Source organism: Solea solea, chromosome 18, assembly GCF_958295425.1.
Source record: "Solea solea chromosome 18, fSolSol10.1, whole genome shotgun sequence".
Classification (NCBI taxonomy): Eukaryota; Metazoa; Chordata; class Actinopteri; order Pleuronectiformes; family Soleidae; genus Solea; species Solea solea.
The window spans coordinates 18,297,612-18,361,451 of record NC_081151.1 but is presented as its reverse complement, the minus strand read 5'-3'; the positions used below and the strand labels follow the sequence as shown (position 1 = coordinate 18,361,451).

The following is a 63,840-nucleotide window of genomic DNA, read 5'->3' as shown; positions in this document are numbered from 1 at the left end:
CTGGCTTAATTCATATTCATTTTTGAAATATTTCGACCAAATGTCCCAGACACGCTCCATTGCATGTTAAAAAATATAATTATCCTTCAAGTCTAGTTTCACACATGCTAATTCATTCGCAGTCCGTTTCGACGTTTGAAAGTTTTGTATTTGGGGGTTGGACGAAAGGTTTATTCAGAAAACTGAATGTAAATGTTGTTTTCGTGTCTCTTGCTGTGCCTTCAAGAAAGAAAAAAAAAAAAAAAATTGTGTGACAATCCAGCATGGCCTGAAATATGCTGCATGGCCTGGAAACTAAAGAGCTGGTGAACAACCAAACACAACAAAAACCCAACCGCCTAGAGTAGTGGTTTTCACTCTTACTAACAGTCAATGCAGTGGGTATGCTTATTAGTAAAGCCTGTCCCACACTAGAGGATTTTCAAATCTGACTTGATTTAAAAAAAAACAACAAAAAAAACATGGGAGACCACTGACACAACGAGCTTTGTAACCGATTTTAAATGTTTTAATCCTGAGAAAGCACAGACAAACGATTTCAAGGAGGAGATTCCAGGCATTTGGGATCTCACAGAAACACGCGTGATTTAACGTGACTTTGGCGTCGGAAGTTCATGGCTGAAACGCAAAAAAACTGTGGGTGAAGTGATGGCTGAGAGGACGGAATCAACTCGGCTTGTACAAGGTCTGGTTCTAGGGAAAAGTACCCAACATCCATTTCCCGGTCGACTCACTCTCATTATTGCGGTGGTTCTGCTCACGCCCCAATCACTGTTCAGTCTCATCAAACATGTTTAATACTTTGAAGACTCTGATGCGTCCGATGACGTAAAAAGAAGTCTGTTCATCCCTCACACTGCAGGATAATTTGGCCAGATAATCTGTTCAAATCAGCCTAAAATCGGAAGGCGCCCACGATTGTCAAAAGGGCCAAATCGGGACCGAAGTCTGGCCAATTGTCCTCGAGTGTGGGGCAGGCTTTAGCAGACAAGCAGTGAACTCTTTTAACTAATATGAGCTACCGATCTCCAAAGATTTCAGTGATGTTTCATGATCTCCTTTTCCTTCATGTTCAGGTAGAGATTTTGAGCCTGACCTTTCAGTCTTGACCTTGTTGTAAACATGTTGAATAAACGGTCTCTAACCAAGATCCACCTACTTTCTTTTCATGATTTCTTTAAAAGCAACACAATGTGGGATTTCAACCATCAAATTATGTCTCCAAGATTATTTGGATGGTACATCAACTTGGTGAAGGGCACCTCTGTCACAGACTGAGCAGGTCTGCATCGCGTGTCTTGACACCATGGATTAGAAGTAACTACAAAATTCTACTTCACAGCATACGTCACAGCCCACAGGCCATGTTATTGAAATCCTCTCGTCCATCTCATTCATATACGAAGTGATTTAAAATACTTTTTTTCCGAGGTTAGTTTCCGTGGGTTGTCAACAAATGCACGTGGTATACTTCCGTGCATATGCTGCATGCCGGACCCTGATATACTGGCGCATCAGGGTCCTGTAATCGGATGGCGGTACAACTCTGGACGCAGAGGATACGACACGCCTGGTTCACGGCGGAAAGGCCTGTCGGGCAGGGGAGTCGGTGCCTTGGGTCCATGCATGCCGTGTACGGAAGTATACCAGGGCCAGTCGGTTGTAACAAACAATACCGTTTACCAAGTTTCTGTGGGTTGTCAACAAATGCACGTGGTATACTTCTGCGCATAAGCCGGACCCTAAAATATTGGCGCATTAGGGTCCTGTAATATCCCACTTCGCCATCAGATGGCAGTACAATTCTGGACGCAGAGGATAGGACGCATTCTTCCCAAGGAAGAAGAGAACAATGCTACTGCTGCCTCGGACACTTCTGGTTCATGGCGGAAAGGCCTGTGGGGCAGGGGAGTCGGGGTGTCAGCCGGCTCGTGGTTCGCCAGGTCGAGGCTCGGTTGGCGACTACCTCTTCTGTCGGCGTAATGTTTTTTTCTGCTAGGCGAGCAGAGCTTTAGAGCGGGAGTTCTTTGCGCATGGTTCCAAAATCTGGGCTGCACGCACAGCCTGCACGTTGGTGACACAATTTGCGCCATGCCCGTGGTGCCTTGGGTCCATGCATGCCGTGTGCGGAAGTATATCAGGGCCAGTCGGTTATAACAAACAATACCGTTTACCAAGTTTCTGTGGGTTGTCAACAAATGCATGTGGTATACTGCCGCGCATATGCTGGACCCTGATATATTGGTGCATCAGGGTCCTGTAATATCCCACTTTGCCATCGGATGGCGGTACAACTGGACACAGAGGATAGGACGCATTCTTACCAAGGAAGAAGAGAACAATGCTACAGCTGCCTCAGACACTTCTGGTTCACAGCGGAAAGGCCCGTCGGGCAGGGAAGTCGCGGTGTCAGCCGGCTTCTTTGCGCATGGTTCCAAAATCTGGGCTGCACGCACAGCCTGCACGTTGGTGACGCAATTCGCGCCATGCGCAGCGGTGCCTTGGGTCCATGCGTGCCGTGTGCGGAAGTATACCGGGGCCAGTCGGTTGTAACAAACAATACCGTTTACCAACTGTAGGGGGAGCAAATCCTGCTTTGTGTTACTTTAAGAAAGAGGCTAAGATGTCAAGTTTCTCGACTGATTTGTCAATGAACCTACAGTGTCTTTATGTCTCGTGCTTTTGTATCGTGGCCTCGTTGGTTCCTTGGTGTTTTCTTTTTTATCATGTATGATCAATGAGCTAGCCTTTTGTTGAGGACAAAAAAAAGAAGTAAAGTTTTTAAATGTGTTAAAAGTGATTTCTATTCCCTTGTCTTATTTAAGAGTGATAGCTCTTTGGACACTTTAAGTTGACCGTAGGTGTGAGAGTGAAAGGTTGTTCGTCTCTGTGTGGCCCTGCGATGGACCGGCGACCTGTCCAGGGTGTACCCTGATTTTGGTTTCCATCTGAGAGGGTTTATTATCATTTTATTGTACTTCCATAAAATTGTTGGCATGCTATACATAAATGAACGCTGGCAGCAGAGAGAGCTTAAAGTGGTCGGTGGAGAGAATCGAGTTAAAACTGTTTATGGTTTAAAAAAAAAAATTAATCAAAGAGCATCTCCTGTGGGTTTTGCTTCCAGAAGCTTATTTCACAGATCATTACACACACTTTCCTTTGAGAAATAATAAAAACGTATTAGGATATTCTTAGCTGTAATGTCCATGCAAGGACGTCGTCCATTTTGGTGCTTATAACTCGTTTTATTGTATCCTGTCATGTCTGTCACTGTTGGTTTGGCCATCTGAGGTCTGTGTGGACATTAGCTTTCCAGATGTGTCTGCTCCTTCTTGCTCTCAGTTATGAAATAATCACGTGTCTCGCATGTACACGAGTTTAAATGTGAGCCTGCTGCTGTGACTGTGGTCGGCGAGGGCTCCAAGAACGCTGAGGTTAAGGGGCAGCCCGCGTTTGAGAGTGATCTCTGTCAGGCCAACAAGTTTTGATCTGTCAAAACGGGAAGCTCTCTGATCTGAAATTAAAATGAATTCATCTCATCGTGTGCCATAAGCTCCTTGTTACACTCCTCTACTTAGGTCTGTATGATGTATGACTTAAATGAGGTAAGTGGTACTGTAATGTGCCTTCAGGATATGTGCACATGGTTTATGACGCCAAAGCTTACCATTTAAAGGAATAGTTAGACACTGCGGAAAAGTTCGCCTCGTTCACGTCCGTGTTTGTAAAATTAGCACAAGCGAGAGTCTGTGGCTGCTAAGTTTTGGGTGGAAAACGACCATCATGTCAACGTACCAACGCAACTTTCTCGTCTTTCAATGAACGCAGGTGAAACCACACCAGAGGGAGGATAGTGCCGCTTTTATCCAAATCACAACGGAAAGTGGTAACGCCAAAGTGCAATCTCGCTTTTCCTGCAAAAAAACCCAAAACCGGTTCGTGGGGTTGTATGGCGTACAAATTGCCTGTCATTATATACAGTGCTTCTTCATTTCAAAGAGTTGGAAACGAAGAAAGAATAGTCCCTGACATTTCCCCAGTCACCCGTGGCAACTGCTAAGAGCATGTTTCATGGAGAAAGGTGAACTATTGCCCGTCTTGCTGCCCAGATGCTGCCTCCTGCCGCAAACACAGTTTGTCACTATAGAATTTGTTATAGCGCTAGAGTTGATTCTTCAACGAAGTCCAGCCTCAAAACCCCATTGGGGGGGCCATTCTTGAGCTTTTAATAATACTGCTTTTAATTAAAAAGAGTGACTTTTGGACAATTCTAATAGAAAATCAGTTGTCAGTTGTGGTTCATGCTACTTCACAGAATATTTCTAATTTACCTCTTGGACTAAAGGACAGGGCAAATCCAATTAAATGCAAATTTTGTTTTAAAAATGCCTCTTGTGTAAGCAAGCTACAACATAATTAATAATTTTGCTATATAGTGTGTAGCTGTTTTAAAAAAATATATAGCTGTGACCCACTTTAAATATTAATACCTGTACTGGGAATAAATGGAATTGAGCCACAGACGGAATCAAATTTAGCATGTCAAATAAGTCATCTTTTGTTATTATTACATGGATATTTTGGTCATTTGGTAGCATATTTTATTAATAAAACCTAAATTTTAGGTTTATTTTAGTCACAAAATATCTGCTTTAATTGTACATGAGCATGTTTGAGCCTCTGTCCACTTCTCACTCAGCATCTACAGCGTTGGTTAGGATGAGTGGGTGACAGAGCAGTGCCTTGCTTCCCCCCCTTCAACAACAACAAACACACACACACACATCTCTGGACCATCACTTATCGGTCGCCATGACAACGCCGAATACCCCATCATTCCACAACACATTGCAGACTTTCTAAAAATAATGTGCGTTGTATGTTATGTTTTTTGTTGTTTCCCCCCCCCCCCCCCGGGCAGACTCTTCTCCAGACGCGGGAGCAAATCCTCGTGCACTTCGAGGGAGTTCATCATTAGCGCGAGGGAAATGAACGAATTTTTTTACATTATTAATAAACAACCGCAGGGCAGACTCAGAGAGGGCGAGGATCCCGTTGACTGTGCACGGAGACAGATAAAGGCCATGTCAGCAGCTGCTCCAACAGCGGGAAACAGACAGTGGGTTCGTCATGATGTGACTTTTTTTTTTTTTTTTTTTTACAATTTATACAGCCAAATTGTAGGTATGGGTGAAAATAACCCCGCGTGTTTACATAATCTTTCACAATTACACTCCTCTTTTCCATGTCCCTCATCACTTTTCAGAGGAAAACACATGATGCTCGAGCAGCAATGTCTGTTATCTGTGTCTGTGTGAACGCGGAGACAAATTCCTGACGGTTTGGTGGAGAAGTGAGTATTCAGTGCTCGTGTGCCTGGAGCCATGCGGCTCTTACGTCTTATGTAATGGCGTATTTCCACCGGCTCTACTCGGCACGGCGCAATAATAAGGTTGCGTCTCCACTACAAAAAAAGTACCTACTTCACGTGGGCACGGCTGAGTGAAACTGCGGTGACTTAGCTTTATACGCGACACACACACACGAGTGACTAGACTCCTGTAGTTGTTGGATATTAACGCACGTTTTTTAGGACTGTTAAGTAGTTTTAACTTATCTACAATTCGGCACTGTTCGGCTTCATTTCTGTCCACGCGTGTCCGGAGCACAGCCTCCTACTCCACAGACTACAGCGGCAGCGGCCTGCGCTGTCCCTGAATACACCAGACTCCTCTGTTCAATATAAGAGATTTCCCTGGTAGTTGTTGGGAGACTAACCCACGTTTTTGGGATTGTGACGTAGTTTTAAGTGATCTACAGTTCGGCGCTGTTCGGCTTGATTTGTGGGGGGAATAAAAAAACACACACACACATGCTGACCTTGTGTAGCAACAAAACATCCACTTTATTTAGTCTCAAGTAAGGACACGACACGTTTTTTGAGTGGGGTGGAATCTGGTTTACAAAGAGCATCTGTTTGTGTTCATCATGTGTTGTTGTTGTTGTTGTTTAGGTGAAGTCTAATGAGGTAGACAGTGACATGCCCAATACAGTGTGTACAGAGCTGGATGCAACAACGGGGGGAATCCAATGTCAGGTGAAATTAAAGAACAACATCCTGCATAGAATCACTAGAAAAGAATACACACCACCTACACAATAAGTTAACAAACAATATGCCTGCGGGCTGGAAAGTCCTCGTAAAATAGTCCAATAGAAAGCTCTGCTTTTATTCTATTGATAGTATTTCTCTTACTGTATATAGATTAAATAAAATCAGCCTCAAAGCAATTAGTTTTATACATATATATATATATATGTATATATTTAATATATGCTGTACATCACATTTGGGGTAAAACAGTCAATACTCAACACTAACCAACGCGTCCATTTCAGGATATAAAAATAAACCTTTTAAAATGTAAAACTCAAAGACTAAAGCGATAAAAACCACGTATCAGCAGCTTGGATTTACAGTTGTATGGTTATTATCTAATACTTGGCACACTGTTGCTAAGTTACTTGGCAGTATGACTATGGATGTAAATAACAGCCGAGGGTACAGCATACAGTCTTATGGCAGCAATTATTATAATAACAATAATAATACACACATATATCGGGTAGGTTTCACCACACAGTGTCTGCGTGTGTTTGTTTTGTAGGTAAATCCACTCTGTGTTGGAGCGACGCACGCCGCTCTGCTTATCTCCGAGGAAACGGCACAGTAAACAATCATCACCCAAATAAACGAGTATGTACAGTACGACGAAAAAACAACGACCACAGACCGGAAAACGCAGAGGAACGAAAAAATGTTACACTTCCGCCCGTCACTTTAGAGGTCACATAACAGTCTATAAGTTTAAGAGTTTAACAGTCAGCTTGAAGCCTATTGAAATACGAACAACCTCTACAGGGGAGAGCATCACACGCACCGTAACAGTCATGGATCACCGAAGAAAGCTATCAGAGTGTAACAGTTCTTGTCATTTCTGCATTTCGCGTCGCTTATTATGAGTCGGTTAAATGTCCAACGCTAAAAGAGGTTTAAAAAAAATAAAAAATCACTGTGTACCAGTTTGATAGAGAGCTGCCGTGCTGGCCACAGTAATTGTGTCACAGTTTGAATTGTTGGTGTATGACGCGTAAATAGAACAGCTACTGTTTTCACAAATGTGCAAACTGGTTTAGGATACACGTCACAAAGTTTCACGACAGTCACTTGCTATCATTTGACTATATATACATAAATATATATATATATATCGAAGCCATTACATACAGAGAGACTAAGCTGCTGTCCTGTTTCTCAGTGTGAGGAGCTCTGGTCGAAAACCAAACCGCGCGCGCTCGGATTCTCACCGCAAACTCTGCCGTGGGTCAACGCAAAGGTAAGCACACGCCGTGCTGTCCACGAAACCGCGTGACCCCCTCCCCCCCCACACACACGCCACCGTCACAGAGCAAATGTGTCACAGCCAGAGCCACAACGCTGCAAGTTACACAACCTTATTCCATGGCAACCGTGGTTGAGTGATTTGAGAGCAATTGCTCAGCAGCCTCCTCCTCCCCCCCCCGCTGAGTGCCTCAGTCGGCCTTGTCCTCGCCGTTCTTGGCCCACCCCCGGCTCATGGCTGCCACCACGATGCTGTACATGCTCAGCCAGGCTTGACGCAGCGGTGCCGTGTAGGCCTGGCCCAGACTGCACTGCAACATGTAGAGCAGGGACTCACCCACCACCTGCAGGAGTTCACACACAAACAAAGCAAGCGTTAGAATCGACTCGTGACACCACTTGAGACGCGCGCCGAAAGGAGACGTACGGCAAATGACTGCGTGTCGACTCCCACGGCCTGATGCTTCCTCCCAAGGTTGAGCAGGAAGTCCTCCAAGGAGGGGAGGTCGTCGAGGTGGCTGACGGCCGCATCGATCACGAGCATCACCTGGTGTGCGTCCAAGAGACAAAGGTGTGCGTCAGAAAAAAAAAAACGAGACGTTTGGACGCTTGTCACACTTGGCTGCTGCGGTGGACGGAGCTCACCTTGGTGACGTGTTCCAGGAACTCGGGGCTGGACAGGCAGTCTTGTGTGGAGCCATGGTTTGTGTTGTAGTTGAAAAGGCTGAGGAGCGCCGGGTCCAGCTCGAACAGTCTGCCACACACACACACACACACACACACACAAACGCCACACACTATTGCATAAATCATCCGAGTAAAAATAAAACCCCTCCTGCCAGTGTGTCCGATTTAACCCGCAGCGATCGCAAAGTAAATCTGGATTATTGCAGCCTGTCGCCAAGCAACAAGTCAAGCCTCCGGTGCCTGTGTGGGGAAAGTGTGCAGCGGAGGATTTATTATGATTCCTTTCTGCACACCTGCGGTCCTTATTCTAAGCAACGACACAGAAAACAGTAAGATCCCATTACGTCAAATGTCATTAGATCCTTAATGTGGCAGAATAACAACCTTTAATGTGTTTTTTCCCCCCCACACAAAAGTCCGTGTGATCGATGCTGAACGTGTGGGATGTTACCTGGAAAACATGACGACACCGTGAGGAACTTTGTTTTTGCCCAGGCTCTCCCAGCTGCCGCGGATCAGCTCCTTGTCCTTCCCCGACAGCTTCTCCATCCTCAGCTCAGGCTGGCAGCGCGAGTCAAGTTCTTCTGGACGGGGGAGCGGGGGGGGGGGGAAACACAACACAACTCCTCTACAGGACCAGACGCCTCAGGCTGAGGAAAGCCATGACCACTCTTAGTGAATCCACACACGAAAAAACCTCCACTAGACCACCTGGAAAACAAAGTGGAGCATCAGGTGTTAATCATGCACAAAACAGCGGATTTTTCCCCCAGTGAAGTTTCACATATGGGGGACTGACATGGCTGCAGAAGGTGATCACGATGATGCACACACACCGCACACATACTGTACCTTCTTGAGGTCAGTCTCCCCCTCTGAACTTCTTCTGGTGCAGCCAGGCTGAGGGATCTCTATATGAGTGTGTGTGTGTAGGTGCGTGTGAGAGTCTGTGCAGCCTATCCTGACACTTTGGTGCACTTGCTCTCTTTCCCCAGCCCACAGTGCAGTCAGGGAGACAAGTTGTGCCACGCTCTAATCTGTCACACTGGCTGCTGTCTCTCTCCACTTCCCGCTTGCCTCTTGATGTGCTCTCTCTGCAGCTCTGGGGATATTATTCATGCCACTGAAGGAGGGAGAAAAAAAAAGAAGAAGAAAAAAAAGAAAGAGGCATCTCTCTCCTCTGCTCCACAGTAGGCAGCAGCGAGCCACAGCTCCTCCTGCAGGTGAACCGAGGACTACGACACACACAGGAGGGCTTTCACATGCACTCCACTCTCTGCACTTGCAGCGTCCACTCTTGTTTTCGGGGCCGGCGTGCGTGAGGTCGAGCAAACAAGCGATTAAAACGAACAGCGAAATAACCGCGATGCACAAAATGAGCATTTCATCCAGTGTAATTTGCACAAGTTTCAGAGCAGGTGAAGTTGGTTTGAGGTCTATATCATGTATTCTAGGGTGTGTACTCACTTGCCTGCATTTGCCACCATGCATTTACAGAATTAAATGTGTGGGAATTTTAATATTGCACGGTGGCTGGAATAATAAGAGACCCGAACGCGCCACCTTGGTGAAATTATATTGTTCATGCTGTAAGAAAAAAAGCCACTCCTTAAACAGCGTGATCATAACATATGGTGGCCAAGTTCACAGCCTCTCATTAATCTAAATGAGATGTGTTTGTCCTCGTCCTCAGCCTCCACACTCTGTGGCACTGCAATTTGTTTAGAGAGACACAGGCGCCTGCTGCCTCACACGTTCCGTGGATGCGGGTTCCCAATGTGATGTTATCTAATGTGCTGGGAGAGATCGGGTCTGTTTTCAGCCACGCACCGCGGGAATTGGAGGTGCGCAGCATTCTTCTCCAGAGGGACCACAGTGCAGAGTGGGGAGGGATACACAGTTCCCATGACAACCTGACAGGATGGAGCCCTTGAAGCTTTGTCATGTGATGTTTGAGATCTCAAGGAAGGGGGTCGGTGATAATCTATCGCGCCTATATGAACTATTCTTTTAATCGTTACGCAAAACCTCTTCATAAAATGCTTATTAAAGTCGTACTGGATACTGTCGCAGTGCAAGATATGACATTTCAGACATATTTCTGACCCGAATTCATGCAATAGTTTCAACGTTGTGACACACTAGCCTACAAAAAGTAATCATATGGTATGCAACTGTCTACAGGAACCCGTTTGATCGTGATTATATACATATCCAGACGTTGCCATGTGGTTTGCAAGTTAAAATGAACTCTGCAGCGTTCGGGGGCAGTCAGCTGTCTAAGCACAAGCGAACAGCGAACGCGCAACAACAAGCGTATTTGATGTGGGTCTGTGGGGCTTGGACCAAACCACCGAAGTGTTCTGTGCGCGAACGCACATGCACAGTGAGGACTGTTTACTTAGGCGGCGTTGTGGCTGCGGAAAGAAACTGGGATCTTTTAACCCAGCAATCTGTGAGAGACTCATGTCAGACGACCGGTGTCGCAGCCAAGTAAATGATGTACATTTATTGGATATTTTGTAACAGGCTCGGCACAAGACAAATTCATGTCGCAAACACGCGCGTCTCAATGTGTATGAATTTAAAAGGATGTTAAAAAATGCTCAACTATATACTAATCCCTAATATTTGTGGCTGTCAAAGTTCAATCTCATAAATTGCACATGCACTTCTCAAACTATCAAACGCTTGGTGCGGGTAAGGTTAGCCGTGACATTAATCATTTTTTGAGGACGGTGTTGTTTTCTGGTGGAAAAGCCACCAAAAAAAAAAAAAAAAACCCTCTGATCATGGCACTTTCTTCTCTTTAGGACTTCACGCTCTCCTCTTCCACATCTTCAATTTTCTCCCCGTCGTCCACATTCTCTTCCCTAAATCAGACATGTGGGGTTAGGAACACGGCTATACTGTAATTACATCAAACTTTTACTTGGCTACAGCGCTGGACGTTTCTGGTCTGGAAAATTATGTAATATAAGATGACCAAACCACATAAAGTCCTTGACTCTCCGGCAGCAGGACTATTCATAATCTTTACTGGACACAGTGGGATTACGCGGTGGACGGAAACAAGACCCGCTAAAAAAATTTCCCTCTCCACATACCTTCCAAGAATGTAGTTTTCATTGATGAGCTCATTGTCATCGGTGTCTTCCTCAGATCTGGACGAGGCCGATGCGTCCTCACTCGCTCCGCCTTTCTCCTCGACGAATTGCTCCGTGAAGCCCGCTTTCTTCAGCATGTTCCTGTACGTCTGCTCGGCGTGGGCCTTCGCATTTCGCTGCCGGTAGAGACCCAAGTTATGCCAGTGTCGACTCACATCGCGGTGCAGTGCGGGAGCTTTATGCCACTGACCTGCTTCACCTGTTCGAACAAATAAGGGCGGTCGCCGACTCGTGCCTTCATGCCGTGTAACACCTTCTTGTACTCTTGCATCCTTTGCTGGTCAGCCATCCTTCGTGTGAGAGGAGATTAGATTACAGTTTGAGACGCGTTATTGTTTTGTCGACATTGCAAAGACCAGTAACTTACATATGGTGCTTCAGTTTGTCTTCGAACACTTGTTTCAAGCTGACGTGTGGATCCAGGGACTTTGCGTGAAGGTCGACACTCTTCTTGATGGCCTGGGACCTCATTTGGTACTTGCTAAACCAATTCACACTCTCTTGATTCTTACTTTCCCTGACCTCCATTGATTTTCTGTGAAGGTGAAAGTGTCAGTAAATCCAAAACGCATTCATTTGAAATATGTAACACGTGTCATAATTGCAGCTCACCTGATGGCCAAGCCGCGCATCCTCACAGCATCAGTGATGTACGTGGGAAGTGTGTCTGTGGACAGTGATGTTAAGGTCCCGAGTGACTTACTTCTCCTGACATAGTTTATTTTTGGTTCCTGTCAATATGAAGAAAATGTTAATGTGAGCGACGTCAAGAGATTAAGAAAATTGAGAGAAGAATTCATGATGATCTATGATTAATTAATCTCTTTTTTAATCTCACCTAAAAATTGCTGAGAAAAGGCCGTCAAATTGAGGTATTTTCATTTAAATTCAGATCAAAATATTGATATACAACAAAAAAAAAGGGACCGTGAAGTGTTCTTTTGTCAAACTCCAAAGAGTTTGAAAATACAAATAACATAAAACATCAGGTCCATAAAAAGTAGCCTGTCAGTTTAGTTTGGCGGAGAGCTTCGCTATGGCTCGCTAGATTGCTAACGTCTTCGCCGCTAGCGTTAGCTGTGGCTGCACCCGCGACTGGGCGCTTTGCATTGACGTGGTAGGCTACACTCAAGAAGAAGTCCAACACAAAAAAAATGGATTTTATGAAGAAGAAAAAAAGCAACTTGCATACATAAACAGTAAAGTTACATAACGTGCTAAATACGCGCTAATATTAGCGCGTTATGTTAAGCTAATTTTTCATCTCTAACTTTGAATCTTGAATCTTATACACACCAGATGATACAATAAAGGATGCTGGGAAAACTCCCCATGCAAATGTTTGGTTAAATGGTTAAAGCTGTTGTGAGTGATGCCATCTTTTGGCTACCTTTCTGTCCTATGCTGCTGTTATCGTCCCCCTCCCTGCCCCCCCCCATATGTCCCCTCATGAGGGGGGACAATCTCTTTTTGTTGTGGACTTCTGGTTCCTGATTGTGTTCAGTGTTGGTGGCGAACCCAATCGCTTCTCCTTGATTTACTCGCAAAACCACCCCCTGAGACACTCTAAATCAGTGGAAACTGTTGGAATCTAGAGCCGCTTTAAAACATACTGTATTTCATGTCAAATATTTCACTGACGGCGGCTTTAAATCATAATTTGGTGCATTTTATTTTTGTTATGCAGAGTGCTCTAAGTCAACTAGATTTCACTGCAGTAAATATAGTGACTTTTTTTATTTTGGTTGCTTTTTTTTTTTTTAGATACAACTTCACAATTTCTAATTTTTAAATCACAATTTGCCCATAAATGTCTGACATTGCTCATAACTTATAGGATTCTGATGATTGTGTGAACTTACAGTATATTGGACTGTTACAAAATATGCAATCGATTCAAAGTTAAGCCGCGAGATGGAGGGAGTCTGAAACGCAACAGGTTCAAGAGAGGGGAATAATCCGTTTTAGGACATGGCTTACTGGGCATGGTTTAAATAGCTTTGCAGTTCCACATTTGTGGGAAGTGGTCTGTGCAAAAAACCATACAATAAATCTTTCATCATCAAACGAAAATGTTCCCAAGGACGCTTCAGAGAAAGTAAAATGTGACCTGGTCAAATTCCTTTGTCACGTTTTCCAAAAAAAAAGAAAAAAAATGAGTGTTGAGGAACCACAAGCACATAAGATGGACCACTCTACAGTCAGCAAAACTGTAGGGTAAACATCTGCCCCTCCATTAGGCTTGTTTTTGTACATTCATGAAGGCGCTAGAGAAGTCTAGTGGTTTCCTGTCCTCAAAAAAAGGGGTTTGTCTTGAACCATCCATCAAGCAGAGTAGTGAAGGTGTGAGAAACTTTGACTTGAAACCATCTGGATCTGGTTCCGTGGAGACCTGGATTATTCATTTGTAACTATTCTAGAGAAAATGGCTTCTGAAGACAGACAGCATATGAATGAGTGATGCACACAACTGCAATGAAACTGAATTCAAAACTCCAAAGAACACAATTTTAACACATGATCAAAGTTGAAGGAAATGAATTTTTACCTGGGATTTTTCAGGGCTCATTTTTTTCTGCCGCTGAGCGAGAGCTGACGTTCTGAGGGAGAAGGGCTGACACTTGGTCATGTCTTTAGCCGGAGTTTTTCTCAGCGCCTCTGTCTGCAAAGCCTTGTGCAACCTGCTGAAATCAGGGACCTGCTGGATGATTTTTGGCTGGAAGCTCGGCCTCTCGTCCAGGAAGCCCAGCTTCTCCTTCCTGGTGCGCTCAGCAGTGCGAAGTTTTGGGTTGCAGTATGCAGAGGACTTACACTGTCGCCCGGTCGTTTGAGTCCGCACTGGACTGCAAACCTCTTCCAGGTCTGTACAGAGTTACAGACACACAAGCTCCAGTCAATGTATTATGTATTGCTGTTATCACAATATTATATTATATTATATATATATATTATATATTTCTTCTTAGATCTCCTTCTCACAGAACTTTAGACTATGAATATGAATAACCAATTCTTTCCTATGGGCTGTCCATTTAAAATGGGTCATTATAATTTTCATCATTGTTATTAACATTTAAAATCCTTTATCGTCCTTTTAGTTCTTTATCCTTTTAATGTTTTCGATATTTTGATTTAGAGATGTTTATTCTATCATTGTTGGGTTCAATTTTATCCATTTGTAAATTCAATTTCTTGCCTCTGTGGAATTGGGTCCTAATACTTATGTAAATGAATTCTAAAAAAAAAAAAAAAGTCAGGGAAAGACCACTCTTGAACTCTCGCTGAACTTGTCTACTAATATTTTACAAGCCCCAAAAATGAGAAATAGTAACGTTTGTTGTTTTAAGACGGCAGCACACTAGCCAGCATCGTCCCATTTAAAGAGAAAAACAAAACCATACAAAACCAAAAACAAAACCATACAATCAACCTACCTTTCAGCGCAGACTCTAGCCAGTCCTTCTCCATTTTTTGACGACGTTTCCTGATAGTAGATATCTTGTTTCCCTGTTCCGGCGAGTCTTGGTTTAACGTTGCTATCAGCATCTCGAATTTCTCCATTTCTCTCTCTGTTTCTCTCTGGAAACTGAAAGGTTTTTGCATGGAGAGCAATAAATTCTTCCTCTCCTCATGACCGAGTTCCCTCTTTTTCTTTCTCAGCTCCATCATCTCCTTAAAGAGGGACTGGTTGACATGGCTGGGAACCGGGAGAGCACAGAACTTCTTCTGACATTCAGCCACGGCCTCCTCCTCCATGCTCATCTGTGTGGTTTTCAGTGAAGCCGCTCGGACACACCGTTGTGCCTTGGTGGGGGTCAGCGTGGAAGCCTTCATGAAATAATGTTTCCACTTTGTTGAAGGTAACCAGGCTGAAGAAGAAGAATTAGGCCTGTGTTGATGTGCAGTGTCTTTGTGTGAGGTCAGGGCAGATGAAGGGATGTATCTCCTCGTTCCCGCATGTCTAAAACAATCATTTAATATATTTAGAGAAAGCACATGTAGAGATTGTCCTTTTTTACACATTATATATGTTTGGAAATAGTGGCTGAGAACCTGTGGCATAAGGAATTATAGGTTTAAGACTCCCTCCAGTCGTCTGTTCTGGATTCTTAGCGTTTATTTACAGTGAACAAACCGTGATGCACTGCAACATTCACCTGCTTTGGTTCACACTAAAGCATGTATGTTTGTGCATGTCGGCTGGAGGAGCTCTGTGGCTCAGTCCCTGCTGAACTCCGGGATCAAATCGCTTGTTTAACATGTAAAGAAGCGACGACGTTCACCTGCTTTGGTCCCTACTAAAACGTGAGTGTGTGTGTGTGTGTGTGAGAGGACGTCCTCTCGCGGACAGGCCCAAACATTTCTAAGAAGTTTGAACCTCTTTTTTAAACACTAAGCAACTTTTTTTCATTCAAACTTAGCAAGGTGGCTAGTAACACACTTTCCTGTGGGGAGACAAAGTCACGCTTTACATGCACTTTGAGAATATATATACATATAAGATACATTATCATTTAATACATGTTAAAAATGTGCAAACCTACTTGGTGTTACAGTTCACTTGTTTTTTATCACTGTACTCTAGTTGTTCATCTGTTGACAGGAGATCGTTCTCATAGAGCTTCTTCTCTAACTCCTGTATGTGTTTCTTTTCTGTCTCCTGCAGCTGTTGAATCAGGGCCTCTTTCAGACCGTTCAGGTGCTGCTGGAGCATCATCTCTGACGTGAATCCATCTTCCAGCAAAGCATTCATCTTTGACATGGTTACCTGTTACCAAAGTAGAGTTAAGTTTAGATTTTTTTTTTTTTAAGTGTGTTTATATTAGTAAATTGTGTTTTTTTTTTCTTTTTTATATTCCGGTTAGAGATATTTCACAAAAGCCATCCCTCCTTCTAATATTTTCTGGCAGGCTGTACACCCAGAGGTGCAATGGTGCACTCCACAGGGGAAAATGTTTTATCCCTCCTGTCTAGGTTAGATAGTCAATAGTGGCATTCGCACGGTTGTGCTATGTCATCCTTATGTTATCCTTTCATCCTTTTATCTATTTTTTGTTTTCTTCCTCTACAGACTTCACTCACAAACCCCACACTGAGGCAGAGGCAAAGGCTCTGCTGGTGTGTATGTTTCTGCAATGCTGTCAATCAAAAACTGGTTCCACCTTTCAGCCAGTTCCTCCAATCATCATGCAGAAGCCGAGCGCCCGCCCACTGCCCCACTGACTCTGAGAGAAGCTGAGCCTCTGTGGAATTGTGTTTTTGCTGCATTTGACCAATCACCGCTGAGCTCACCGCAGTGAAAAAAAACCCATTCTGTGCTGTCCCATAGAGAACAGTTGAGCTTCATGTGGTTTTAATGTGGAGGCTGCTACGGGAATACAGAAATCGTGTGAGACAAGCTGTTATCCGTGATAAACAGCTGATTCTGAACGGACTTGTGACACGTTCTAATTGCAAGCGCACATTTAACATTGAAATGTAAATACAACACAGTACATATTTAACTTGCTGTCTTAGATCAATCGCCACTGACACACACACATATATCAGTCAAAACAGCGCTAAATTTGGCTGAATTATAGAAAGGTATTAGTGGTAAAAAGAGCCTGGAATGCCCATCACTATAATGTGTTCTCTTGGCTACCTCCAGTCCGTTAGATGGCGGTAATGCACCTTTAAGCTCTTTGCAAACCGCGATAAGGAGAAGGAAGAAAAAGTTCTCTTAGCGACCATAAACAAACACCGTCACCATGGACCTAACTTTACATTAAATTGACTTGTTATCGATGACAAAATATAAAATTACGAACTAAAAATGACTTACGTTAATGGTTGGATTCGAAGATAGGAGAAAGTTTCCCATTCAATAACAAAAACGATGCGAACAACGGTTTTAACCGGTCTCGATACAAAAACCAGAGTCCATTATAACTGACACCAAGACGACCGAGTAAAAATGTATCCAAAAAGGGTGGTGTTAAGACTTAAGAGCGATAATACTAAAGCACTGATAACAAGTTTCCTCTAACGGTAATGGTAACGTTAGCACCGTCTGTGGTCAGAAGCGGAAGTTCTCGGCGCGAGACCGACGTCCGCTGTGATTGGCCGTGAAACCGGAAGTACTTCTCTCCGCTTGTCAACACAACATGGCTGCGTCTAGCAGTTGTTAATTTTAGGACAAACTCAAGGGGAAACGCCTGCCTGCTTCGCGCGTGACAGGCTTCACGTTTGGAACATTTGATATCACCGCGTTTTTTCGTCTTTTCTTTTTTTAAGTACGTTGCCTGACTCACATGAAGACAGGGTGAGGACCGCATGATGCAAAGGCTCACCAGGGCGGCACTGGCCTTGAACGGCCGCTGTTTTATCACAGAAAAGCACATATCTGCGGTTAAAGTCATCACTCGAGGGTTAGTGAGTGCAGAACACGGGGACGACTCCGCCAGGAATGAAGTTTATGACGTTATTATATCCGGAGGCGGAATGGTTGGTTCTGCAATGGCATGTTCCTTAGGTGAGTTTACGTTTACTTACTCTAACCCTTTTTTCTTTTCCCTTGTTTCCTTTCTGTGTATCCTTCAACCCCGTTTCCTTCGTCTTCCCTCTTTATCCCCTCTTTTACATTCCTTGCTTTTCCTCTTTCCTTTCTCTGCCCCTTTTCCACTTTATTTCGCTTGTTCCCTCCTCTTTTCCTCCCCACATATTTTCTCATCTTTCCTCTCCCTCCTCCCTCTTCCTTCCTTTCGTCGAACATCCCTCCATTTTTTGTACGATTCAATATTACCTCTTCTCCTGTTTCCTTCCTTGTTTACTATTCTTTTCCTTCCATTGTCCTCTATTTTTCAGCGTGTGTATGTCATTCTCAGGCATGAATTGAATAAACCTGTTGTAATAGAGTTGTTCACAGCATATTTCACAACATTAAATAGCAGGAAAAACGGTAACATAAATTAGGGTTCCTCTCCACTTTTAAAGAGACTCAGGACGATGCTACAATTCAAGTGTAACTTTGTTGACATTCAAACCTGTAGAAGCTCTTTTTATTGTAAAACTGCATGCATATTTACCGTATTTTCTGGATGTGTTCCAATAAAGCGATTGAGATATAATTATACTGTATAGTCATTTCAGCATTGCTAAAACACTGCACTGTATGTATCTATTGACAGGTATGGATCCAAACTTAGGGAGTAAGAAGATACTGCTGCTTGAAGCGGGCAACAAGAAAGTCATGGACACGGTCCCAGACACCTACAGCACCAGAGTCAGCTCCATCAGTCCTGGTTCTGCCACCCTCCTCAGCGGTAAGGCATACACTTACAAACCAACACAAAGATATATATATATATATAGATAGATAGACAGAAAATAATAAAGAAATAAAGTATTTTCTGTGTGTAGCTTGTTTTGCTAGACTAGTAAATGGCTCCCACAAGATAAGAAAAGGATCAGACACGGTCCAGTCAGTCATCCAGGCTTAGCAGGAATCATATCTGACCTCATTTATTCTTCTTCTGCTGTTTTTTTCTTTGTTGGGGACTTAAAGGTATCTCTTTCAAAGTTGTACATCTGTGTCTGATGAACTTCATGACATGAGCATGACATCACTGCAGACCTGTGTGTTTGGTTGTTGCATGGAACTACATAGACAACATTTATTAGGTGAAAGTTCATCCACATTTAATGTACTCCAAGTGGCCTTCCAGTTTAGTGATTAGAGAATTAGCAACAACAATGATATCTCCATGGTAACATTACCCATTTCGATGCGTTATATTTTCATTAAAGGTAATAATATGCTGAGGATTTGCTGATCTGTTTGTCTGATCAGTGTCTAATTCTGATATGGACACTGAAATGAGTTTGATGGGAATGCATCAGTACACAGTGTTGCCAGATCTCGCGAGAGAAACAAGCAACTGGGCCTGTGAAAACAAGGGACTTCTCTCTCAAAAAAGAATGTCGGCACAATTGCCACAAGAGGATCTTAAACCAGCTTCTAACATTTATTTAACATTACAAAACAGGTGGCATATGGACATTTGCAAATCTATTTCCGACTGTTGTATCCAAGTACATTATATACACAGTAAACCTCTGATAATTAAACTATGCACACACGCGTACGTATCATCCTGAATTGCTTTTAATATGCTGCTCTTCCTTCAAACCAATATGTCATAAAATAAACTCCATTCTCTTTCAAGCAGTCTTTTTATATTTTTTGCCATATTTCGCCCACTTTGGCCCAGACTATCACTCAAGTTTTCCCAAGTTCTCAAACTGAAAAAAAATCGATCTACTCCAGCTATGATTGGCTAGTACTCATTGCCACCAGGATCCATGAGAGGCAGGTTGTGCGTGGTAATAACTCTGCTGATACAGCAAGCAGACACATTATCCTGTGTTTCAATAACATGTCGAAAATATCTGCTTGATAACTCATGGAGACAAGCCCAAAAAACCTGCAACTACCAATATCTGTAAGCGACTTTACAGAAAAGCAAGCCCAAAGTCGCTTATAATAAGCAGACTTGGCAACTATGGCAGGCAGTACAGTGTAAATTAGTTGATGTAAAATGTTATGTTTGGCTGTTAAAGCATTGCCTACCATTGGCACCTGCACATTAAGTAAAGATAGTAATGACAGTGAAGTTTTCCCATGTTTATGGAACACTGTCTCCTTAAAAAATCAGCCTTTGCCTCACGTCATTCACGGTAATTTAACCTCATACCTGAAACACTTATTGCGTTTATTAAAATTAAGCCCCATTACTAGACAACATTATAGTGTAGGCTTCAGGTCGAGCATGTAACAAAAGAAACCAAGAGGTTGATGAATGATTATACACTGTAATTTCATCACTTAATAATCAAATAAATATTTAAATGTTGCAGCAAGGAGACCCGCATCCATGACCCGGTCAGAACAAGGGCCTTTCTGCATGAAGTTTGTATGTTCTTCCCATGTGTGCATGGGGTTTCTCTGGGTTCTCTGGTTTCCTCCCTCAGTTGTCTGACAACAATGGTTGTTTGTCTCTATGATATTGATTTACAAAGCTATTCTCGGTCTTCTCCCCTCCTCCCTGTTGACTTTTATCAACCAGAGGAGTTCTGGATCCTATCAGCTTCGTTCCCAATTCAGTTCTGAACCTGTCCCGAGGTTCAGAACTGAATTGGGGGGAAAAAAAGGCTTTTATGTTTGCTGCTCCCTTTGCCTGGAATGAACTGCAGAGAGATTTGAAGGCTTGGTCGTGCATGCTGGATGACTTGGAGGCTATAGATATTATTGCTGATTTATGGGGTCTTTATGATGATTGTGATCCTGAAAATAGCTTATTTCATTATTTTATGTTTTTGTATAGTATGTTTGTCTGTAACCTTGTTGTACTTGCCTGTCTTGGCCAGGACACACCTGAAAAAGAGATTTTTATTCTCATGGTGCTTTTTTTCCCCTGGTTAAATAAAGGTTAGATAAAAAAAAAATTAAAAATATCCAGCCCTGTGATGGACTGGTGACCTCCCTTTTGCCCTATGTCAGCTGGGATTGGCACCAGTGCTCCCCACGACCCTCATATGGAGGATAAAGCAGTAGATGATGAAGATATTTAAATGTACACTATGCCTTGCAGTCAAATCCCAGAATTCAGATTATTTTTATGCACTGTCCTGACATAAATTGTTGCATCACATTTGCTCTGTAATTGATTTAAATTGTGTTTGTACACACACAGGCATTGGCGCATGGGAGCAGATTACAAAGATGAGATGCAAGCCATATCAGAGAATGCAGGTATGTCGATCTTTTGTGCACAATGGCGGTAAATTGCTTTTGTGTCTGCACAGTACAATACGATACAGTAACTGCCATTGTACTGCAAAGTCAAAAGTTCAGGAAAGTATCATTTCATGGCAAAATAACCACCGCCTTCTGCTAAACTGAACATCTTCCCAAATCCTTCTGTTACACAACTTGAGTTTTCCAGGATATGTCCTTCATACGTTCTAATTTACTGGCATACTGTTATGTATTTCTGTCGCCCATCAATCACACTACCATACAATTTGTGGAGAGAAAAATCTGTTACATTCAGTTGCTACCCAGTCATTCATCTTAATTATCAAGCGCACAATACTGTATCATATCATATTGTGTACTGTGTGTAATTGTTCTCATTAGAGTGGCAAACATTGGTTTCATGTAACATGCATTTTGATCGTCCCTTTGCGCAATTTATGCCTTTTCGGTAGCTCCACAGGCTCTGTGGCAAGATGGATGCCAAAAAATACAAGGCATGTTTAAAAATAAGGACAAAAAAAAAAAAAGGCCAACATCTGCGTTGTTCATTGCACTGGAAGGCCCCGTGACTGTGCTAGTTTTATTTATTAAAGTCATCCTTTCTATGAAGAATAAACCATTTTTGAACCATCTTCAAATTGGTACTCGCTCCCCACATCTTCTAATTACAAAGATTCATGTGAACACGGGGAAGAAGATGAAAGATCGGGAGAGCGGTTGTTTGCTGCAAAGTGAACTGGCTTTACGGCTGTGGGCGCAGGCTCAGTCTCTCTTGTAAGATGTGGTTAGTGTGTACCAAACACTGGACCGCAGGGTTTCTCTCTGGGCCTAAGATGTCATCATGCAGTGCCTAACAGTGATTATGGTAATGTACCTCTCCCATTATACCTTTCCCTCTGCTCCCACTATTTTGGCATGTTTGCCCTTGAATTTTAGTTGTATACATCTCAGCCATAGCTCTGAACTATGTGCTGCAGGTCGGCTCTAAATAACATTCTTTCCATGCAATAAAATGCTCTTTCACCTTAAATGTAAGCACTGAGGGTTCAGATTTGAAACAGGAGGCGAACTTTGAGTTCTGCCCACATTTTTCTCCGTAAACATGCAACGAAGGATATTGTTAAAATTTCACGCAGAAAGTAGTAACTCATTCCACACTGACGCGGCATCATTTCACCCTGCATTAAACAAAACCAAAACATTTTTGGGCTGGTCTCGGTAGATCTTTCTTCCTAACCACTTATCACAAGTTGCAAACCCACTGCCATTAGTGGTTTTCTGTAGGGTATACCCCCCTACTTTATGGCAAGTTAGTAAAAAGCAGTGCAGCAGCATATTACTGCCCAATGATGGGTTCTGTCACCATAGTTGCAACCTAGGAGAGGATTTACCTTGTACAAACACTTTCAACCCCCCATGTTTAGCTGGGGTTTGGAATTACATGATCCCAAACTATATCTCACTCTGGTGCTTTTGGTTTTGGATAAATATCAACCTACCCTGTGATGTATATGTCATTTGTTATTTGGGTTTCTCAAGATAATGTTTGTGAAAATCCACATCACGTAATGCCGTTTGGTCCTCTACCTAAGAGAGCTGCATTAAGCTGAAATCATGCGTCCCTGATGGAGGGCTTTTGGTGACCCTCATTGCTCTGGGTTGGATGCGTTCAGGCTGTGCTAACCTCCAACAGCATCTACCACCTTTGATGTGTTCTGCTCATTGAAGCAGCACTTTTCTGCCCAGCTTTAATATATATAATATATGAAAAGGGGATGCATTTAAGGATAGACTTGTTGACCACAGCCATAATGGGTCTTTCATTTAGGTTTGGGACGCCTGCTCTGATGCCCTGATCACGTTCGATAAGGAGAACCTGCAGGACGAGATGGCATACATTGTGGAGAACGACATCGTTGTGGCTGCACTCACCAAACAACTCGACAGTCTGTCTGGTAAGCACGTACGATTTAAAAACATGGTGCCACTCTGACGCAGTGCTCTGGTAAACCTATTGAATCCTGGGCCATGTGCCTACTGGAGGCTGAGGTTGTAGTCCATCCTGTTTCTCAGGTTTTGCTGGTTTTGCACTCTGTCCCAGTGACTGTTTTAAGACAAGTTCAACTTCTGGAGCCATCTGAGTTTTTCCCCTGTAGTTCGAATCAAAGCGTCACAGCTGCAGAGCCCCAACACCCTCTGAGGACACGTGAAAATAGCCCAGTGACCTAGTTAAACTTGACATGTGCTTCTATGCTTTGCCACCTCTTAGGCCACTGAAGTGCTACAGTGTGTCATGCTGCTTTGCTGCTGACATCAACCAACCCTTTCGTGAGCTTTTCAAGTAAAACTTGCTCGACAGTTAAAGTGACATATTTATAAACAGTCTTCAACAGCCAGCTAACAGATGTGTGTGTTTTTTTGCCCCATCTGCCTACCACTTGTCCCCTTTCTCTCTTCTCATGTTAGACGTAGTAGTGATGTGCTCGAGATGCATGACATGAAATGCACGCTCCCAGCTGTTTTCAATGTAGCCCTGCTCTCCAATCAATGTGACATCCATGTTCAGGCAAAAGTAGCTGTTCTGTGGATGGGTCCTGCTCCAAGTTAGCACGAGCCAGTGTATTTTGGGAGCCTTTCATGTCTTTGGATGACAGCTGCTGAGATTTTAGGATGATGGGCAGTTTATAGTACAAAATCCGACAAGCTGGCAGCACGTGCAAAGTGTGCCGTGGTGTGCTTGTAGATAAACACTATTAGTCAGTGCAGTGTGGCAGGCCGAGACCATTAAGAAGGTTGTCAAATGTGAAGTTAGGCAGCTACCATCGGCCAGGGAGGAAAACCAGTGCTGTTTTATGAGTTGGTTTATAGATGTTCCACTGCTTTAGCTGCAGGCAATTCATCGTCTCTATTTTTTAAGTCACAGAGCGCGGATTTAAATGTGAAGATACTGTATATGCACAAGACTTATGATCCCTTTATTGTGACAACAACTGACATTTTATTTTAAGGAACACTGCTGTTTTTTTTGTTTTGTGCCACATCTGTAGTCACCTCTTTCATGTCCTTTCCTGTTTATCAGATAATGTGCAAGTTAAATACAGGTCCAAAGTGGTGCATTATACGTGGCCCATGCCCCACCAGGCAGCAGACTACATCCCATGGGTCCAGGTCAAGTTAGCCAATGGAGAGACTCTTCAAACCAAGCTGCTGGTCAGTTTAATTCATCATATAAAATTGTACTTCTTGCTCTTTATTTCTTTTTTTTTTTTTTTTGTTTTTTTTACAGTTTTTTCCCCTTTTTTCTGCTTCTTTGTCAGATTGGTGCCGATGGACCAAACTCAATGGTGAGGCGAGCATTAGGGATACCCACAGTCAAGTGGAGTTACGACCAGTCTGCTGTTGTTGCTGTGCTCCACCTATCAGAGGTGAGTATCACTTCTCACATACTTATCACATACAACACGTTTTGATACTGTGTGTGCACAAGTAAAGCTGTAGTGTGTAACTTGTAAATATAAACAGATATCAGTTGAGTTCAAACCGTTGTCATACGAGTTCACACAATGCTGAATGAGCTCCACGCGACTCTCTTTGTGTATCTCAGCGGTATCAAGATCTTGTGTCACCCGACATATTTCCCAGCTGCACAGAGATTTGTTTTATGTCAAGGAGGCAACATTGTGGGAGTGAGACACAAAGAAGAAAAAATTCAAACAAACACACCCCCAGTCAAGGCTGAAAAGGCCATTCAAGGCCAAGATTTCCTGGGGAACAGAATTCCCCGTAATCTGTGTGGTTTGCGTTTCCACCAAACCTCAAATTTCGGATAGCTTGATGGCTTTTTGTATATACGATCGGTCGTTTCGTGTTGCCAACTCTGCACTGGCTTAAACAGCTGCAAAATGTTCTTCAGTACACAGCCCCGCCCCTCCAGAGTTCCTGGTAATGGAACCCACTCGCTAGTGGCGAGTGGGTTCTTCTCTGGGTGAAAGTTCGGGGCACAGGGAAAGTTTTCCCCTGGGTAATTTCTGTGGTGGCGCGCCAAGGAAAATAGTTTTGCTCGATAGAGTCCGTTTTCAGATACAGCATACCAAAAATGTTGCATTGTTTCTGTTCACAAAGGCCAAACAGAGGCAGAATAATAACAACAACAACAACAACCATAATCACCAAAAGTTACACATTGCAGCTTTAAGCAAGAATGACCGTGTTCCACTGAGTTACTTAACACAATGTATTTTTTTATGATGGTTATTTCAATGTCACGTCTGTCATCATGCAGAGAACAATACGCCCACCCAGCAGCAACCTGTATATCATCTTGTTTTTATGGTTAATGTATGTGTGTAAAATATAACTATACAACACAATGCCAAACAATATCAGCATAATCTTTAATTTATGTCTTGCACAGCCCACTGAGAACAATGTGGCATGGCAGAGGTTCCTCCCAACAGGACCCATTGCGATGTTACCGGTAATATATCTGCGTGAATACAAGTTGTAGCAAGAATATTTGTCCGTCACATGATTATTTAATAAAGCTTTAACCTCCGTTCTCTGTGCACCGCAGCTGTCGGACACAGAGAGCTCTCTGGTGTGGTCAACCAGCCATCAATTTGCCGAGGAGCTGCTAGCTCTGGATGAGGAGAGCTTTGTGGATGCCATAAACTCTGCCTTTGTAAGTGTCTCTCTGGTCTTTGAACGGATGATGAAGAGTTTGATGAATGATTTCCCATCTGTCTCTGTTTACAGTATGTGTGCAAGTGCTCTGTGTGTCGCAGGGGTTCTCCATAGACTTACTCACGTGTAAAACGGCAGCTGTCGGTGACTCACGTAAACAATATTGTCATTGTTTTGTCCAGACTTCACACAATACTAATATTTCACTGTGGGAATGACATACCTATCCATTTTTTTGTGTTTAGAGAAACGTCTTTTTCCCAAGCTGGCTATTTTTACAGGGCCTGCTGATGGACGGGGTCACCACGGTTGAGTCACGTTTGGTTTCAGGCCTGGTTTGCTAATTAAACCTGTGGTCACCCAGTGTCGACCATTACTGCATGGAATGTTTTTCAAACAGAGCTAATTCAACTGCATAGCCTGGCCGGCATCTTCTTTTAATTAGCCCAGCTCCTGAGGCTCTGCCAAACCAGTTAGTTAGGGAGGGGAAGAAAAGCACTTTCGCTGGCCTGGAGTTGAGCTTTACTCCTATGTCAGCTAATTTCTTTGTCCACTTAAAGGGACAATGTCTGTTTTCCCTCTCTCTCTCTTTCCTGACCATTTTTCATTCTCTGTGAAAACGTGTCTTCTTGCCTGTCTGTGTTTGCACCCACAGTGGAGTAATGAGAACCAGTCAGAGACGATTGAGACAGCTGGCGCTCTGTTCCGCGGCGCCCTGTCAGCCATCATCCCGTCTGCAGGCTCACCTCGACAGCTCCCTCCTAGTGTGGCAGGGATCGGCCCAAAGACACGAGTCATGTTCCCCCTGGGCATGGGTCATGCCTCAGAATATATAAGGCACCGAGTGGCTCTGATTGGGTGAGATATTATGCAGAAAAAGTGATGGGCTTCACATGAAAAGATGCTTAAAATCTGCTTTTGTAGGGTAAATTTTTTGGTTTAGTTTAGAGAAACCCAACAATTCACACAATGAGTAAACACGAGGCACCTGTGGAGAGAAAAAAAAACTCCCTGACAGAACCAGACTCAAAGATGTGCAGCCATTTGCCTCGACCGGTTGGGGTGAAAGGAAAAATGGGGGACAGAAAGGAGAAGGGGGAGGGACAGAAGAAAGAGGCCAGGAGCAGCTATACAACAACTGTACCGAGTTATAAGTTTAGACAGAAGAGTTCTGAGTCAATGAACTACATTGTCAGTTATATAAGCAGCAGCAGAGATTGTTGATAAAAAATTATACTGATATCAACTTTAATAAAAGCATAATAATAATAATGGTGATGATATGAATTATAATAATAGTAATAATAATAATAACAGCCTCGAAACTGGACCTGGATCCTGCAATCTGTAAGATGAGGAGAGAGAGAGAGGACAGAAGGAAAGACACACACTAGGAAGAGAAAGCACAAGGTTAATGACATATAATGAAGTCATATTCATACCCTGCGTTTTAGTATTTAGTTACAGTATTGTTATCCATGCATCAGATACAGTATTTACTAAAACTCACAAGAAATGCTGTTTAAACAACACTTAACTGCTTTTCTGGTGGCACGTTGATATTTTTAAACTTAATCTCTGGGGTCTCTGCAACAATTTCTGATGAATGCAAATAATGAATTCAGAAATCTGTTTTTAAACCAGTAACAGAAGAGAGACTTTTGTGCAATTTCACCACTCTTTTTCTATAATCACCAAGCAATCTCGAGTTTTCCCCCCTCTTGTTCAGTGTAACACATGTAAGGAACTGATGTTTTCCACGATGTGTAAAACAGCAAACCATGGGCCGAATATATTTGGATAGTCCTGCGTGTGTTTGTCTTTGCAGGGATGCAGCCCATCGTGTCCATCCTCTGGCGGGTCAGGGAGTCAACCTGGGCTTTGGGGATGTGGCTTGCCTCACGCGGCTCCTGAGCCAGGCGGCCTTTAACGGGAAGGACCTGGGTCAGTGAGAACTCTAAACACAAGCACTGCAACTATAGCTCAGTGGTTTCCCCTAAGCTCTTTCCCATAGCCCCAGCTCAAGTACATGCCGGTAACCTGAATTATAAAAAGCATGCGCTTTTCCGTCAACTGACATTTGAAGTTTTTCTGCCACGCGGCGTGCATAAGATGCTTTTCATAAAACTGAAAACCCTCTTTATGTGATACTGTGCATATTTTTACCTCTGTTAAATGTAGGAAACATGTAAATGGTGAATACGAATTCAGTCTCTGTCCTCTGTTTTTAAACCCTACAATCCTCGTTTGTTTGTGCAGGAGCGATCCAGCACTTGTTAGAGTATGAAACCGAACGACAGAGACACAACCTGCCTATGATGGCTGCCATCGACCTCATGAAACGCCTCTACTCCACTAACGCCGCTCCTGTGGTTCTCCTACGCACCTTCGGTCTGCAGGCCACCAACATGCTCCCGACGCTCAAAGTAAGCTTCCTCTCCTCACGCCTCTAACCACACACATCCTTCGAGACACCCCAGTGAACCTGACCGTCGCCCAGATCGCATCAGCCCACCTGTCAGAGCTAAGCTCCGCCTCTGCTCCGACCCCGCCCTCCTCCCTCTTTTTCTGATTACACGGAGCTTTACTTGAGCGGTGTCTATAATTTCCAGGGTTTGAACCTACTACTATGGCATCTAAGTTTAGCCCCAAATTTAGTGTTACCAAAAGTGTGTGGGTGGGGTGCAGGGCTGGCCCCGGGGCAGCGGACAGCGGTGTTGGCTTGTGTTTTCACACCCCTTTTATTACCAACCACTCATGTGAAATGGCTTTATTCCCTACTAAGTGATTCAGACCAACACTACTGTAACTGGCTGTAAAGGCATTTCACTATGGAGGCGCAGAGTTGAACGTGACATCTTTTCCATATTAAACAATGGTGATTTCACTCGTTTACGGGCCTCGTATAGAGCCCTGCAGCCTTTTTAGTTTTCATTTTCAAAGGTCACAGGGTTTTTCAGTGGTGTCTCTTTTTTGCCTCTCCAGGAGCAGATCATGGCATTTGCAGGCAAGTGACGTTCTTGCCGTGCAGTGGATCTCGAGAGACTGTGAGCTGTAAAAATGTGTTTTTAAGAAACTAAAATAATAAAGATTTATTTTACTCTACTGTGATTCCTTTTCTTTTTTTCCAACTTCACAGGTTAGTCGAGTATAGTGAATTACCTTTCAGCGCATCATAACATTTGAAATGCAGAAAGATTGATAACCTTTTAACACAAAGTGTATCGAAGACGACAACGTTTGCACAAGCGCATTTTGTGTTATCGTAATTACGCAACGGTTTCTGAAAAGCTGCAAAGTCAACGTGTGAAGCCGGCGAATCAGGAAAAAGGTCTGTACAAAGTTTCCATATTTTTGACATTCAGACCAAAACTCAAACAAATGTTATTTTAAATATGTTGTATTCTGTTCAAATTTCTCACGCAAAATCCTGTCCCACTACAGTGGGTTTTTTTTTTATCATTTTAAATTGTTAATACTATTTTTACATGCAGTCAATTTTAAATAAGATATTGAAAGTTATTCTGCAAAAGGGCAAAAGCAACAGGATATTTTCTGGCCCTTTTATGGTTAATATAAGGAAAAAAAAAACGTTTGTCTTGGGTGTTAAAGGGTTAATTTTAAACTAAAATCCCTTTGCAATTCTGAATTATCAAGTCATTCCTAGAGGGCTTGGTGTAGTGGTTAGCACTTAAGACCTTAGGTTTGCAACCCATTTGGAACAAGGAATGGAGTTTGCATATTCTCCCCATGTGAGCGTGGGTTTTCTCTGGTTTTCCTCCCACAGTCCCACATGCAGATTAGGGGATTAGGCAAATTGGACTGTGTGGCCTATGTCAGATGGATTTGCCAGTAGAAGATCATCCATCTTCTCGATAGATATCATTCTTAGATTGAGGAAACTAGACTGTACAAAGTGTTATATATCTTTGGTTTGGACGAGAGGAGGAGAGGGAGGCGTCAGGTGAAGATGCCTGGCGCCTTCCTCTGCTGATACCGAGAGTCGACCTTGTGGAGGACTGCGTAGTCGAGTTATCGGTCCTTTGCCCCAGTTCGGGTGCTTCAACAAAGATATAATGAGGAACACTCTGTAGACAAATGATGGTGCCAGTGTTACACAGAGGCCTTTGTGATTTGCCAGTTTCGGCTTGCCTTAAACTAAGTTGTTAGGTCTGTGCTTAGGAATGTAAGTTGCTAATTTAAAGAAGGCCGAATAATAGGTTTAAGTGTAAAAAAGCTCAACCACACACAAAGCACATTTTTCACCTTTTATTAAAACATACATGTATAGTATACAATTATTCCACTGGACTGAGTTAAAAACAACAATTTACATAATTGTCATTCATCAGGTTATTCACATGATGAACAGTTCGGAGCAAGTGCGCAGCATAAAGGTCTTGAAATGTAAAACGCAGTTCCCGTCAAAGTATTTTTTCCCTAACAGAGGTTTATGTATATACAACAGTAGTTATTGGGCATGTTTGAATACTGAAAGGACAACAGAGGTGGCGTCGCTAGCACAGAAAGTCCAGGAGTTAATATTTGAATGAATGATAATTAAAATACATTAGATAAAGTTAATTAAATATTTATACAGTTCACAAGAAATTGACAAACAGAATACAGTATTACTAATGGGTTTCAGCAACGAGTGGAGTCATGGGTTTCAACCTTCTTAGTGTGTGATTTCTGTTTACATTTTTGTTGTCTTTTAATGGCTGTTAATTACGTTGGTGGATGCACTTACTGCCCGTGATGAGAGGTTTTTCTTTAGCTCGTCTAAAATACAGGTCAGACCCAAGGGAGCCTGCAATTTCATCGTGCCTGATCAGGCCTTTTTCACTCCAGACGAAACAAACAATAATGGCTGACATTTTAAAACACGGGAATTATCCTCGTGCTTGTAAAAGCAACGCAGTCTCCCCTTCGCCCCCCCCCCCCCGAGTCGTGATGAACGCAACACTAATAACGATGCATATGTACAAATCTTAAGTCGACATCAAAGAATCTGACCATGTCTCAGCTACAGTATCTGCAGGTAAAGTGTTATGTGCAAGGTTGAAAAAGCTGTGCGGTTTTCATCTGCTCGATCTCCAATGAAGTCTGACGTGTCAAAAGGCGGCCGGAGGGTCACGTGGGTTAGTGTCCTGTACGATAATTTACTGCAAGAATTAAAAAAAAAGATTTAAAAATATTTAGAATGGTTGCACTTCCAGCAACTCGTCTCTTACGGGCTTTACACTGTCCTGCACAGTGTGCATCAGGACCAGCGGTCGACTGATTGTCTCTAAACTACACTCGACACACACTTGCACGTACGACATCTGCGATCAGACACCCATGAGGAATCAAAAATGTAAACGTTTTATAAAAATAAAGTCAGCCCTCCAGTCATGAGCTGAACGTACAGTAGAAATAGCTGGCCTTACAAAAATATAGTGATTTTTTTTTGTTTGTTTCTCTCGGCAGTTCCCGGAGCGTTCGCTGGCTGCTGAGGTTCGGGGGGGGAGGGCACAGTGGGTGAGGAAGATCAGTGGGACTGGCTGTGTCTTTTATGGAGGGTGGATGGTGGAAGGAAAGCCCCACAGTGACAGACTTGTCCCTCTCAGTGCCGGCTTCAAGCGAGAGCGAGCCGTCCTCAGTGGATGTTGAGGTTTCTGAAGTAGTCAAACGTTGCCCCCAGGGCCCAGCTCGTCTCTACGTTGTTCACCTTCTTGGCAAGCTGTTAAACGAAGAGTGGGGCGGAGGGAGGGCGGAGCTTCATTATAACCACAAAACAATTACGAGCACTGTCACACAGATAGTGTTGCATTGATTTTGCTTTGCTTTCTATTACAGCTCTGGAGTTGCTCACCTGCAGCACGGTGTTGTCCTTGAAGCCGAAGCCCTCCTTCAGCAGACAGGTGATGTATGTCATGTCCATGCAAAGGAAGGGGCTGATCGCACGGTATTTGGTCATTTTGTTGCACACTGCACACACACACACACACAAAAAAAAGGCCAAAGGTTTCAGATGCAGTTGATGAAATGTTGCATCAAAACAAAACACCTTCTCTAACCTCTTGGCTACATGATGAAAGGGCTGTTTCACCCATTTTGTTTCCCACTCGGTCAAATGAAGGATATCATTATGATGCTGCTCTGTTTGTTTGTTCAATTCGACCAAATCTGACCAGTTTTTAGTTTTTTTTTAGGTCTTTTACTCATAAAATTCGACAGAAACACAGTAAACAATGCTGGGCTTTTATTGTCTTTGAAGGAAGTGACTTCGACTTTTTGTCCACTTTATTTACGTTTTTCCAATCCCAACTCCCTTTGTTGTTGTTGTTGGAATGAGACATGTATATTTTAGGTCCACTGTCTCATGGTCAAATAACACCTCTATCTCTGCAATTTAGTAAAAAGAATACTGTGTATTCTTTGGGTGAAGATTTAAACTTTCTGTTTTGCTTGGCTGCGTAAACAGGGAGGTGTGAGGAGAATGGCTGAGGGTCAGCACGAGGATAGGTTGTGGTGGTAAACAGTAGTACACTCTGTGTGTGTGTGTGTTCTTGTATCTGTGGCTTTGTGAGAAATATGGTATAAACCATACGGAGTGAGGACTTTTTGGCTGGTCCTTACATCTGTAAAGGGCTGAGGGTTAAGGTTAGGCACTCAATTGTGATGGTTAAGGTCAGGGTAAGGGGCTTGGGGATGCTATATGTCAATGTGTGTGTGAGTACTTGTATTCATTGTGAGGTCCAAATGTACAAACCTATCTTTGTGGGGACATTTTTGTCTGGGACACACAACTTTAAATGGCTTTTTCAGGGTTAAGGTTTAGGCACTTAGTTGTGATGGTTAAGGTAATGATGTGTCCTCACTAAGATATAAAAACAAGTTTGTCCGTGTACATGTTCTCGTATGTGTGTCTGTGTGAGGACCAAACACATACACCATAGGGAGTGAGGACATTAAGTCTAGTCCTCACAACTTTGAAGGGCTTTTTAAGGGGTTTTAAATCCTAGTTTTAGGGTTAGGGGTAGAATTGAGTTTAGGTAAAAGGGTTATTATGTCTGTGCGAGAATGTGTGTGTGTTTGTCAGGTGCCCTCCTGCCTGGGCCAGACAGACAGACAGAGACAGACATCTTCCGCTAAGGTGCCAGCTCAGCCTTGCCAGACCATGTGACTGTGTTCTCACAACACAAACAGCCTTATATAACACACCAACTCATTCTTTACTCTACTCGCTATAAATCTGGTCCTCACTTTGAAACGAGCCGTAGAGCGTGGCGTTGCTTTAGTTTGAACACACAGAAACACTTTTTATAGTCGTGTCAACATATATTTATCCCCATAATAAACTGCATTTGTCTTATTTATCCACGTCCGTGACACATTTTCGCAAATAATCGGTTACATTTTACTGTTGTAATAAATTTGCCCTTTGACGGCACCAGCTGTGCCAGTTTGCCACCGCGATACCAAATGTTCTGGGCGTGAATGCGCGAGTGACTGTTTTGCATGAAGTCTTGTTGGTTGCTCGATGGATATAAATATAACTGTTAACATTTCCTAAGCCGGTTTATTCACCCGTAGAGAAATTAGCATAACTCTTACCTTCTTTGGCTCTCTTCTTGAAATCCCTAACTTCAATTGCGCCTCCTCGAGTGGGATCTGTGCAGGATAAGACGAAACGTGCAATTTGAATTCCAATTTTTGCACAGCAATAGACGATCATTAGCATTAGCATTAGCATGCGCCCACTTACCGATGAGGCCGGACTCCACGGCTCGGTCGAAGTAGTAGGAGAAGGCGTAGAAGATGCTGCTGCCCTTCACCTCGTAAGGCTGGTGCACTTTGCCTTTAATGACCTTCATCACCTCATAGTAGCACAGCTTGTAGCCTGCATAGCCTGGAGAAAGACAAGGGAGACGATTGGAAGAATTAAACACACGTAGAGTACAGCGAGTGCAAGGTGCGTGGACGCGGCGAGGTATGGAATGCAGCTCTGGAATGAGCTCAGCTTAGGGTCAGCTATGGGTTGAAGCTCGGGGGGGGTTCGCCAGAATAATACAGCAGGGAAGCCCCAGAAGGACAAGTGTCACACAGCACCGTGGGTATGGTGGGTAGAGTTGTGCCAGCAAAACCATGTGCTGACAAGAGCGACGGTTAGCGCGGCCCTGTTGGGCTGTCTATTTTTACCACATAATTGTGAGCGGTCCAGATCAAGCCGCTCGTTACACACACACACACACACACACACAACTCAGGGACAGCCCAGCATCTTTTGGCTACTTGACTGTGGTATGGGAGTGACTGCCTTATTTGTGAACTTAACTGACAGTTTTCTTTTCATTTAAATACAAGGTTGACTACAATATAATTGTTCAAGCGGGAGCAACAGAGAGAGAGCGGATGACAAAACATGCATTTGGCGCCAAGGGTACAGAAACTTCAGTGGATGAATGTTCTCATGGGAGAATGTATTATACTGTACGCTATTGTGTACCAGAGTTAGGAGAGGAATGCACGCACTGCCGAGTCCAAGGCACTGGGAAGGCAATCAAAACCTCAGAGTGCTTTTATCTCACCGTCTGGAATCCCGCTAACTTTGTAGGTGGTTCCTCCAAAGCTCACATCTTCACTGAACTTTTTCGGGAGGCACGAACTTCTGAAGACTTTCCAGTCTAGACCTTGGGAAAGCAAAACAGAAAAAGGAAAAAGGTGTGCTTTTCCACCGTCCAGTGACTACATGTATGACAGAGTGAGAGGTGAGAGGAGGTGCTAGAAACTCTACCATCAGCTCCTAGTGCTCCAAGAGTTGCCAGTCGAGCTGCATACAGTCCATTTCCAAGGTAACTATGGTGACAGAGGAATATTGTTTTAATTGCGATGTTAGGTAGATGAGTGTATTTGAATCTAAAGAATACAAATAAGTGGATTTTATACCTGTGTGTGTAGAGCTGGTATGTATTGTTGTACAGGTTGAATTTGGCAACGTAACTGTTGGGTGCAGATTCAATAGTTTTCTGTTGGATAGACAACAAGTATTAAATCATGTGGTTCTTTCTTATTTTTTTTTTACATAATTTGACTAATTTAAACTCACCTTTGACTTGGGAAGGAACGTGATTTGTGTGGATCCCCCGCCCAAATCCAGGATCCCCACTGTCCTCCTCGTGCTGGAGTACAAGTGACCTGCAGGGAATAAGCGCATAAGTGTTAAACTAATCCCACTGGAAAATCAGCAAAAAACACACAAAACACAGCTGTGTTTTTAATCTCCAATTTTAGGTTGTAATTCGTTCCAACACACAAGAGGGAAAATACCTCGCTGGTTTGAAGCTTAAGGCTGTTGTTTAAAATAAATCAGTTGCTATCGTAGCTGTGTGTGTGGAAATACTGCATGTTTTTGTAACCTGAGCGAGGCCAGTGATTCAAGCTCAGACAGGGAGACAAGAGTCTTTCACCGGGCAGAGCTCTGTGTACACTGCAGCCTCAGCTATGAGCCTCTCAAACCACAAACACCAGCATAGCAAAACACGAGCGACGTCTTACCTGTGAGGAAGTTCACCGTGACCCAGGCGAGGACTCCTGAAAGCAGCACACGGGATGACACATGTTAGTGCAGACCTGAGAAGTGACTACGACAACCTCCACTGAGGTTTACCACTCAGGCGTTCACGCTAATACACGGGAGGTGACTTTTTTTTTTTTTTTTTTTTTTAGTCATCCTCAAGTTTCTCAACATTGAGTCTATCAACATGTACTTATGCAGAACAGCCCAGATAATTACAGCTGTCCCAGATGTTTGGTTACTGCACTCATAAAGTGAGGACAATGGATGCCACAAAGAGGATGATGATACATAACACAGTGAGGTTGAGTCACGTGAAGGATCACACTCGACTTTTGGGTGTATTTATTTGTCAAATTGACAATATCACAACATGTTTTTTTGAGCATGTCGTTTCATATCACGGCATTCTAAAAAGATAACCTACCTTCATTCATCCCGTTCATGATGGAAACGCTGTTGTCCGCCACGTAGAAAGGAGACTCCTCAAACACCTCTTGTACCTGTGGAGCACACGTGTCATCGTCGATGTTCATTAGACTTGAACTGAACTGAACTGTAGTCAGTCAAATACTGTGCTGCACTGTCTGTGCACCCCAGACTGTGGGAGACAAACAGCGCCTGTTCTGCATTAGAGTGACAGATAACTCGACCACAGGCATGGCTGGAACAGTAGCCTGGATTTAATAGTTGAAATGACAAATATGGTTACTCCACATAACCCCACAACAGCTGTTTTTTGTTTTTTTGCAACATGATAGTCACCAAAAAGTTGCAGACTTGCTGCAATTTCTTCGTATTTCTTTTTTTTTTTTTTGCAGAGACACTTGTAAGCACTTAGTGGTTTCTCATCCCGCTCCTCGGCGGGACGGGTGGTGTCTGTGCCAAACTGTCTGAGGGCAGAGGCAGAAAAAAAACGACGTGCCTCACCTCCTTCAGAAGAGCCCTGGCCTTCTCCTCGGGAAGCAGACGCAGACCGGCGGTGGCCTTCAGCACCACGGGCGTCCTGCTCCACTCTTCCTCCGGGATCGTCTTCTTGGCAATCTTCAGCAGCTGGCGGATAGTGTTGCCACCCTGCAGGAAAGAGGACAGAGAGAGAGAGAGATTAACAATAGAGCAGAAGTTAATTTTTTAGTGATTGAGCAGACAGGAGTTGGCAGGAGCTGTGTTTGTAATTACGCCGTGTTTACATCACATGAACCCAACCCACCAAAGAACCCCGTGGTTTTGGTGTTTCACAAACAGTCAGCAACTCCCTTATATGACAATGAATAATAATAATAATAATAACAGGGTTGTAAGTGGCCCACAGACATTGTTTGTTACTGAAAAATTGTTCATTTTAAGTCCTAACACATACCTCTTCAAGGTTATCCTTATAAGCAGAGAGTCCGGGTTTCACGGCGTGGTACATTTCATTGTCAAGAACCGGCAGCTCAACTAAAAAACAAAAAACAAAAAGAAAGATATACAGACAGAACATAAAGCAAATGATTATAAGGGAATATTACAAGGTAAGTACAGACTTTCATTCTTTTATTATTCATTGCATTTAGACTTGGCAGCACAGTTTACCTGCACATTTAAAAGTCTGCTTCTCCCAGCACAACTCAGTCAAATTAAATATACACCTTGGGTTAACTTTTTTTCTTCCATGTCGGTACATGTTGGTCCTTCCTTACACCGCACAGTCACATGCAAACCCTCCCACATTTACTACCGTTATGCCTTAAATGAAACACTTTTTTTTTTTTTTTTACATGCATTTATATTCACTTTTATGGATTTGCACTACTTTTTTTTATGTCTTTCAAAAAATGTAGTTGTCTTGCAGGCAAGAAGGAGTTGACACTCAGCAGCTGCAGCACGTGCACAATTCCCTTCTCTTACTACTGGTTTAGAGAGAGAAGGAGGAGGAGGAGGAGGAGGAATGATGCACTCACCAGGGTCTTTCTGGATGAACTTATAGATGTGGATCCTGGTGCCTGTGCTGCCTGCGTCGAACATGACCCCGTAGAAAACCCGGCTCACGGGGGTGGAGGCTTCGGGCACCGACCGGTAAACCTCCACAGGTGGGTGGTAGGGCTCGGGCGCAGGGTGCACCACCTCTGGCACCGGGTGGAACGCCTCTGCTAAGGGGTGGAGGACCTCAGGTGCCGGGTGAAAGACCTCGGGCACGTGCGGGTAGGCGGGAGCGCGCGGCTGCGGCGCGGCTGCGGGCACCCGGTTGGAGACCTCCGGGAGCAGGTTCTCCGTGTTGGCGTTGCCGTTACCGTTGCCGTTACCGTTGCCGGTGTGCTCCCGGTAGCGGTAGAAGTGTGGCACGTAGCGGTGGTGCCGGTAATAGGTCGCCTCCGCAGCTGGGATGAGGCTCCCGGCCAGAAGCCACAGGGATAAAGTGAGGAGCAGGCGCGGCGTGGACATGGTTTTCACAACCGGGCTGGAGAGGAGACAGATGGAGAGAAGAGGAGGAGAAGCCCTGGTGGATGCTGGAAGGAGAGAGGAGATGGAGAGAGGCAGAGTGCACACTCAGGACTGTCCGGTCATCTCTTTACACTATATAAAGACATAAGGGCTTGGCATGGGGCCACACCATCCACAGCCTTCCACCAATCCTGTGGAGGTCCATCCCAACTCAACTCCCCCTCCTCCTGCTGGGAGCAGAGCTGGAGACTACCTGACTACACTACCAACTTCTTTCTTTCTTTCTCTCTTTCCAAGAGGAGGAGGAGGAGGAGGAGAATTATTTTAGGCTGTGTGTTTTTTTTTCCCCGACTCATCTTTACTGGTTATTCTGGAGCCAAATAACCCCGTCAGGACAGAGAGGAGAATATGGGGTTTATGTCAAAATGAGTGGTTATGAACGGCTCACGGCGGATAAATTCAAAAGAAACGCTTTTTAAAATAGGTTTTTTATGGGTGTATTTAACTTGACTTGTCGCAACTTGACTCAGGATTCCTGGCCTCCACTTGAATTAGAAGTCTTGTTGTCTACTTAGCAAAAAAATTATAGCACATTTATAGAGTTTTTAACATGAATGAATACTGTTTGAGTAGCAACAAGCCTTTTTTTTTTTTGTTTTAGCCACAAGTGCATTTGAGTTGTTCCATGTCTCTTCTTTATATTATTGAATAAGATAGTCAGTATCAGCAGAGAAGTGAAGGACAGGAAGGAGAGAGAGAGAAACTCTCAAACATAACGATCTGGAGGAGGAATCAAAACCACAATACCAGCAGTAATAGGTGTTTTCAGTCTCGTCAAGTAAGGGATGGAAAAAGACACCAATAAAATCCCTGATAACGTGATTAAATCGCTTTATTGTTAGACACATTTTCCTTGTGCCTTATTTGCCGTTGCTGCTTCACTGGCAATGCCACACGAAGCACACAAGTTGATAACAAAGACATGAATACAGTTCATTATGTGACACAATTAGACACACAAAACCCCCTTTATACAATATAAACATACAAGAAGATTGTCCTCCTTGGCCCTGATCATATACTGAGGAATACTTTGTACACCAAGCGATAAAAACAAAAAAATTCTAATAATTATTGTTATTATTTTGTAGTATTATAAACTTTTAAAGTGCCCAAACTTAGTTGAAGGGGAAAAAATGAAATAATTGAGATAGTGCCAGGATTTGTGAACAGGTTAGATGACCACACATGGATGTGGTCACTCCAGGTTTTCAGGCTGGCATGGGGCGGTGATGGTGAGCTGCATCTGAGGAGGTTCCAGGATGGAGTGTGCTGGGGTGAAGGAGGAAAGAATTCACAATTACACAACCTCCTCCTCCTCCTCCTCCTTCTCTCCGCACAACGATCCACCAATAATCACCACATTAAATCCACGGCAGCAGCTTTCGCCAGCCGTAAAAATGCAAATGTGACCTGCACTCCAGCTGGCATGAAGGGGAAGAATGTTTGCAATCATCTCACTCCCACTCATCCCTGTGTTAACCACAGGCTTTCCAAGGGAAAAATAGTTGGGCAGCGAGGCACGTTTCACGAGAGAATGCATGAAAAGCATGAGTGGCCGGTTTCTCTGGGGCTGAATAGCACGACATCATAAGCCCGTGATGCAGCCAGTGTATCGCTTAATGTTTTCCCGGCTTTGGTCTGCAGGATGCAACAGCAGCAGCAGCAGCAGTGGAGGCTCACGAAGGACAACCATGCAAGAGATTTGTACCAGCCTGTGATATTTTTCACCCACTTTTTCATCCACAGAGAGATGACAGCGGTGTGAAGCAGGCAGGCACTGGCGAACTGAGCCCCCGTCCCAGCCCACGACGCCGGGCGACCGAGGCTGAAACCGAGCTGTCATGACGGCTCTTGGCCACAAGGGTAAGGACAGGGCAGAGGTCCTGCAGATGGGCACGGCAGAGTGCAGGAAGTCCACAGAGAGGACAATGTGGGGAGGGTGGGGCTTGGCACCAGCATTCACCCATCATGCCACTCCACTCCCAGGACACTCGACAGTGCAAAGTACTGTTCCAACACTGTAATTTGGACTAAAAATATTGGACTTTCTTTCCTCCTTCCTTTTTTCTAAATACTGTGGCTACTTTTTTCAACCCTGTGGCTCACCAGAATGGTCTTTCGCCCCTATCAAAGCATACATGTGCAGGACCTCGCACTGCCCATGGATGTCCTGGGGACGCGTGTTGAATCATGTTTCAAAGGAAAACCCAAGATATCTGTGCTCATATTTTGGCAAAAGCTTTTAGCCGTTTTCCCATCATTAGTGTTCAGACACCTTTTTGTGGTGAATCTAGCAATTATAATGGATTTTCAGGGTTCTCTGTTTAGGCAACGGCAAAAAACCACCACGAGGTATTTGGCGCATGAATCATGTTTTAGGTGGAAACGACGACGCCCACTTTATTTCGCCATGGCGATGTGATGCAATGGGATCTCCCAAAGTGCAAAGGCATGAATTTAAAAGATTTAAAGAAATATATTTATTTGGAATAAATCGACGGCAGACTAAACAAATCGACAGGGACAGGACGAATATGTTCCCCGGCTCGTGTTTCGGATGTCGCTGCATGTAAACTGTCTCTCTGCAACATGACACAGCACATTACAAGCATAATGTTTAAAACAAGAGCTAGTTTCGGGACAAGGTTTGGTATTTTGCCTCAAGTTAACTGAAACCGTAAAGCATGAGAAAGGACCCCAGCTTTGTAATCTACACTGCGCAATATATCATTAATATGCTGCAATGTTACCCTCAGGAATGCCATGTTTGTGGGTGTCCTACCCCAAAAAGTCCATTGAAGAGGCCTAAACCTTGTCATTACAATTCCAGTGATAATGACAGCTTTGAAAAGCTCGGGGTTATTTCAGTTTTCTCTTCTCACTGTCATAGTAATTACCTTTAAATTTAGTCTTCAAACTCTGTTCACGATGCCAGAGCGGAGAGCGCCCCTATATGCGTCAGTTTACAGTAGCTACACCCAACACTTTTGCTACATCTCCTCGTTTGTTCGATGAATAATCCGCAGCGGGACTCTCTCTCCGACTCCCTCGGAGAGCCGAAACAAGATGATGGCGAGAACCCCGTGGTTTTGCGCTTGAATTACGACCTGGGCTAACTTTACATTGTTTCTGTTGGACGGGCTCCTTCGAAGATGTAAGCCAACGCGCGCTGATCCCAAGCGGTTTTCCCATAACTACAGCAGAAAACAGCTGCGGGGATGGCAAGCGAGTAACACATAGTTCTTTTCAGGACAACGCGCACAATGCTGCCGCGGGGAGCCAAATGTATCTCGTGTCATCGTGTGGGAGGACATCATGTGCAAACAGATCCTGTTAGATAGAAGCCCAACATGACAACGCTGCAATTACAAGACAAAGTGACAAATACAGCCGTTCTGTGTCAGTCCAGAGGTTGTCGAGCGGAACAGACAATCTTCTGCCTGTCATGGTCTGACACGGTGATGTGTGGACTGATTGAAACACAGAATTGCAAAAAGCAAACACTCCAAACCTCATATTAAGAATGAATTATTTCCTTCTTTTTTCTGATTCATGTTTTGTCAAATTGTTGATTTTCCTGTACTTGACATTAAAATTGATCTACTCATGCACTGGATTTCTAGGTTGGGACCTGGACTTGCGTTTTCTTTTATGCAGAACGCACCCTGTCCTCGTCCACTCAAAATCTCTACCCCTGTGTTTGACAAAACCCAAACCTCTAACGAGCGCTCGGTCGCCAAACGAGAGCAAGCCCTCCTATGACTCTGGGTGAGTTTTATGTAACCCGCACGCTTTCGCGTCCAGAAAAGGCTTTCGGGTTGATTGCATTTAAAATATCAGATGTGCACAAACAATTTAAATCACCTGAAAATACTCGCATGATTCCACAAATGCAAGGTGATAATAGTTTTGGATGTTTCATTCGTTTTAGTTCGTATTTCGTTTTGACTTTTTGTTTTTAAAATGAGTTAGTTTTGATTATTTTTAATTTTTTTGTAAATGCTTATTTAGTGTTTTTTTTTAAATTAGTTTTAGTTTTTTTTTAATATGGAGTATTAGAGTCTTACATACCTTATATATGACCAAGAAAGCTGGTGGTGTTTAGTTGTTGTGTTGTGGTTCCGGTTTTATTTTGAAATGTCCCTCTCCTCTCGTTTCAGGTAACTTGCCCCTTCCCGTTGTGTTTCCGGGCCTGTCTGATTGTTCCCACCTGCGTGTCGCTTTGATGCCAGTTCGTCGCGTCATGTGAACCAGAGAGCCAGCGTAACTCCCGTGCCTTTGTCTTGTGAGGAAGTATCAGTATTTCAGTTATTTAGTTGTTGTTTTTTTTCTAGTAGTTTTTCCCCTTGAAAGAGTCGTTTTTGTGTCTTAGCTTTCCTCGAAAGAGTGATTTTTGTTTGTTAGCTTTAGCTGTTTTTTGTTAGTGTTCCCTCTTAGGAGTGGCTTTTTTTGTTGCACTTTGAAAATAAAAGTTTGTTTGTTTTTCACTTTTCACTCCCGAGTCCTGCAATTAGGTTCAAGTCCTTGACAATATAGAACAGTAGCCTACATATTGTGAAGTCATGTTTATGTGCTGCCATTGTAAATACTGTCACTATTCACTGTTGTGGGTAGCGGGTGCATCTAGACCACCCATTAGATTTACTTGGGATTCTATAGTAGTGAATCAAACTGTATTTGAAAAATATAAGAGACAGTGATCTAAGCGGATTGACCTAATTTAAAGAATCAGGCAATTTTAAACACTTTTTTTCTGCAGTTTAAGTGCTACAGCAGTAACAAACAGGTGTCATTTATTTTAGTTTCTCTTGATTTCAAGTGCTGGACGAGAAACGTAAAGTCACTGTTAAACACATACATGTGTTTATTCACATGTATGTTTTAATAGAGTACAGAATGAATGGTCAACAGTTTTGATTTCGAGTGTTTTTCAATAATTAAAAAGACATTTTCTGGTTTCTCAGCTTCTTAAATGGGAATATTTTTAGAGTTTAGAGTTTATTTTTGCTCCCTATAACAAAGAAATATTTTTGGTTTGTGGACAAAACAAAACGTTTGAGAACATAATCATTTCCAGGATTGGTTTTGAGAAACATTGAACAATATTACTGACATTTTCTGGACCAAACAAGTACTTGATTATTCGAGAAAATAACCGACAGGGCATTGAATTGAATTTAACCTAAAGGCCTGAAAGACTTTTGCTTAAATTTAACACAGATAAAAAAAGACAATCCTGGATTATTATGTCAACGTTATCTCTCTTAGTGGTGAAGTTGACACAACTGAACCTGTGCATATTGATTAGTCTTCTAAATTAATCATCACCATATTATTATTATTACGTCATACAAATGTATAACAAATGTTATACAATACTTAGTGAATTGGCGGTTGTGTGTAATTAAAAACCCCGCAGGTTGATGACGGTCGTGTGGACAAGAAATGTGACCTTTCCTCGGCTGCACCGTCTCCAGGGCGATAAGGCGACACAAACACAGAGAGCACAGGAGCCGGCTGTCGTCACCGTCTACACAGTGTAACTCAAACTAACTCAACTAATTTCACCTGAGATGCCAAAGAAAAAAGTTGGAAAAGTGAAGAGAGCTAAAGCAGGGTGAGTGTGCACTTTTCTCTTCTTTTTAAAGATATTTTTGTTGTTATTTAATGGACAGGACAGTGAAGCATGAAAGGGGGGGAATTGACATAATGGGTCCTTTGTCCTACAGCGTGCCTGCTCTACCGACTGACACTTTTTTTCTCTCAGGAAAGGGAAGAAAGATGGCAAGCAGGAGTCAAAAGTGGACAAGGAGTCGGACACGGAGAAGGCCAAGGCCACTGCTGCCCTGTGGGAGCTGAGGTCAAAGGTCACAGACCAGTCGCTCTCGCAGTACCAGGAAGCCTGTGGTAAGTTGGAGCGAGTCAACGAGGAGCTCACCACGCAGCTGTACCGAGCCGAGAAGGAAACCATCGACGTGTCGACGTTTCAGCAGAAACGGGACGCAGACAGAGAGCAGCAGGTAGTTTGAACATATGGAAACTGTAATGCATTGCTTTTAAATATACAGCAGTATATAGCAGGGGTGTCAAACGTATGGCCCACGGACCAGAACTGGCCCCTCAAAGGGTCCAATCTAATTAGAATCTAATCATAATGTGAAATACTATATTTTTCACTTCCAAATACCTGTGACTTAAAGTGCGTGCCTTAGGTTATAATGCGCATGTGTAAATGGTAAACTTAGGCATAATCTTGTTGAAATTGCACTTATTTTTCTCAGGAAATGTCAGGTTTTGTAAAAAAGATACTTCATTAATGTAAATGTAAAACAAATTCAAAGTTCTTCTTGTTGGTAGGTTATTATGCAATTATTTTTACTGGTCCCGCCCTCTTGGGATCAAATTGTGCTGGATGTGTCCCCTGAACAAAAGTAAGTTTGACCCCCCGGTATATAGTCCATAATAGCTATACTGTATACTATAGTTTATAGTAAATGTCTGTTACATTCAAAGCTAACAGCAGTCTTGTATAAAGTACAAGGATCTTACCAGAAGTCACTTTTTTATAATAATACTTAAGTAAATGTCTTAAAGTATGTGACATTTACTGTACTTAAGTATCAAAAGTTATTTTCTGATAGTAAATATACTTCAGTTTTAGAATAAAAGTATTAAAAATGTAAAGATTGAGCAATGGTAGCTCAGTGGTAGGGTGAGTTGTATATGTGTCCTAGAGCAAGACACCCATTCGTGTGAAAGGGTGAAAACTATAGTGTATAGCAGCCCAACAAGACTAGAAAAGCTTTATATAAATACAGACCATTACCAGCTCTTCTTCTTCTGATTTTATTTTGTAGTAACGCGTAACAAAGCTAGTGGAGTGGAGTAAATGTACACAATTTATTTAGGAAATCTAGTGGTATAAAAGTTGCTAGGACTATAAATAACAAAATAAAGTACAGATTTGTGAATTTTGTACTTAAAGGGCCAGTTTACCCAAATCAGAATAAGTCAGTACATTCTATAAGGCTGCATGTACACTGCAGGTCTTGATGTTGCCCATATCTTTGGAGAAAAAACCTGTATCTGATATCTGTGATTACACCACAGGGTGGGGGCGTGGCTACTGACCTGAAAATGGTTAATGGGCTGAAAAAGAAGTGAAAATGGTGCTACTATGACATTTAGTGTCCACTGGTTTGAGCGCTCGATGATGAATCCATGCGCAGAAACAAAGTATTTGTACCTCGTTATGTTACAACACTGGGTAACAGCAAAGTTGTGGTCGTAAAGCGAGACAGTTGCAAACAAGTATGACTGAAAACTTCAAAAACCCGGTATAGTAGTCTGATTGTATAAATGCCTTTTGTCCCTGCCCACCTCTATGATCCTGTGGTATGCAGAAAACAAAAACAAACAAACAAAAAAAGCACTGTTTTTGTCATTTAATGAGAGTGCTAGCAGGATAAGTTCTGGCAAAGTCGGATAATATAAAGAAAATATTGTTGTGAGTGGACAAAGAGGAATGCGCTCAGCCTGACAGGTTGTTGGGTTTTTTTTTTTAATCTATTTTCAACAGATCAGTTTGCTGCAGCAAAGCCTCAGAAGACAAAAGGCCCAGGCACGTGAGGAGCAAAACAAACTGGTGAGTTCATCTGAAACGTAGCCACATGAAAAGAAAACGCCGCCTTCATTTGGTCGACCAAACATGTTCACAGTATTATTCATAGTCCGCAGTATCGCCGCGATTTACGGCGCCGACCTGCAGCGTCTGAAAAGAAATGTGCTGCGCTGTGTTTCAACAGCTGTCCTGCATGTGTAATTATGTCCACATTTATTATGTAAGAAAACAACAACAACCAAACAAGCAACCGTATAAAAAAAGCAAAAAAAAAAGAAAACAAGCCCTCAAATTCCAAGTTACATGGTCTAAAGTTATTTTTAATCCATGTCAGTGGCCACTCACACAAAAACACACGTAATTGAAAAGTGTTTGTTTGCAATGAGAAAAGACAGTGCCGTTGTAGATGTGTTAAGTATAGCTACCTCACATGTCACACAGCTCTTTACTCTGATACACCACGTCGAGTTACGTAATACACACACCAAACGCTCTCATTTTGACTTTAATTCCCACTGACCACCGCTGCTGGTGCTTAAGATCACGCTGTCGAGGTGACGTGACACATTTCAAGTGGCTCCACGAGGGCGAAAAGGTGCAAAAAATAACTCCGCTTGCCACTTCTTCTTTTTTCGAGCAGCTGTTTTCAATCTTCCAGCTTTCTTGCTTCATGCTGGTAAAATAAGAGTGCAATAAGCAGCTGATGAAGAAACAAGAGGGCACAGGCTGGACCGACTTGAAACATCACTATTTTAGACATGTGACTGTCACACATGTCCCCCGAGGGGAAAAACACTGTCCTGTGGTCGACTCCGGTGATGTGACTTCCAGACGTGTTGTTCACAGAAGCTTTCTTACTGAGAGGTGATAAAGTGATTCATCTTAAAAATGGACTTGTGCTAATGGATAATGCTCCATCAGAAACACTCATGGTGCTTTTCCACTACACAGTTCAGGCACGGCTCGACTCAGCACTGTTTTTTTATGCTTTTCCATTAGCAATAGGATCTGGTACATATTTAGCACCTGTTCTCACGAGGTTCCAAGCGAACTGAGTCAATACCATGTGTGATGTTGTCAGACTGCCGCCCACTGAACTGTAGATTACATTACATCAAATGTCATTTAGCAGACGCTTTTATCCAAAGCAACTTACAATAAGTGCATTTCAACATTTGGGTACAAACAAGAGCTAGAAGTAAGTGCTTCAAACTCTAAAGTGCTCGTCGTAAGTACGATGAACAAGTAAGTGCAAATAAGATCAAATAAAAAGACTTAAAAATTCTCAAAACGTGCGTTAATCTCCAACATTTAGCACAGAAGTGTCTAAAATCTCAATATTTAACAGAGGAGTCTGTTATTTGGCCACAGACTCTACATGGTTGGTTTTCCCATTACAATATAGTACCTCCTCAACGTGGGCGGAGTCATCACAGCACGGCTGCATGAAACTGCCGTGACTTCGTTTTATACGCGACACACACACAACGAGTGACTAGTGACTTGTAAAGCAGTTGTTTTCAGTGTAACTGAGTCATTAGAATCAGTTAATTAAAAAGATTTTGTTCAGTACTTCCTCCATGACCAGAGCACAGACTCCGTCTTACACAGACACTGGACTGAAATATAACTGAACGGGTCGATCGCGATTGCAGGCTTTTAGCAATGCTGTCGCTGTCACCAGACATTTCCCTGCTAAATGTTGGAGATTTTGCACATTTTGAGGATTTTTAAGTCTTTAGTTTGTGTCAACCATCTTGCTCATGCCTCTTCCCGTGACGGCACTCTGACCAATCAGCGGCCGGCAGTTGACGACGTCCCGCACAGTATCAGCTCGCTTGGAACCTGGCCAGAGCAGGTACCAAAAAAAAGTACCAGGTACTATCACTAATGGAAAAGCAAAAAATAAAAAACGTGCCGTGCCAATGAGAGTCGAGTTGTGCTGGGACCATGTAATGGAAAAGCGCAAATTAGTGATACCAGTGTGCAGTCGCTTCACAGCAAGCCGACAAAGAGGGACATAGGGTTAATTTGAATTGGTTTATGACAACAACTGTGCGTAGTATGTGTTCCTATTTTCCTTGCTGTAGTATTTTATTTATGACTGTGCTGTGCACTTTTTATCGGTGACAAGTGCCATATAAATAAACATTACTTGCTTACGATGACTCTAAACTTAAAATGGGTTCAAAGTCACGGCTTGACGGCTCACAGAGAACAAAACTGCACATGACGCAATCCTGCAGCGGAGTGGCTCGTCACTGGAGACAAATGCATATCTGAAGAATAACGATTAGGCCTAACGTTATAATCAGGTGGTCGATAACCTCTCATTTAGTAGTCAAGGACATGTTTGTGGCGGGTGCGTGTTTTGCTAGTCTCTCATGACTTTGGTCAGTTGGTCACATTTCTGCTCGGCCCTGGCTCCTCCACAGTAGCATCTTGTGGCATTTAGCCTGACTGATCTGTACTTCAGCTGGCCTTCACAGGAGAGTGGCCGATGTGAACCTCGGAACAAAAACTTCCCTTCTATGACCAACACACGAGCTGCGTTCATGGGAATTTTGGAAGCAGCCCTGGAACTCCCTTTCTTGTGGGATTCAACAATCCTCACCTGCTTTTCAAACGGTCTGTGACATGGCTGCAAATCTGGACGAATCAAACGTTTTTTTTTACTTTTAGTCTCATTTAAGCTTTATAAATGTCATTTTTGTCAACATAAGGAATATTTTCCTTATGATTAAGACACTTTTTTCCCCTTTTCCCATCCTGTACAGTGTGCTCATTGCCATTTAAGAATGTGCAATATAGAGTGTCTTATTTTCACCAACTATATAAACACACCTGAGCAAAAAGTACTCAAAATGTTTAAAATCGGATTGGATTTGTGAAATTTGGAAATACGTCATAGTTCAAAGTTAACAAAACAAAAGAAAAAACGGGTCTATTTTTGAACTTCTGCACAATTATCGCTACATTAATACATGAAATTAATCATAGCTTTGACTCAACGGAACATAAGAAGACACAAAAAAACATTTTTAAAGCCTGAATATGTGACCTATAAACACCCCCCCCCAGGATGTCCATATAAGGAATTGTGCATTATTCACACGGCAATTTACCAAGGGTCGTCTTTAACTAAGGGTTAAAGATGATCTACAGTAGTCGATACATATTGACAGCCTGTATTTGGTGTGTATGTTTGTTTTTATTTTGTGATCTAATCATAAGATTGGTGTCGACAGGCTGAAGATTACACGCGTCAAATCAACGAGATGAAGGAGCTGTTCAGAAAGAAGTCCAGTGACTTCAACATGATCCAGAGTGGGATGAGGAAAATCGAGGAGTTTCAGAAGAAGAAAGCCCAGATGGAGCAGGAGCTCAGTGACGTGAGGAAAAGACCCAATGTGGCCGTATTAAAGAGCAGTTGTGTGTGTGTGTGTCACAGCATTTAAAAAATACTCAGCGACCATGACCTCTTTTTATTCTGTAGATTAAAGAAAGAATGGCTGCTGCTGACAAGGAGCACAGGGAGAACCTCAACAAAATGGAGTACAGGTTCTTCAAAGCGAAGGTAACGTCAGATGCATAATTTACATCTCATGACTTGGTGACATGAATATGAAGTACTATTATGAAATATGTAATGCAAAAATATGCAGACTAGGCAAATTGGACACTCTAAATTGACCGTAGGTGTGAGTGTGGGAGTGGACGGTTGTTTGTCTCTATGTGGCCCTGTCCAGGGTGTACCCTGTCTTTCACCCTATGTCACCTGGGATTGGCACAAGCGCCCCCTGCAACCCTCATGTGGAGGATAAAGCAGTAGAAGACAGATGGATGAGTTCAGGTGAAAGAGTGAAGCAGCTTTCTAATTTTCCCGCAGGCTCACTTGGAGAGGGAAGCTGAGCAAGCGATAGCCAACGCGGTGGAGCGGGCCCACAATGAAGCCATCGTGTGAGTGCACTGACCTTTCACGACCTCGTTTTATTCTTTAACCTGCACTTTGACGAGCTCAGAGTGCCAAAAAAAGAATCGGTTTATTGATATAAATGTATATATTACTGACACTGATGTTATTTTCGCTGGTTCAGTGTACATCACCAAAGCCAATGATCACATCCTCAGCCACGCCAGAATATATTGCAGGGAGGAGAAAGAAGAAAGCGTGTGTGAAGGAACATTGTTTATTACTTTTGAGGCCATGGGATGTATATTCCGCTCTCTGCTGTGTTTAGTTATTTTTTTTTTTACAGCTCATAAAAACGTCAACATAGATACTGGTGTGGTCCTTTTAGTCGCTTTAGTGTCAGTATTTGGTTTAATTTCAAAGGGGGGATTTGTTTAAGGTTTTTCTGGTGTTGGTGCTTTAGCATTACCCGTTGTTAAGTTACCAGTGGAGCAGAAGTGTCACAAGGTCAGCATTTAACTTTAGTGCTTTATTCTCACGAGCTGAAAAACCCCCAGTGTCAACCGTAGTTTTTTCTTCCCTTGTTCTTCCTGTGGTTACAATGCTAACCAGTTAGCAGTTAGCAGTACTACATTGAAACGTTATTTTGATGATGATTTGATTGTACAGAGCACAATCTGTGTTATATCCAGTGCTGTGCAAGGTGATAATAGTTTTTGATTTTTCATTAGTGTTAGTTTTTATTTAAAATTAATTAGTTTTAAGAGCAGGTTTGCTAGTTTTTATTAGCTTGTTTTAGTTTACTTTTTATTAGTTTTAGTTTTTTGAATAAGGATTATGCAGGATGCAAAAAGGTCATTGTGAGTATTATGTCATAAAAATTACATTGTGTCATATTAGTATTATTATTACTTCAAAATTGCTGGCCAAGAAAAACCTAAGCACATTTTTTTAAACAAAACAAACCTCCATATTTATTGTTATTTCAGTTAACGGAATGTTTTTTTCAATTTAAGTTTTCTATTATACTATAACTAACTATAATAACCTTGGTGCTGTGAAAACAAATGTTGAATACATCACAAGTTTTCATCTTTGAGTTTGACCTTATTTGAGTGACAGTCATCAGAATATCCTTTTTACATGATGGTGTCCTATTCACACTATAATTGGGTTTTAGGTAGTCATAGTAGATTTTAGTCTGCCCCTGAGGCGTCACTCTGCTTTTATAGTGTACTATACTCTCTTATGTTTTAAATACAACAGTGGCTGGAGTTCTCAGCAAGCAATTTTCACCACAACTCACTCCAGCCACGGAGTCATGGACGAGAGAACATGATAATACAACCTTTAAACTGCAATCCAATCCAATACAACTTTATTTATAAAGCACTTTAAAGACAACACAGTTGGCCAAAGTGCTATACACAGACATGACAAATAAAAAAGTAAAAAAACAAACAATAAAAGACAGTAAAACAATGAAAGACTAACAGCGACTTATCTGCTAACCTGAGAGAACGTGAGGGAGCACACGGCTAAAGCAGGCCGGACAGATACTGTGGGGCGAGACCATGAAGACCTTTAAAAACAAATAAAAGCCATAGGAGCCATGTCTCATTTTTTTTTGTGAGTTTCCCCCCCAACCACTAGGGGGTTCTATTTAAATTCTTACATTTTGTCTGAGGCTGACACTGGCCCAGGGTCATTATACTTTTGACAGGTGTACGTTTTCTACATGTGCTCAGGTTTAAGTTTTCACTTTGATTTGTTTATTGGAAAATAGAAAGATGCATTGTTTAATGGAAATGACGGTGACGAGGAAAAATTGCGCCAATCGCATCGCGCGATGACACAACAAAGCGATGGCCAATCGGCATTGATATTCTCCGAATGATGTTAGTGGCTCAATGTGTCTGTCTGTCTGTGTTTCCGCACTTGCATTTACCAATATGACCAACAGAGGCCGACAGAGGCATAGTAGCCCCGGTTAGCACAGCGATTGTGTTTAAATGGTGTGTGTGTGTAGTGATAGTCCAAATGTCTGTTACTTACGTCTTCTCTCCCGGCCTAAATGTGTCAACTTCTGGAATTGATGTGAGTGAATGCACACAAATGGTCCCGTGACGCGATAGATGCGATTGCCGCGGAGCGACGTGACAAATCGCATTCTGTGTGAACATTGGAGGAAAAAAATCGCTGCAGACACGAAGGAGGAATCTGAGTGCACGTAAAAGCAAGCCCTAACAGCAAACAGAAGCTGTCAGTAGTGCCAAAGTACAGAACTTAGACAGTCATAATGCATCTGTTTAAGTTAACGTTGAATGACAGGTGCAGTTTAAAATAAACCCAAACTGTGTCCACACACTGGCGTGTTCTTAATCCGAGACAAACTTCTCTGTGGCTCACTGTGTTTGTCCTGTAAACCGTCCAGGCAGTTGGACGACGCCTCACACTCGGTGTTCAAGGAGAACGTCCGTCTCAATGAAGCACTGAGGCTTCACACCAAGGAGGCGCAGAGCCTGCAGAAACGGACTGACTCTCTGGAGAAGCAAAATGCCTCGCTGGCACTGGACAAGGTATGTTCTTTTTGAGGACCAAAGGACAGCAAACAAACAGTGAAGTCCTTGGACAGAGACCATTCATGTCCGTAAAGTCATTTTCAATCATTTCAATTCTATCGTCGCATCCGTCCAGAATATATTCCAGGTGGTTTTTCCCTTGTGTTGTTTACTTGTGCTGACCTTGTGTATTTTGCTTGTGGTCCTCCTAACTATCCCCCCCACCACCTCCTGACTACTACCCAGGCTCTCAGTGGTCAGTGGTTGTGGTGAGTTTCCACTGGCGTACGGGGTTCAAATCCAGTGGCTTCTCCATTGCAGGTTGCTGGCACTGATTCGTCAAGACAAATAAATATTGGGCACATTAATCATACCTCTAATGATGACAGTAATTCAAGGGAGCAAATCCACCTTGTTGAAGTTTGGGCCACTCACTCAACGGCTGAGGCTCATACACAAATCTTTATCTGTCTCGTTTGGCTACACTGGCATGAAAATGAAAGGGCCTCAATAGTCAGCTCAGTGTTATGTATTTAACTAACCTTTTCTCCTCTCACCAAGAACACGTTTGAGTTGACGGTGAAGAAGAACGCAGCTCAGATGGCGGCCCGAAAGGATGAGCTTTTCAAGCTGAGGGCAAAGGTCGCCTCCCTGGAGCAGGCTCTGGACCAAAAGGCAAGGGAGGTCGAGCGGGAGGGGAAGAAGGAGAAGGAGACGACGATGGTCCGAGTTCACGCCGGCCAGGTGGAGCTGGAGAAGCTTCAGAAGGTGCTCGACATGCGCGAGAGAGAACTGGGACACATCAAGCGGCTCGCGGGCACGATTGTCGAGCAGCGCACGGAGCTGGAGCAGTTCTTCCACGAGTCGCTGGCTCAGGTGAGGCAGGAGATCGCGGACAGCAGGCTGCGCTACAGAAAGGAGGCTCTGCAGGCTTATCGCTGGAGGCTGAGAGAAGCCACAGCGGGAAAGCTCAAGTTCCCACCCATCCGCACCTTTCATCAAAGCCCCCACAGCAGCAACTCTGTCTATTCAGACATGGAGGCAGCGGCGTCGTGGTAGGTCCACACATCCCATGATTTCCACGAATTTTGTGTGAGGCTCTGTGATATTTTTACTCCCTCGTGGCAAGTCACCTGCAGCTCCCTACAAGCTCCATGGTTCCCAACCAGGGGTCCAAGAGATCACATGTAGAAATGTAGAAAGTTTACCATATATGCTTCCTTGGCCCTCCGTGGTAAAAAAAAGAATATACAAAAAAACACAAATAAGGTGAAAGGAACATTGTTTTAGAACATTACAGAACAGTGTTTCCCCATCCTGGTCCTCAGGGACCCTCGTCCTGCATGTTTTAGATGTTAACTGTAGATGCAGGAGAAGACCGAGCTATATGACCAAACCTTTTGCCTTTCGGAACTGCACTGACGTTACGAGGCCTCCACTGATGATGGGTCAAATTTCACAGCGACTGGATCTCGTGCTGATTGGCTGGGTGAAATCCACTTGTTTCTAATATCACATGGTTTTGTGGGTCAGAACATGGTTTTTGGATGTCAAATATAGTTTACTTTGCCCAGTAAAGGGTTAAAGTTAGAAAATCCCAATCATACAAACTAATTTTTGGTCCACCTTTAAAAGTATAAAGCTATTTATTACCAACACCTCTGTGACTTAGGCAATATCTCAAGAGTTACCTTAGTTTTGATTTCATGGATGCACAGGACCATTTTTATCCATAGACACTGTGAGAATAGGAATACAAACCTGTTTTTGCATAAATATTTGCAATTATTCACTTTATTCTTTTGGTGTGTGTATGTTGGGAAGATAACATTTGAAGAAACATAAATACTCTTTAGAAAGACAGCACATGTAAATGAGTTTTAACACAATCGCTTCTTCTTCTTTTTTTTAGGACGCACCAACCAGGCAGCAAAGTTGAAATCTCAGATCTCACATGGGAGCAAAAGGAACAAGTGCTCAGGCTTCTCTTTGCTAAGATGAACGGGCAGAGGGAAAGGTATGAAAAACTTTCACGTTATAATTGTTTGTATTTGACTTAGGTAACACTTTCAAATCCATGTATAATCCCCTAAAGTGGACCAAAACCTCCACATCAATTAACTCTGGAGAACAAAGTGCAGGGACACCGAGCTGCAGTTCAGCCTGAACTCATGGTGACTCCTCCCTCTTTTTAATGTTTTAAACAGCCATTTTTCTAGGCAGAAGAGGATACCATAAAACATCAGTTAGGTTTTTCAACCAATTTTCTTTTCCATCCAGCTGCTTAAAAAGAATGAAGAAAGAGTCTGGGCACAATAGTAAAAATAGGCCCAGCCACAGAGTCGTGTGCTTGGAAACAAACATCTGGTCACGTCGATTTGCTCTCAGCCCATTGGCCCCCCTTCACGTGCACTTGCAGTTTATTTTGTTCTTTGAACGCTCTTGTGGTCGGAGAGCAGCTGGTAACATGATTTGCAGAGAGGAGTGTTCGGGGGATCTGGACGTATGGGGGTATAGCCGGGCAAGAGGAGATGTATATTCGTGTTAACAGTGGTCTGGCACCTAGTCCGGCAGAATAACGCAGAGCATTTGGCGACTCGGGGAAGTCGAGCATTCAAGTCGTCTTGTCTTGTGCTGACCCCGCGTAAACCCCTTTCCTAGACAGACTGCAGGCGTGAGTGGAGAGCGCGCCGAAACATGGCTTTTCACTACGAGGTGGAGTATTTAAAGCTGCAGTGTGTAACTTTTGGTGATTTTTCTTGCCGTTGATGGGGTTATTATTATTCCGCCTCTGTTTGGCTCCTCATGAACCGAGATGATGTCATCTTATTTGGCTGCTGTGCAGAAACGGGTTCTATTATAAGACGTGACTAAAAAGCGTCTCTCACACAAAAATTAACATGTATGCCCCGGGATGTTTAAACCTGGGTGAGGCCGCTAAAAAAGGCGATAAACACTGTTCCCATTGGTAGGTCTGCCCTGTGGTGTTTTTATTTTATTTCCACCGTGCTTCACCCCTAGAATGAATAGTGATGTCATGGATGTGCCGGAAACAAAACGAGTTGGGGGAGGAAGAAAAACAACAACACAGACCATGGGAATAATGTTACCATGGTTACTAATTTAGGCCACACAGTCAGAGAGGTTCCACAGAAGTGGAAAGTTATGAATAACATTTACTCACTTTACTATAATTGAGTAGTTTTTTTTTGTGAGCTTGTTCTTTTTAAAGTCATTTTTAAAATTTGTAATTTTACCTTTACCTCGTTACATTTTAAATCACATCCGAGTAAAAAAATAAATTCACGCACTGGAAACTTTGGCAGGGAATGATGAGGACAGGTGAATAATGAGGACAGGTGAATGATGAGGACAAGTGAGTGATGTGGTCAAGTGAACGATGAGGACAGGTGAATGATGAGGACAAGTGAACAATGAGGACAGGTGAAAATGAGGACAGGTTGAATGATGAGCACAGGTTAATGATGTGGACAGGTGAGTGATGAGGACAAGTAAATGATGAGGACAAGTGAGTGATGTGGTCAGGTGAGTGATGTGGTCAGGTGAACGATGAGGACAAGTAAATGATGAGGACAGGTGAATGATGAGGACACGTGAACGATGAGGACAGGTGAATGATGAGGACATGTGAACGATAAGGACAGATGAACAATGAGGACAAATGAACGATCTGGACAGGTGAAAATGAGGACAGGTTGAATGATGAGGACATGTGAACCATGAGGACAGTTGAACGATGAGGACAGATGAATTGGCGTTAATTATGGTCCCTGAGTGAGTGAGATAGTTAAAGCATTTGTGACCTTTGACCCATTTTGACTGATGCATTATGCGTTTACATATTTTTATTTTGTCAGCACTTTAATTTGTAAAGGAAGTGCCTTCAGTTAAAGACAATTAATGTGAGATTTGTGGACTAGACGGTTACTAATTTGCATCTTTTTACATCTGTCTCTCTTTAAATATTTTCTTAAGAAGGAATACATTTTATTGAGCGGTGTGTCCCAAGTCTAAGGGTGCATTCACACCAGCCCTTCTCAATCACACCCTTGTTCGTTTGTTCGGAAAATCTAGTTAGTTTGGGGACCAACCGAGCACTGATGGGTTTTGTGGGAAAACACAACCAAACCATATACGCATGTAGAACGTTAACCAGAAGCCATCCATTTTTAAACTCATATTCGGTTGATAGAAAGTTGCCATCTTAGAAATACTATAATAAAACTGAATATCTGTCCATACTTGAGAATCACACACAACAGTGTTAACTGCAATTTCTCAACAGGAAAGTTGGCCGACATCTGGCTTTGTCTGCCTCCGACGAGAAGAGGATTATCGACAGTGATGCTGCTGCTGGGTAAGACACTGAAGGAATGTCCAGGAATAAAAGTCGTGCCTCATCCTTGCAATTACGAGGCCTCTGTAGATTTATCGGTCCCACATTCCATGTTTAGCTGAAGATGCATTTGCTGTGAGAACACGAGTGCCTGCGAGTGATTTATCAAGACGGTTGCATTTTAGCGTTGCATAATGATGACTGTCTTCCCGAATTAGAGAGGAGCTCTCCCCGGCGACTTTCATCACCCAGGCGCCTCAATATGCTCTGCCCTCGAACCCGAGCAGCTTGCCGGATATACACACCACATGACCTCTGTGCAGCCTCTACATTGCACATCACACTGTATTGTTTGGCCTCGACTCTGTGCGATTCCCACAGAGCGTCAATCATGTGCTGATGTTTGTTTGTGCTTATTATAAATCTCTTACCATGCATGTATGTGTATATATATATATATATAACTTGTGAGTTTTCTCTTTCACAATTAAAGCTCGTTTCAATTCTGTCATCGCCTATTTCGTAACTTGTGTATGGGTGGGAGATGAGGAGATCACATGGATCCATTCAAACGCTGCCTTATTTCAAAAGAACGTAAAAAAGTCGACCGTTACCACGGCCTCAACTCAACAGGAAGTCGACCATTTTGAATTTTGTCGTCCATTTTGGCGATTTGCACCCTACGTAAATGTCCTACCAACATAACAAATTTGTACCAGACACATCAAAGGCAAAAAGTTGTCGAAAGGTTTTGCGGATTCATCCATTCCATCAGCGTTTTGGCGAATTCCGACCATTCGCCCCAAAACAGGAAGTGCCCCATAACTTAACTATACGTTGACTGATCGCCTCGAAACTCCATACGTGACACAAGAGACCGACCGCGAGCGTGTGTCTATGGACACGAACTTGACCCAACAGAAAGTCGGCCGTTTTGAATTTAGCCGCCATTTCGCCAGGAAACAGGAAGTGCCTCCGTAACTTCGCCGTGCGCTGACCGTTGGCCTCGAAACATCATACGTGACACAAGAGACCGACCCTGAACATGTATACGGTATCATTACTATTCCTATTACTAAGAAAAACTGAAAAAATAGTAAAGCACATTATTATTTCTTGATTAAAATGTCAAATTATAGTAATTTACTTGCATTTCTGAATAGAAAAAAATGATTAGTTTTATTGGTTGAATGTTATGCTTGATTATTTTCTCACTTCTCAGAGAAGAAGCCCAGTGAGCCGACCCAAAAGTGGATATGAAAAGGTGAATTCAGTTTATTTACCAAATAAATAAACAATAACATATTTAGTTTTGATTGATATTGATCCTCTCTGGTTGTGAACAGATTGTTTATTCTTTTTAAACATAAATTTGTGCACAGGTCGAGTAAGTTGTAAAATGTTGATGTTCAGGAATAATGAATTACTTAAATGACTTAAGAAGAATAGGTGATCATTCTTATAGCCCTTTTTTGCAAAATAAAAATTGGTTTTGTGTTAGTTAGGCATTGGGAGAGAAAAATATATAATAAATAGACTGTTTTTATTTAACGTATGTCTTGTGTATGTATGTAATATTGCAATTACTTGAGTTTATGGTCTCTATTGTGACATTGTTACACATTATTTCTACTTGTTTTTTAACTTTAATCTATGTTCAGATTATTACTCATCAAGCCATATCTTTATTTTATGCAACACTTGCTCACTTTTGTTTGTGACGGCTAGTTTATATGCCCCCCCCCCCCCGAGCAATATAAGGTGGTATCATCTGCATATTACAGATATAAAGTGTGGAAAGGTTACAGAGTTAGGTGTTCTGGTTTCCCAGGCTGAACTTGGATGGCGTCTCCAGCATTGTTGTTTGTTTGTTCTTTGTGTTTTACGACAGTTGGCTTGCCCCAGTGTTGCCTTTCTGACTTTCTGTGTGATCAACTTAGCTAATGTGTGGAGAACGGGATGCACTGGGACGAGTGGAAAAAAGGTCTATTTAAAAGTGTTCAAAAAAACAGCGTTTGTTAATAAATACCCACTTGTTTTCTATATACCTGGGAGATCCTCTAAAGAAGAACCCTGACAGTGGAAAAGGGAAGGATGGAAGCGGTGACTCCGCACTGTAGATAACAAAGAGTGTTGCCCTCATTTCCATAAGTGTAACCTTTGTAAAGCAGTTTCCCCAAAGCTCCCAAATTGCCAGCATGAGTAAGATGCGGCTGATGAGAGATGCCGTTTAAAAAAACAAGCTTACATGAGTGCACTAAACACGGCTAAACCTGCGGCTCATTCCTGCCGCTCTGAAAGCATAACATGCTCTTATGAAAAGGAACGAGAGCCTAAATAAAACACTTTGTTATGAAGGCGATAGAGGCACGCCACGGTTGGTTAGGAGTCTTTCAAACAGAGGGAATGAGTTTGGACACACTGGGGGGATTTTGGCAAAGACGGAAAAAGGAGATGTTTTGGTGCGTCGAGGTTTGGAGGCGAGCGCCGCACATGGCCTGCACAGCATTCCCCGACATGTGAACAGCAAACAGAGCTTCACCAGGGCTCCTCAGGCAAACAAACAGGGAAGAGAAGTTGGACGTCTTTTTGCCACGGTGTCAAACAAGACCCTCGGAATCCCTGCTGAGTTTAATTTAAGATTTCCCCTGATTGGATACTACCAGGAAAAAGTGTTTCCATGTCCCGCTGTTTTCATTCAACAAACATCTATTTGCTGTAGATATTTGTGGACTTTGCTGGCGGAGAAGTGGAGGGGAAGGGGGTTCCCGAAAGTGTGTATTTTAGGTGGAGGGGCAAACAAGGCTATACTTGACATGGAAAATGATTTGTATTAAGGTTTTCAAATAGAAATGTAATGCATTCGACATGCTGTACTGACATGACGGAGGGATGTGAATGTCTCCTTTCTTTCCGAACAGACAAGCACGCGCAGTCACCGAGTCCACGTCGACCTCAAGAGTGTATTTATGAGATAGCTGCGCAGTTACCGTCGGGGTTCCCGTGACCAAAAACGATGGCATCATCCAGAGTGTCGGCCTCAAAAACAACCTGAAGATTTCATCACGCGTCGTGTCAGGCCGTCAAAGCAGACAGGTGAACATGTTTATTTTTCCTTTTTATTGACTTCCTTATGTACACGACGCTTAAAGCTGTAGTGCAGGACTTCTAGGGTTTTATTTTTGTGATTAAACCATGTTATTATTCTGCTCCGTTTCGTCTTCATGGATATTATTTGTATGCCGCGTCCTTCAGCTGAAAAGTCCTCAATCAGGGGCCCACAATGGGGAGATTTACAGTCACAGCAGCAAAGACACGTGAAGTCAAGTCAACTTTATGTCCAGAGCACATTTAAAAACAACCAAAGTGCTTTAGAGAGCCTCTTCCTGTCTGCTGTCGAGATGCAAAACAGTCTCTGTCAAACAAGACTATCAGACAGAGACGGGGGGGGGTTGGCCCCCTGATTTGGCGGGCTTGTGTACAAACCTGGCAACCCACCAAGGGAATTAACAGGAGAGCGAGGCGGATGTTCCAAAAATATTAAGATAAAATAATAATAATCAGCTGGTGCATTTTAATTAAAGAAATATTGATTTCAATATGTGGTATAGCAGATTTCAAATTAGTTTGGAATTCTGTTATATAATATAATAATATTTTTGGCTGTTCTTATAAAATGTGTGTAATAAACGTAAGATAGTGGCTTATTCAAAAGTGAGTTGTTATTGGACTTAAATATTGACTGTTGTAAGTAATGGCGCAGCAATATTGTGTGCAGTTCTCAGGTTGACCGAAGTGATTAATAATATCTAATATAGGTTGGTCTAAGTTTTAACTAAAGGTAATGATGAATTGCAAGGAAAATATTAACATTTTTTTGCGACTTTTGAATAAAATTTGAACCTCTATACTTCAAATTTGAATCAAAATGTTCAAAAGTTCAAAATCTTTTAAAATATTTACTTGCCTAACCCCAAACCGACTTGCTTGGGTGAGATTTGTGACTTACTCCCATGTCTGCTATCAGACCTGACTGAAGGAGCATTTCTCTGTAAGCAGCAGAACTTCAGGGCCAGGGAGCGAGAAGCATTTATCCTGTCAAACGGACTGTGAATGACTGTTTTTTTTTTTGTTTTTTTTGAGCAGAAAATAAACTTCTGGAAGTTTTTGTGGCCACTTTGTTGTGTTTTCAGTCAAACTCCGACCTGTTTGCTGTTGTCTCGCTTCTCGCCGTCGCTTTGTCTGTCTAGACATAAAACAAATCACTCTCTGTGTGCAGCACGGGAATGTCGGCAGGCGAAAACGGGATCTAAACGCTGCTATTGAAAGTGAGAATCACGTGGAGTTGGTAAAATAAACATTAAAATAAAAATAGTAATTGAAATCATGAGATAAAAGTGTGATTTGTTTTTTTTTTATTTAAATGCACTCACCTCAGGTGTTCAGGAAGTTCTGATGATCTTAGAGCTCTGGATGCTTCATAGGGAACTCATACGTCTAGGATGTAGTTTGGTCCAGGACCGTTCGGTGCTTTGTAGACCAAAAATTTTGAAATCTATCCTTTGACTCACGGGAAGCCAGCGTAATTAGGACCGGTGTGATGTGGTCCAGTTTCCTGGACTCTGTCAGGAGTCAGGACTCTGTTTGTCTCTACATGTGTGGCCCTGTGATGGCCTGGTGAACTGTCCAGGGTGTACCTGTGGAGGATAAAGCGGTACAAGCTGAGTGAGTGATTCTAAAGAAGGTGGGTCCTTGTCACGGTTGACCTTGGCGCTCCCGTCCACACCACCCGGGATCAGGCCGCAGACTGTGTTCGTGACACCCGCACAGGGCTGGTCTCCTCGCGGGGCCCCCAAAACAACCGGCTATACGGTTACATACTATGGCAGTTGCATGATGTGAGCTCATCCAGGGCCCAGACATTCAAATGCTTCTTTCGCCCACAAACACACAAAAGCCAGGACGAGAGGCACCCTGAGGCACTCCCTTTAAGATGGATACTTTGGGGTTTCCTGTGTACTGCACAAATGCATATCTTCTGCAAACATAGAGAATCATCCTCTTTTTTTGTGTGTGCGCCGTATGACAGTTTCCTTTCTCAAAGGATTCAGTGCTATTTAGGTCTGGGCCGCAGATCTGACCACAAATTTGCAGCATGGCTGACTCAACAAGCCCTCTCTCTCTCACAGCTGACTCCAGTGTGAAGTTACGACAAGGCAAAAGGCGAGAGGTGTGGTTAGGGCGGCCTGGGTGGCCCTGAAGATGACTAAACCAAAGGCCATGAGCGCTCAGGGTATAGACAGGAGGTAGGAGGGCGGGTGAGGTGATGAGGTGTGGTACCTACGTCCATGTGAAGAACCCGGGAGAGTTCCACCTGCTCCAGCACCCAGCTACCAGGACACATTAGAGCCAAACAGCGCCGATCCCGCTGCCCCAAAACACTGCTCCCACAAGCTGGTTCAGAGTGTTATCCCTGCTGGCATCGTGCATCACCACACCATGGTTCTTGGCTCCCTCCCCGATGGAGAAGTGGTTAACCTTTGGCAGTGTGATCTCCACATTACACCAAATGGTTAGTCACACGCAAGAACATAATAAGAGGGAATTGGAAACAAATGACCCGGGAAGGTTGTGACAGAAGAGCACTGAGCCGAAAGACGCTTGAACTTTAATTCGGCTTTCAAACAGTGTTTTCCAGCAGCTGCACTTTCTCTTTCTACAGATTCTCCCCGACAGGTTCAAACGATACAGCAAGAATCTGTTGGACAAGGCTGCCACCTGCTGGACATGTGCAATAAGTGTGAGACTCAATCACTCACTTCAAATCAACCACAGTGGACCAAAGTGCAGTGCAGAATAATAACTAAAAGACTCAATAAATAAAATACATTAAAAAAAAAGAAGCTCACTAGCCATGTTTGACTGCACCCTCTTGTCCTTTCTAGTGCTCATAAATAATAACAACAATAATAATAATAATAACACTAATAATAATAACAAAATAATAAAAAATAATGACAATGATAATATATATATATATATATATACACAAAATATTGTGTATTATATAACACAAAATATTATTCTCTGCAGCTACTGTATCCCACATGTTGCTGTCAATTTAAATTCTCCTAATAGAAATCAGTAAGTATCTTATCTCATCTTACTTAAAAAAATGGCAAAAAGGTTGTAAATCAAACCCTGAGCCATTAGTATAACTAACTGCTGAGTAATAGTTGTTGTTTTTTTACTCTTTTATGTCATAATATCGATGTTTTAATGCAGCACACTGATTTGATAAGGAGAAAGAAAACGTCCAGCTCCAGGTTCATCCCTCACGGAGACACGCCTTCTAGGGGCGGGCTCTGAGCCAATTCGAGGCCAGTGATTGGCTTCGTAGTCGCAATCTCGTCCTTTACCCAATCAAACATCAATATATGGCGTAATCCCGCCCCAACTCGGGAAAGTCGGCCAACCATTGGCTGAGAGCATTTTAAAGTTTGTTTTCCACTTTACTAACAGGAAATAATGCGACCGCGACTCAAATACTGTTAACTTGCTGTAGAAAAAAGGAAAATGAAATGTTAACGTCAAACGACGACAGCTAATGCTACAAAATAAAAGTCAGAACAATGCACTTGTCCTTAGGCTGCCTCTCTAAGGTACCGTAATAACGTTTGTACAGGTATTTACTCAGTGTGTGTGTGTGTGTAGCAGGTCGCTAATAGGAACCATATGAAACTCCAAAAAGTTGCTGAGTCATGGACCAAAGAGTAGGTAGGTGGGGGTTCAGGAGCAGTTCCTATTGGCTGCTGCAGGATAAGGAGGATGTAGAAAAACTCTGAACTGTGTGTAAACTAGAGGCAAAGAGACAAAAAAAGACATGGCAACCCAAACCAAGGTGAACCAGTAGACACACTGAGAACTTAGTGTGTCCAAGTGAAGGAGTGATGTGTGTTTTTAATGGACTCATATTTAAATGACTTCATGTGGCTCTTCTTCTCCTCAGCCTATTCTTCATGGATACTTCAGAAGCTCCTGCTCCTGGAGGGTTCGCATCGGTAAGTCCTGCCTTAAAGCATTTGTCCACTAACCTTGTATTAAAATCACTCTCCATTTTGTTTTTTAACAACAACATGATCATAAAATTTGTGCACCAGCTTTTGCGCTCAAAGGAATCGAATACGACCAGGCTCCAGTCAATCTAATCAAAGATGGAGGTCAGCAGGTATGACACTGTCAACGTTTACATCAACTGCAGGGTTGCCAGGTCTGTGTGTCAAAATTAGCCTTATATCAGAATTCAAAATATACTGTCACATGCCACAAGAAAACCACAGACCTGGCAAACGTCATTATCTGTTGCTTTAGATATATGCACATTTAAGTTAGTAAAAAAAACCTATTCAAACAGAATATCAACTTTAGTCTCACAAAATTATCTCTGTGTGCTCAAGCGTACGCAGGAGTACAAAGCGTTAAACCCCATGCAACAAGTGCCTGCATTGGAAATCGATGGCATCACCCTCTCTCAGTCGGTGAGTCCCCCCGGCTCTTTGCCAGTCATCCTTAACACTGTGTTTTAAGTGAGTATAGTA

General features: G+C 42.9%; 6 protein-coding genes across 9 annotated transcripts in view; 3 read left to right on the top strand and 3 right to left on the bottom strand.

The window, feature by feature from the left end:
- Positions 1 to 5,884: 5,884 nt before the first annotated feature.
- On the bottom strand, positions 5,885 to 10,433 carry ngb (neuroglobin). The gene is made up of 5 exons (XM_058615105.1): positions 8,945 to 10,433; positions 8,544 to 8,803; positions 8,051 to 8,159; positions 7,833 to 7,952; positions 5,885 to 7,749 (listed from the first exon to the last, which is right to left on the bottom strand). The coding sequence occupies exons 2-5, from the start codon at positions 8,639 to 8,641 to the stop codon at positions 7,597 to 7,599; spliced, it is 480 nt and encodes a 159-aa protein (XP_058471088.1). The 5' UTR covers positions 8,642 to 8,803; positions 8,945 to 10,433; the 3' UTR covers positions 5,885 to 7,596.
- Positions 10,434 to 10,579: 146 nt separating this feature from the next.
- fam161b (FAM161 centrosomal protein B) lies at positions 10,580 to 17,319 on the bottom strand. Its single transcript, XM_058615103.1, has 9 exons — positions 17,084 to 17,319; positions 15,804 to 16,027; positions 14,694 to 15,220; positions 13,808 to 14,121; positions 11,872 to 11,990; positions 11,627 to 11,794; positions 11,450 to 11,549; positions 11,200 to 11,375; positions 10,580 to 10,965 (listed from the first exon to the last, which is right to left on the bottom strand). The coding sequence occupies exons 1-9, from the start codon at positions 17,120 to 17,122 to the stop codon at positions 10,902 to 10,904; spliced, it is 1,731 nt and encodes a 576-aa protein (XP_058471086.1). The 5' UTR covers positions 17,123 to 17,319; the 3' UTR covers positions 10,580 to 10,901.
- Positions 17,320 to 17,415: 96 nt separating this feature from the next.
- Positions 17,416 to 28,846, top strand: coq6 (coenzyme Q6 monooxygenase). Its single transcript, XM_058615104.1, has 12 exons — positions 17,416 to 17,773; positions 18,429 to 18,563; positions 20,994 to 21,052; positions 22,887 to 23,013; positions 24,138 to 24,268; positions 24,376 to 24,483; positions 25,473 to 25,535; positions 25,632 to 25,739; positions 26,397 to 26,599; positions 27,570 to 27,685; positions 28,001 to 28,167; positions 28,727 to 28,846. Exons 1-12 carry the CDS (start codon positions 17,575 to 17,577, stop codon positions 28,754 to 28,756), a joined length of 1,446 nt encoding a protein of 481 aa, XP_058471087.1. The 5' UTR covers positions 17,416 to 17,574; the 3' UTR covers positions 28,757 to 28,846.
- Positions 28,847 to 29,997: 1,151 nt separating this feature from the next.
- On the bottom strand, positions 29,998 to 37,836 carry LOC131444983 (ectonucleoside triphosphate diphosphohydrolase 5-like). Its single transcript, XM_058615732.1, has 13 exons — positions 37,247 to 37,836; positions 36,664 to 36,743; positions 36,234 to 36,377; positions 35,731 to 35,806; positions 35,285 to 35,320; positions 34,836 to 34,924; positions 34,676 to 34,755; positions 34,524 to 34,585; positions 34,318 to 34,419; positions 33,495 to 33,638; positions 33,344 to 33,400; positions 31,599 to 31,714; positions 29,998 to 31,466 (listed from the first exon to the last, which is right to left on the bottom strand). The coding sequence occupies exons 1-13, from the start codon at positions 37,725 to 37,727 to the stop codon at positions 31,383 to 31,385; spliced, it is 1,551 nt and encodes a 516-aa protein (XP_058471715.1). The 5' UTR covers positions 37,728 to 37,836; the 3' UTR covers positions 29,998 to 31,382.
- Positions 37,837 to 37,871: 35 nt separating this feature from the next.
- On the top strand, positions 37,872 to 56,750 carry si:ch211-163l21.10 (basal body-orientation factor 1). 3 transcript variants are annotated; one of them, XM_058615730.1, is made up of 14 exons: positions 37,872 to 39,653; positions 41,414 to 41,558; positions 41,951 to 42,075; positions 43,210 to 43,407; positions 43,558 to 43,810; positions 45,370 to 45,435; positions 48,660 to 48,803; positions 48,908 to 48,988; positions 49,301 to 49,371; positions 51,759 to 51,903; positions 52,447 to 52,940; positions 53,798 to 53,902; positions 56,192 to 56,263; positions 56,461 to 56,750. In XM_058615730.1, the coding sequence occupies exons 4-14, from the start codon at positions 43,364 to 43,366 to the stop codon at positions 56,552 to 56,554; spliced, it is 1,569 nt and encodes a 522-aa protein (XP_058471713.1). In that variant the 5' UTR covers positions 37,872 to 39,653; positions 41,414 to 41,558; positions 41,951 to 42,075; positions 43,210 to 43,363; the 3' UTR covers positions 56,555 to 56,750. The 3 variants fall into 3 exon arrangements, with proteins under 3 accessions (XP_058471713.1, XP_058471712.1, XP_058471714.1); XM_058615729.1 differs by having other exon boundaries at positions 37,872 to 41,558; positions 41,951 to 43,407; XM_058615731.1 differs by having other exon boundaries at positions 37,872 to 42,075.
- Positions 56,751 to 62,758: 6,008 nt separating this feature from the next.
- Positions 62,759 to 63,840, top strand: part of gstz1 (glutathione S-transferase zeta 1) — a 2,461-nt gene continuing 1,379 nt past the window's right edge. The window contains exons 1-4 of one of the 2 annotated variants that reach the window (XM_058615590.1): positions 62,759 to 62,904; positions 63,252 to 63,303; positions 63,403 to 63,470; positions 63,700 to 63,780. In XM_058615590.1, the coding sequence (XP_058471573.1) occupies positions 62,875 to 62,904; positions 63,252 to 63,303; positions 63,403 to 63,470; positions 63,700 to 63,780 (231 nt within the window). In that variant the 5' untranslated portion in view covers positions 62,759 to 62,874. Of the gene's footprint in view, positions 62,905 to 62,930; positions 63,144 to 63,251; positions 63,304 to 63,402; positions 63,471 to 63,699; positions 63,781 to 63,840 lie in introns of those variants that run through there. The other variant, XM_058615591.1, reaches the window with a different exon arrangement.

Coding starts and splice junctions, on each gene's coding strand:
- LOC131444983 (XM_058615732.1), bottom strand. CDS start 37,727: ATGTCCACGCCGCGCCTGCTCCTCACTTTATCCCTGTGGCTTCTGGCC. Junction 34,925..35,284: donor CACGGTGAACTTCCTCACAG/GTAAGACGTCGC, acceptor TATTCCCTGCAG/GTCACTTGTACTCCAGCACG. Junction 31,467..31,598: donor AGGACAACACCGTGCTGCAG/GTGAGCAACTCC, acceptor TTCGTTTAACAG/CTTGCCAAGAAGGTGAACAA.
- fam161b (XM_058615103.1), bottom strand. CDS start 17,122: ATGGGAAACTTTCTCCTATCTTCGAATCCAACCATTAAC. Junction 11,550..11,626: donor GACAAACTGAAGCACCATAT/GTAAGTTACTGG, acceptor TCTCACACGAAG/GATGGCTGACCAGCAAAGGA. Junction 10,966..11,199: donor GAAAACTACATTCTTGGAAG/GTATGTGGAGAG, acceptor TGTCTGATTTAG/GGAAGAGAATGTGGACGACG.
- coq6 (XM_058615104.1), top strand. CDS start 17,575: ATGATGCAAAGGCTCACCAGGGCGGCACTGGCCTTGAACGGCCGCTGT. Junction 17,774..18,428: donor TGCAATGGCATGTTCCTTAG/GTGAGTTTACGT, acceptor ATCTATTGACAG/GTATGGATCCAAACTTAGGG. Junction 25,536..25,631: donor GACCCATTGCGATGTTACCG/GTAATATATCTG, acceptor TGTGCACCGCAG/CTGTCGGACACAGAGAGCTC.
- ngb (XM_058615105.1), bottom strand. CDS start 8,641: ATGGAGAAGCTGTCGGGGAAGGACAAGGAGCTGATCCGCGGCAGCTGG. Junction 8,160..8,543: donor GGTGTCGTCATGTTTTCCAG/GTAACATCCCAC, acceptor TGTGTGTGGCAG/ACTGTTCGAGCTGGACCCGG. Junction 7,953..8,050: donor TCCTGGAACACGTCACCAAG/GTGAGCTCCGTC, acceptor GACGCACACCAG/GTGATGCTCGTGATCGATGC.
- si:ch211-163l21.10 (XM_058615730.1), top strand. CDS start 43,364: ATGCCAAAGAAAAAAGTTGGAAAAGTGAAGAGAGCTAAAGCAGG. Junction 43,408..43,557: donor GTGAAGAGAGCTAAAGCAGG/GTGAGTGTGCAC, acceptor TTTTTCTCTCAG/GAAAGGGAAGAAAGATGGCA. Junction 48,989..49,300: donor ACAGGTTCTTCAAAGCGAAG/GTAACGTCAGAT, acceptor ATTTTCCCGCAG/GCTCACTTGGAGAGGGAAGC.